Source organism: Vanessa atalanta, chromosome 4 (assembly GCF_905147765.1).
Source record: "Vanessa atalanta chromosome 4, ilVanAtal1.2, whole genome shotgun sequence".
NCBI lineage: Eukaryota > Metazoa > Arthropoda > Insecta > Lepidoptera > Nymphalidae > Vanessa > Vanessa atalanta.
The window spans coordinates 7,513,301-7,585,389 of record NC_061874.1 but is presented as its reverse complement, the minus strand read 5'-3'; the positions used below and the strand labels follow the sequence as shown (position 1 = coordinate 7,585,389).

The 72,089-nt window shown below is 31.2% G+C and overlaps 4 protein-coding genes across 5 annotated transcripts; 2 read left to right on the top strand and 2 right to left on the bottom strand.

Moving 5' to 3' along the window:
- Positions 1 to 1,593: 1,593 nt before the first annotated feature.
- Positions 1,594 to 6,569, bottom strand: LOC125077837 (T-complex protein 1 subunit beta). The gene is made up of 10 exons (XM_047689922.1): positions 6,415 to 6,569; positions 6,119 to 6,292; positions 5,912 to 6,047; positions 5,605 to 5,824; positions 5,336 to 5,474; positions 4,999 to 5,207; positions 4,055 to 4,229; positions 3,369 to 3,546; positions 2,999 to 3,202; positions 1,594 to 2,317 (listed from the first exon to the last, which is right to left on the bottom strand). Exons 1-10 carry the CDS (start codon positions 6,415 to 6,417, stop codon positions 2,145 to 2,147), a joined length of 1,611 nt encoding a protein of 536 aa, XP_047545878.1. The 5' UTR covers positions 6,418 to 6,569; the 3' UTR covers positions 1,594 to 2,144.
- A 497-nt stretch (positions 6,570 to 7,066) lies between these two features.
- Positions 7,067 to 9,044, top strand: LOC125077913 (synaptobrevin-1-like). Its single transcript, XM_047690026.1, has one exon. It carries the CDS (start codon positions 7,189 to 7,191, stop codon positions 7,549 to 7,551), a length of 363 nt encoding a protein of 120 aa, XP_047545982.1. The 5' UTR covers positions 7,067 to 7,188; the 3' UTR covers positions 7,552 to 9,044.
- A 13,963-nt stretch (positions 9,045 to 23,007) lies between these two features.
- Positions 23,008 to 28,678, top strand: LOC125077848 (heat shock protein beta-1). Of its 2 annotated transcripts, XM_047689934.1 has the most exons (4): positions 23,008 to 23,392; positions 25,820 to 25,873; positions 27,457 to 27,637; positions 27,799 to 28,678. In XM_047689934.1, the coding sequence occupies exons 1-4, from the start codon at positions 23,205 to 23,207 to the stop codon at positions 27,991 to 27,993; spliced, it is 618 nt and encodes a 205-aa protein (XP_047545890.1). In that variant the 5' UTR covers positions 23,008 to 23,204; the 3' UTR covers positions 27,994 to 28,678. The 2 variants fall into 2 exon arrangements, with proteins under 2 accessions (XP_047545890.1, XP_047545892.1); XM_047689936.1 differs by lacking the exon at positions 25,820 to 25,873 and having other exon boundaries at positions 23,028 to 23,392.
- Positions 28,679 to 33,706: 5,028 nt separating this feature from the next.
- LOC125077847 (ankyrin repeat, SAM and basic leucine zipper domain-containing protein 1) lies at positions 33,707 to 38,913 on the bottom strand. Its single transcript, XM_047689933.1, has 8 exons — positions 38,674 to 38,913; positions 38,415 to 38,532; positions 37,825 to 37,953; positions 37,250 to 37,476; positions 36,674 to 36,948; positions 35,699 to 35,950; positions 34,683 to 34,911; positions 33,707 to 33,876 (listed from the first exon to the last, which is right to left on the bottom strand). Exons 1-8 carry the CDS (start codon positions 38,749 to 38,751, stop codon positions 33,721 to 33,723), a joined length of 1,464 nt encoding a protein of 487 aa, XP_047545889.1. The 5' UTR covers positions 38,752 to 38,913; the 3' UTR covers positions 33,707 to 33,720.
- Positions 38,914 to 72,089: the final 33,176 nt, after the last annotated feature.

Sequence of the window (72,089 nt, the reverse complement as noted above, 5' to 3'; positions counted from 1 at the left end):
ACTTATAGCTATAAAGGGTATTATCAAAAAGCTTAATTAGGTTAAAGCCTAACCCTATAAAGTAAGGTTCATAAAGTAAAAGCATGTAGATGTCCTACAACTGGGCTAAGGCTAAGGTTGGAAGCTTATTCTACCACGCATCTCCAATGCAGATCGATGGATACATATGTGCTAGTTTTTCATTCGCACATACAGATTTCCTCGCGGTTCCATTACCGACAAGCATGAGATGAATGATAAACAAAAAATAATCGTATGACAATCCAGTGGTACTAAACCAAATTTTAATCCAAAATGTATGATTAAGGTGCAATTTTAAATAGCTACCTACATGAATAACAATAAACTGCATTTTGTTTTTATTAATGATATTTTCAAATAGGTTAATAATATAAGCGGAATTATAATTACACTACTTAGTAGTTAGCTAAATAATAGTATTCATAAAAACCTACAAAGATTATGAACATAAGTAAGTTTGATTCGTTTCGCTCGCAACGAAATAACTCCTAATTAAAGCAATGTTTGAGTAGCTATTTCCATCAATGACTATCGCGTGTTTTCAGACGATTTAAATTGAATGCAGTGACTTATTTTGTAATTATTTTTGAACAATTATTATTATATGAGTTTGCTTCCCGATGAATATGAACTATAGTTATTAACTCTATGGTAATGTTAACATCATAGGAAATGCATATTTTTAAGATCGATAAATAGATAACTGAAATGACTGAATCGACTTTCATTAGAATATGGCCACAAATAACCTATTTATGCACTAAAAATTTTACTTTACGATAATATAATGTAAAATATTACCTGAAAATCTTTTACTCAATTCTTTCTACATCTTGTTAGTTGTTACATAACAACGAGTAAACGTTCAGTATAAATAAAAAGGTACAGAAATGGTTAACACTATTTTTTACGGATACAAAACTTCGAAGGGTAAATCAAATAATAAAGGTAAATTGTATTATAGGCCCAGATTCACGTAACTAAATGAAAGAATAGAGAATTTGATTTGATTTCTACTAAATCATCCCTTATACGAGTTTTGTTACGCAGATGTAAAACTTTGATTAAAACAGATTCACATAGAGATTTGTTTTAGACTGGGATGCAAAATATCTTATTTAGTATTTACTTAAGCGACTTTATTGTACTACTCGTCTTCTAGTGATCGGTGCAAGGCGGTTTACAATTATTATTATAAGTTTACGGAAAACCTTTACAAATGCCTAAACCAAAAATAGGTAATGTACTGTATATGATATATATATATAGATAAGGTACTGAATATGTGTGACTAGCGCGCGGTGATTTTCCGTGTGCCATAGAGTATTCAAACCTTCCTACTAGGGAGGAGTATCTGAATCTCTTATGCTATGTTCTCAAATCCTTATTCGGCGTTTCATTCTTATCTAACACACGTTGACGTAAAAAAAATATTTAACACAGAATCAACGTCGGATCAATAAGTCAACCGTTATTAAAACTAGCTGTGTTTCTTTGAATTTATCGTAAATAGTGTCATAACTTAGATTGTAGATGAAGAATTAAAAAAAAAAGAATTTGTTTTTTTATTTTGTGAAGATTTTATTTTTTGTTAATACATATTAATTATGAAGGCATCCGCGGCCGAACTAAAACTAAATTACTTTAACGTAAGTTGCACAGTTTTCATCCGACATTCCTGCTAGCAAACTAAAATTAAATATTATACTGTTAATTTCAACTTTATTTCGTGTTCCCCGAGTACGGAATAACACTAAATAATAAATAAACGATATTTATTGTGCACAATTAAAATTATTTTCATAGCAACTTATACCAGAAAATGGTATAATTTGTAAATAATAAAATGCATTAGATTAATATTAAGTCGCTGCATAATATTAGCGAGGTAACATTATCATGAAAGCAAAATACTTCAATATCTTCAAAAGCGTGAAAAAGATCATCACAATAAGTGTTGCCAGAATAAAATAGATTCTTGTTGTAAACCATAGTGATGTTATTATTTTTTTAATATAATATTTGTATAACTATTTCCTGTATCTTTAAGTCCTATTTAAAACAGACCTTAAACACACTTTTAAAATAGGATATTGTAAGAAGATACAATCTTTATTAGCCAATTAGCAAGGGCGACGATCAGGTCCACGTCTGCGAGGCGCTGCCTTTAGGATATTATCGACGCGAAGAATTACTTCAGCGGCCTCCGCGGCGGAAAGTAATACTTGACGTTTGACAACATACGATTCGGTGATGCCGAGTTTTTTCATATCGCCAACGCGGCCATTCTCCATATCTAAAAGCAAAATTGAGATTAATAAATTGTACTGATTATATTTTCAACATTTTATTACCACTAATATTATTACGTTTTCTTATAAATATAAATTAATTTATATTTCGTACGGTGACTTGAACTTGGTGAACAATGCAGTACAGATCATAGATTATTTTTAATTACCACATAAGCATAACATTAAATTACAAGTCTTCAGGTAATAATATAACTAATTATATATTCATTAACTCATGTTACATGTACGTTTGAAAAGTTGTACGTTTATTTAGTATCACACAAATATTATATTATGAGTTATTTTCTTTTTTCCGATTCCAAGGAAAATTCCGAAAAATCGGTTGTTTCAGAACTTAATATTTATTTACGTTTATAGTTTTAGGACAGATTGTTGGTATTATTTTTAAACGTTGTAGCTGTCATGCGATATATCAACGCAATCGGACGGAATGTCAGTCAGAAAGATAAGAAAAGAGGGAGTAAAAATGATTACGAATATTAAATTTTATGTGAATCATTTGCTAATTTGCGTAAACATTTGCGTCTTGTGGGTAACGTCAACGTATACCGTCATGCTCCCTCACCGCCGCCACTCTCTACTCTTGTCGCGTTGCGACGTATATTTTTAGCTAACGAAACATGATTTAAATTGACGACTGAGCGTCGTGCGGCGCGACTCACCGAGCCCCATGGTGCTGTCGGCCTGCGCGTGGTGCGCGCGCAGCCGCGCGATGAGCTCGGCGCTGTCGTAGCCCGCGTTGTCGGCCACGGCGGCGGGCAGGCGGCGCAGCGCCACGGCGAACGCCTCCACGGCCGCCGCCTCCTTGCCCGCCGTGCGCGCCGCCGCGCGCGACACCGCCTCCGCCATCAGCATCTCGCTCGCGCCTAAGGGACAGTCACTGTTTATTAGATTGGTATATCCCTATATAAGTTCCTTTGCCACCCTCGTCAAAATGCCCATTATAAAAAACAAGATATATATAGTGCATAAACACCGCTTTTTTTTTATTCGTCCTTGTGTATAATGCATGTATAACTTTAGTTTACTTACCACCTCCGAACACGACTTTCGGTTCCTTGACGGTAGCGGCGAGAACGCACAGAGCGTCGTGTAATGAGCGTTCAGCCTCGTCGATAACTTGTTGCGTCGCTCCGCGGATGACTATTGTGCACGCCGAGCCCAATTCTACTCCAGAGAAACGGATCAGGCATTCATCGCCGATAAGTACCTGTAAACAATTGAGTCATAAGCATTAATCGTTAAAATAACTCACATGCTACTATTTTATATAAATTTAATTATAAAATTAAGAAATTTTAGTAACAACTGTATTTACAATATGTCATAAAAATAGATTATTGTAATAAATCGAAATAATATAATTTTGTTTTGACTGATTTCGGTCACGGTCGTTAATCTCAAGAGACAACCTTCATCACGGTAGCATGCGAAAGCGATCCCGTAACGCCCGCCAAAGAGACAAAAATGGTATCACTGGTTTTTTAGTGAGTATTCCGGTGCACTAAGGCGCGCTATGCGTCCTGGGCAACGGCGAATCCCACATAACCTCCACTTCATGCATAACGCGTTCTTTCCAAAGAGAGAATAGAAAACGAAAGACAAGCCAACTATGCAGAACATATTATGCACACTCTCATTAAAGATAATCAACTAATAACATTGCAGTGATAATAAGTGAATAATAAAGTGTTTATTATAATTGTACAATTACATACCTGTTCAATGACTTTGCAATGCCCAAGTTTTACTTTTTCGGGTGAGTCAAAAGTGGATACAATCTCTCCTCCTGTCACAAGTGCCAGTCGCTCAATGCCATCAAAATCTGCATGTTCAATAGCCATCACACCTGCATCAGCAAACAGCTGCTCGGGGTAGTTATAAATAAGTTGCCTATAAAAAGATACAATTTCTAAATTGTATTTCCAAGCATTAACACTGATTTACTTAAATATTATATTCCACTTTTTAATAAATAATCAGCTTATATCATATACAACTGAATGCTTCCATTAACCTTTTACACTAAAATCATGCTCTGTAAAACTAAACTAATTGCACAACACTAATACATGGTACTTGTACAAAATCTTCTAAATCATTAACATTTTACTGCATGTCACTCCGCAAAGTTGTAAAGGTAGAAATATTTTTACCATCATCAAAGTGAGCATCATCAATGAATTTATTTATTTATTTTATTTATTTATTAAAGAACCACCAACAAAATTACATGTGGATATTTTACATAAAATTTATCTATCCTTAGGTTGCAATTATACATGTAATTTCACTTAAAGGTGCACAGCATGCATATAAAATAAAACTATACAAAAACATATAAGGCTAAAATTAAAATTCAAACTAGGACTACCAGTATTTAAGTAAATATGAATTTATAAAACATAAGCTAATTATATTATTATCATCTCAATGTTTTATTTTAACCATTAAAACAGTACCAACATTAGTGCAATACCATCCATTGATTTTTTAGTTGATTTATATGTCAACTATTCAATATATTTTTGGTTTATTTTCATTATAATTGTTTTCTAATTAAATAATTTTTTTGAAAATTAAGATACAATTTAAACATATTATGTGTTGTTTAAATTGTTTCTAAAAAAATATTACTGAAGTTTTATAATTGTTTACTCACCTATTAATAAACACATTGCATTTATGAGAAAGGATTTTGTTCACTTTGTCCTTCATTTTTTCTTTTTCTGCAACTTCCAATTCTGCAATTTTGGCCATTGAGTCTACTTTTATTGTTGAACCAAATACTTTGATTTTATCAGTATCCATAGGAGTGTTTGCAATAAGGATATTTGCATTTTCTATACGCTTAGGCTGATGAACACCCACCTTAAAATAAAATATATATATTTATAAAAAGGTTATCAATAACAACAAAGCATGCACATTTGACAGTGCAAAGATTTGTATTATGTGCAAGGAAGGAGACAAATATAAAAGCATATAAGATAATTTACCTTCTTGTTTAATAGGAACCCTTCATCGAGAAAAGATTCTTCCAGCAATCCTCCAGAGATCTTGATGATCTGAATAGCTTTCAGATTTCCTGAGCCTTTCAGTCGAAGAACTGCATCTACTGCTAATTTTGTGAAATGCCTAGAAATCAAGTAAAGAATACATGCTGTATTATTTTAATTGTTGTTAAACTTATATAATTGAGTATATACAAAAATTTAATAAATTATAATTATATTCAAATATATTACAGTAAAATAAAGTATCTCACTCTTTATGATTTGATAGAATTTTGGAGCTTAAAGTAGTCCGTGCAATGTTTTCCAAGTCAACTCTAAAGGCAGCATTATTCATATTTTTATCATGGTCAAAACTAGTATCAGCGAGTGCCTGCCTAGCAGCATCAACTGCAATGCGCCAACCAACAATAATTGTCTGAGGGTGAAGCTTCTGTTCCACTAATTTCTCTGCTTCTCGGAGTAACTCAGCAGCTGTAAATTGAAAATATACAAAGTATTGAATATAATAAAATCCATAAAATGTAAACATTTTGAGAAGTTCACTAAAATATACCATACCTAATACTGTCACAGAAGTTGTTCCATCACCAACTTCTTCATCCTGAACCTTTGACATATCTACCAAGATTTTAGCAGCTGGATTGTCCACACCAACCGATTTCAAAATGGTAGCACCATCATTTGTGACTTCAACCTTAAACAAAAGCAAAATTTTAAAAATGCTTAGATTGTTGACATCTGAGCAATGATACTTCAAATACATACCTGTCCTGCATTTCTACCATAGGAAACCAGTATTTTGTCCATTCCTTTAGGTCCAAGGGTACTTTTTACTAAATCACCAATAGCAATCGCTCCGATGAAACTAGACATGCGAGCTACCTCGGCTTTTTCTTCTTCAGCCTCATTTTTTAATATTCTAATGGGATTGAGTGAAACCTGAGCGTAAAATAAGAATTAATTACAAAAATGTGCACATGTGCGGCATCTACACTTTTTTCACACTAAAGTAATTATTCAATTTTATATTGCGTATGGAATTTGCATATCGTTTTACATACCATATTGATAACTTCAGTTGATTTACGAATAAAAGAAAATCTTCGACTAAAGGCACTAACCAATATTATAAAACTTAGGAAAAGCGCTTTTAGAACGACTCAGACTCATGCATAAAAGATCAAGATTCAAGACATGCCATAGATAAAAAACAAAGGCATGATCGAAACCACAGATTGAGAAATCAATCGATACAGATTATAAAATAATTCATATATTTATGGCTCGGTAAATATAGCATATTTAAAATATACTAATGAAGGAATAAGAAACAAGTAAATAAATAATGTGAAACATAATATTCACTTTTATTAAAATAATAATTCTGTTTCATTCAATAAATAAATAAAAAAATTAGCTAATGGTTGCAAACAACCGTAATATACATACAATTTATTATATTATAATATAAAAGATTGAGAAAGAATTATAAATTGCCATTTGTCAGTCTCAATATATATAGTATAGCTATTTTAATTTAAGGTACACTGACTAATATTCATTTATTGTATTTTCATGAATTGTTTATTTTCTTAATAATCATTATAATAGAGTAATAAATTGCAATAATAAATGGTATGTATGTGTTACATAAGTAAATAAAGTAATAACAAAATATATTTTTTATCTGTGAAAGAATCAGTCTTCAACTCTCAACTTATTGTAACTATTTTAATGAAATAGTGAAGTTGTGAACGCCATATTTGTTTGTGACTAATTGACTAAAGTATTTTTAAGTTATAGCATTGTAAAGATATTATAACAAAACAGCAAATATGGAAAATCAGGGCGGAACTTCGGGTCCTAGAGTAAGCGATAAACGCTTAGCACAAACTCAGGCAAAAGTAGATGAAGTAGTTGGAATTATGCGTGTCAATGTTGAGAAAGTATTGGAAAGGGATCAAAAGCTGTCCGAGTTGGATAATCGTGCTGATGCCCTACAGCATGGAGCAGCACAATTTGAACAACAGGCTGGTAAGCTTAAAAGGAAATACTGGTGGCAAAACTTGAAAATGATGTTGATAATTGGTGCTATTGGTGTTGTTCTGCTTATCATTATAATTGTGTGGGCTACTTCCGGTCATTCTTCGAGCTCAGCGCCGCCTGCAGTACAACCCACACCACAACCAGGAACATAAATTTTAAAGCGATTTGATTAATTTGCTACACCTGTTCTACAACTACCTAACTAGTATGATTCATACAAAAACAATGCTTGACTAACTACAAAGACAAAAGTCAAAATATTTTGTAATTATATTACCTTCAGATTTTTAAAAGATGTTGGATATTTCATATTTACTTGTATTACAGTTTTTAAAAGATTTTTAATCTACAAAATCCTATATTGTTAATAAATTTACAAATTAACCAGTGCTATTTATATCTTTGAGTAAATGTTGAATGTTGTATTTTTGTATGTATACAAATTGATCTAACAAGCTATTAGTAAATTTATATATGTATTATGCCAACTGAAAATGTACACAAACAAGACTAAAATTAGATATCTATGCATAAATTATCTAAGATGATTTTCAGAGCTTAAATATGAGCCTGATATAATAAGGAACTGATTGTAACTATTTAATATTATATAATTGGAGGTAATGGTAAAGGTGTTTCATAATTACCTATAAAACTAGTTATTTTTGTTGTATAGTTATAAATGTCATTAAATGATCAATTTGACTATTGTCTACTCTTGAAATTCCATTTGTTAAGCACAATGTATAAACTGCAGCAGCACAAATTTAGTTATTAAACATTTAGTTGTAACATGATATTCTTAACATATTTTTGTCCGTATATTGTAAGGGGATCTTGTTCATTTATTTTATTTGCATTTCTATTAGATTTTTATACAGCCAATGGGACCAAAAATTCTGTTTGCAACATAAAATGTCTAAGGTCCTTCAATATTATCACCATCGTTAAAAGTGTAAGTTAATGTTGTATATTAAATTTATATTACTTATCTTTATCTAGTTGTTTTATATAATATAAATGAAAAATAAATGTATTTATTCTACAGTTCTATAATTTAAGTTACAAATTCTTATCAGAATTTTCTAGATCTTTATATTTTATCAATATTTAAAGTCAAGATAATGGTGAGTGAGTAGTGCATACATGAATAAGATAATTTAATTTGAAATTTCATACAAATATATAAATTACTATACACTATCACATGTCTAGATTAGTACCTGCAGGTACTTCAATATTATACTGCAGTATTCAAAATATTAAAGCTAAACAACATTTTGTACATGGTATAGTTTTATCATATCAGGTTGAGAGTTATTTGAAATAAATATTTGACCAGTCTTTAAGACATTACTTTGGAAAGTGGTTAAATAATAGTTTATTCAATAACTAATAGTCAACCATGAGATCTGCCTAACAAGTTAGACTCTAGACGAAAGAGAAGTATCTCTTGTACTAGTAAATGATAGTATGCCATAATTAAACTGAGAGTACTTGGACATGCAAATATTGTTTCATAATTATTAAAATACTTTGTTATTTCTGAATAATTATTTTTCAATTGATGTTTGCTGACAGTTTTGCTGTAGTAATAAAGTGAGCAAGTTAATTTATGTTGTTAACTTGTTTATTGTTGCTTTGACTTAAAACTTTTAATTTTAAAGATTCAATATAAGTTAAAATTGGTGCTTTTGTTTGCACAATATATATATATATATATATATATATATATATTCCCAAATATACACAAGATTTTCATTAGGTATCTATCAGCTCTGCGAGTGGACAACAGTGTGTCGTAGATAAAGAGGGCGCGACCGAAAATAACTCAATATATATATATTTTTTTTTAATAGCAGCGGTTTCGTTTTTGGCGAAGGCTGAGAAGTGATAATGCTCTTAGAGATTTTCAGCGCAAATGCTTCTAGTTTTATCAATGTTTCAGTCTGTGATTGTGCAATTTCTAGCGATTTGTTACTTTATTTATTCATTTTAATTCTTAAATCCTCGCCTTGTCTTTCTCATTTATATCCAAATGTTTTTCATATTCGACATGTTTTCTACCAATTGTTTTTATGTTACATTTAAGAGTTTTTACGCGGTGTTAACCGGTTCTTTCACATAGTGTCCTTCGAGATGTTTCGCTATCTTTAACTTGGGTTGTACTGAATACTGAACGAAATTGACATCAATTTGTACATACATGTATCGGTATTTTATCTTTTCAGTGATTTAGTTATTAGACTTGATAATTTATATAAAGGATTTATGAATTTTATGACTTGAATCTTAATTTTTCTCTCGATCTTTTTTTAATCTTTCAAATCCACGACGCTTAGCAAATCCTTTTTCTCAAACCTCAAAAGATATGTAGTGAATTGTTGATGGATCATGTTTATAATATAAGAATGGAAATAAGATAACTTACAATTCATAACCAAGTAACTGACATTTTAATAGGCATACCTCAAAATAGTTTTTACCCCCAGAGAGCGTTAATAGTTAATACTATTAATGAATTCTCATCCATAAAATGTTTAATATAATTACTTGTCAGACAATCAATATGCTGCGACGTTTAATAAAAATTGGTTCACAAAAGAAAAAATAGAATCAAATTATACTTTATTCATTTAGACTTTACAATCGTCATTTTACAGAATTGAATAAAATGTAAGCTTACTATCGTTTATCCTGTATACAAAGTATCTATTAGAAAAAATCGAGTTAGCAAAGTTCAAGAAGACCATATTTGACACACGCGTCTTCCCCTTGATTGTTCTCTTGTAAATATTCGGTGTACGCTTTAATTTAATTTTGATAAGTTTAATTTTAAAAAGCTGGGTTTTTATGCTAAATGTCTGTTTTATGATAATATTAGGTTTTTAATAATCAAATTTGATAACTATTGTACAAATAGCTACATAATCAAAACACAATTCAATGAATCGTAGTTAGCTGTCTACATAATATTTATTTCTAAACTATTTTATTAAACGTGGAAAAACTAAATTAAACCTATGCGATGTTATTTACGAATGCGATAAACTCAATTAATATTTTTCCAAATTTATAATTAGTATAATTACAATTTCAGCGTAATAATTATAAGAATGACGACATTAACACATTAAGATCGCGTTTGTCATACATAAATTAATTCATGTTATGGATAGTGGTATCGAAAGCTGTAGGAAGTTTATTTGGACATATCCACCTTTTTTTTTCCTTATGCGTAATGAATGATTACGATTCTACACCCACTTACAATAACTATTGAACCAAGATGTACATAAATGGCAATCGGTAGTATTGAGTCAATAAAAATGTGAAAAATAGAATAGGTAATATGAAATACATTCGCATTTCTTTAGTTTATTTGAAATTGAAAATGATTCACAATTATATTTAAAAGACGTGTAAGAAATATAGTTAGAGGCACGTACTGTGAGTACAAAGTACTTAGGTAGGTACCTGGTTTGACAATGACATTTGTTTTTTTTTTCTTCTAGGCAATGCACTTCTCGGAGCCTTATTATTATTCTGTACTTTTGTAACTAACTACATTTTTTTTTCTATTAGAACGCAATTTTATTTATATACTACATTATAATTATATGCTTGAACGCAACGTCTTATCAATATTACATACTTCGTTGTACATTCATAACATATCTCAATATATTTCATGTCTACGGCAGGTTAGTATTGCTTAAGTAATAATGCTTGCAAAGAAGGGTTACTAACAGTCAAAGAGTGAGCAAAGAAGAGCACTCCATCAGCTTTTATGTAGGGATGTAATGTACTAGCTGTCTGATGTATCCTCTCCCAGATATCCATGAGGTCTCCAATAGTACAAAAATAACAATATGTATTAAACTATATATACTGTACAGTATAATAAGTAACGTGCTCCATATTTTTTTATGAAACGATAAATAAAAAAATACAATAAAAGAGACTGGCATAAATATAATATTTTAATATCAAAATAATAATAAAAAACTTGATTCATATAACAAATATAAGACAACGCGTTAAATAATTATACCGTTGAAAATATACACAAGGTCAATGAACCAGATTAAATAAAACAGGAACCGTCACTTTATTTAACTCGGCAATATTCTTTAAGTAGGATCTGTATAAAGTATTTATAATTCTTCAACAAAAAGATAATTTTTTTTATTATTTATTCATTGAATTTGATAAAAAGTGATTTGATTTAGTATTTAATTATAATGATAGCTAAATGATAAAAAAAAATTTAAGCTTTATAATTTCTACCTAAGAGATCTCTTGATAGTTATTTTCTTACTAGTTGGTATACCAAAGTATGTTTATCTAATCAGACGAGATATGTATTACTATAAAACGCAATGAGCCGAGATAGCCTAGTTGACAGTAAATATGGGAAAATAACCTTTGCCACAAAATTAATTCGTGTTCATCTTGTACCCACCCTAATCTTCATCCCACCGTAACACTGAGACATTTACGGACTGGAACAGTGTATAACAACACTTTAAAGGCCACAGTATAAATCATAATAATTATTATTAACAGTTCAATTACATATTTCCTTGATGGCGCCTACCTATATAACTCAGTGTTGTTGTGTTCCTGTTTGAAAGGATTAATGAGTCAATGTATTTACAGGCTCAAGAGACAACTTATTAAGAAGATCTCAAGGTTGGCAGCGCGTTGGCGATGTAACGAATGTTTAGTTTCTTGCAGTACCAATGTTTGTGGTCGATATTGACCACTTACCATCATGTGACCGTATTAGTCGTTTTCATATAACACGTGACTATTTTATAATACTATATTGGTGATTATAAGCATTTAAAAAATCTTATAATTACATTGTGAGATAATAGCTTTAAGTAAGTATATTACAAGGTCACCTGTGACTGATATATAATGAACTATAGAACAACAATGATATCTCGTTAATTGAGTTAAGTGGGTGAGATAACAAGCTTATTAACGAACTGGTTGTGTAGGTACCATTAAAAAAAGTTGTTGCGGATTATAATTCGTTATTTAATTTTTTGCTTGTACATAAGCCCAGATGGCCCAGTGGTTAGAACGCGTGCATGTTAACCGATGATTTCGGATTCAAACCCAGGCAAGCACCACTGAATTGTCATGTGCTTAATTTGTGTTTATATTTTATCTCGTGCTCGGCGGTGAAGGAAAACTTCGTGAGGAAATCTGCATGTGTCTAATTTCAACGAAATTCCACCACATGTTTGGAGCATATTCCACCAACCCGCATCGGAGCAGCGTTTTGGAATATGCTCCAAACCTTCTCCTCAAAGGGAGACCAATTTTGGACCAATGTTTGGTAAAGTAAATGAAGGAATGACAAGTAAATAGCTTTACTAATTTAGTAAAAAGCTTTAGCTAATGAATTTAAAAATTATTCAATTTTGCAAACATTGGAAAAAATTATATTCGTAAACATCTACTATTTATACTCACATTTTTAGACTTTTTGCATATATATATGTAATTGGTCATAAAAAATTTAGGACTATTTTATAGTATGAAATTCATAACTATAGCAACTAATTGAGCTGTACACTCACGAAGGCGCGCCCCTTCACTTTATATTATTGATGGTCGTACGAGTGACGCCCGTGCTTGCAAAATGTCTTGTGCGTGAGACGACTAAGAGTAGACTTGAATATTATTGATTTTGTCACAACCACTTAGGTACAAGATGTCTCAAAATACTGTTTGTATTTTGTGAGTCGATTAGGTACATGAATAATTAGATATCCATAATTATTTTTCATTAATTATCAAAGTAAAGTATTTAGGATAATATATTTAGAAATATAATATATTCTACTTCACGTTCATGGTAATCATTTAGCCGAACGGCTAAATAATGAAAATTTACAATGACGGCTCGCCAGGTCGGCTCCATGATAGGTGTGATTGCGTGGTTGAACATGTCTTTTAAATGAGGCAGGGACGTTTTGAGGTAACCCCTCAGAAAATGTACCAGTTTATGTCGTCTCTAATGAAGATCAATTGCCAAGGAAAAATCGGCAGAGATGTATTCTACGGGTATGAGGTTACCCCGTTCTACTGGAACCATGATCTTTGGTTATAGCCTCTAAAGAATTGCTTTTCTGACACAAATAATTGCATTATATAACGCTCTGAATTTACTGTGACCGCACGATTTCTTGCATCTTAAAAAAATAGAGTCAATAATTACTTGCGCCGACATCGCTGTTCATACATTTTTGTTGAATTAAATGACCTGTCATGTTTGTGCCTTAGATTCGTTGCGCCTCAGGACTGAAACAAAATCTTGTTAAAAATCGAGAAGCGCTCTATTACCTAGTTAAAAAATTCAAGCGCATGCCACGTATCCTGTGGTTTTATTTATTCCACCAATTGAATCTTGCAAGGGTGCAGTTTTAGATCTTAATGCAAAAAGTGACGTAATGATGATCTGATTTTGTTTTTTCCAGTATTGAAGCGGCTTCTGCAAATATTTTTACGAATGTGATATTTGATACATATATATTGGAAATTTGGAGTATCATTTTAGTGACGAAAACCTCGAGTACTGCTGCATCTTCCGTATAAAAGTTTACAAAAACTGTCGTATGTAGGTACATACAACGCGTGGTCCGCGCCCGGGAAATGCTCCATAGTGACTAAATTTGCAAGAGCCAGGCTACATACCGGCTACCCGAGGCGCTTACGCAGTGAGCTAAACAAATGTACCTACATACATTATTTTGAGACACTTTGTATAATACATACATCGATATATCATATGCACTAGATATGACGTTCCGAATACTTACTAAACTGGGGGCCAATTCTACTAACATATAACGGTTATGATACTTTCTTGACATTACGGGTCAAAATGTGACCCTCGACTTAAATAACAATTCAGTAATCAACTAAGTAAACTACTCATTGCAAGTGATAGGTATTTACCTACAACAAAAGAAAATAAGAATATTTAAAGATGCCATCCTAGTCTTTAAAATCTTAAGGCACGTCAGACGTACATACATTACGTTGAACGAATAGTGCTATAAATTTTCGACGCTTACGACGTTTTGGTAGTAAGAAAACTATTTTATGTAAGCCATATAGCGCTGTATGTTTTACTAGTCTCATAAGATAATATAATGAAAATTTATCGTTGCAGCGAATTTTACTTCTAACTTAGGAGTTAGAAGTAAAATTTGTTCAAAAAAAGGCTTACCATTTTTAAATTGTATACATGAATGCTCTCGACTATCGTAGAATATATGTCAATATATACTTACACATAATTATTTGCGAAAATAATTATTATTGAATAAATAATTTGTTGGTCTTTTTTATTTTGATATATTGAATTCCGTAAAAACAACTCTGTGATCATATGCATACGTTAAATCTAACGGATCTGTACTACAAAACAGGAAGTGGGACAGAGGTATGTTTTTTTTTCTCATGAATACACAATTGTCGTATATTTATAACAGGGTAGGGCAGTCTGGCATTATCATTTACGAGATATATTTTTTTGTATGTACATATAAGGACTTGGAATTTTCTGTCACTTCAGCTCTAATTATTATTTTTTGCATATTATTAAATTCGTAAGTGAAACTTAGCCAAAGAATCAGGAATAAAAATTGAGTAAGCGCCATTGACTTTTTGTGTGCTTATATTGCGATTATTTTATAACGCGCTTGGCAGTGATTGAAAATGTCCGCAAAAAACATCTGTATATATTAGAACATCCTCGAATAATCTCTGCTGCTGTTATTATATTGTAATTAAAATTACTTGCTTGACATTTGGTTTGTTTTATTCGTTTTTAAGATTCCAATACTATTTATATGTATACACATTACTTTAACTTTAGATAAATCCGTTATAATATTTTAAAGTAAAAAAAGCGTATAATTATTGCTTTTTGCTTACAATATTTCATCTTTATTTACAGATACCGATAAGTAGCACATGTGGTAAGGTAATTCCAGATAAATTGATACATGTGTCATTGAGCTCCGAGGTAATTACGCTTTAAGTAAGAAATGCCATTTTTCCTAAGAATTTTTAAGAAGAAATAGTACGTAATTGAAATAACATATTATAACTAATACTACTAATAACGAAGTTGACTTGAAAGTTCAACTAGTACTTGTACATTGCGGCTTCACCAATGGAAAATTATTATAGGTTTTTTTTATAAACATGTGTTTAATAAAATGGCCAAAATAATGGTGGATTGGAAGATGATGAAGATTAAAGGTGCAGCTCCTTAAAACAGCTCTAATAGTCGTTAGATAATAATAATTCTTATATATTTGGCTATAAATAATAAAATAATTGCTTTCGTCTTTAAGTTAATCCATATCTCAAATCAAAGATATCATTGATTAATATCTACACCTTAAATTACCAATACCATTCTTGGTCGTCTCCCAGAACTTATCTTTCGCAGATTTTAAATCATAATTTTAATATCATGTAATGCAAGTACAAAAATGGCGTTAAATGAAGTGAAGAATAATTTACAAAGTTCTTTGTGTGCGTTTCGCATACATATCTAAATCATGTTTTGTGCCAAGTAAAAAATAGTGTACCTAAAACTATTGAGGTAATTTTGATCAATCGCTGGATAATGAATAATCAACAATATAATTATTAAATACAATACACGTACATAAATTGTCCTTTATTTAAAACGAGTGAAGTCACTGACAAAATCATTATTGTGATTTCATGCCATTTATCATTGAAGAGTTATTTTTAAATTAAACAATAATCCCCATAATACAATCATACACAAACGTCACCCGCATTTCGGTTTATTTTTATATTGATAGATGTGCTAGTCACACCGCTGACTTTACGTGAGGTTATGTATTCCAATAAATTATAACGAATTTGATGTGTATTTTTATTTAAAATTAAAATCAAATATTATATAACGATAATATTGTGTGATGAGTAGAAAAGAGGTTATAAGGAGAGTTGTAGTGAGGTAAGGATTGGCGAGGACAACATTTTGAGAGGGTTGACGGTTCTGAAATCACATTCAAATTGTGATTTTGTTAGCTTATAGCTTAAGACCTTTGTAAAAATATAGGAACTAAGAGTTATCATAATGTTAGAACTGAACTGAGTAAAGCCAAACGATTATAAGTTTTTTCGGGAATCTATTGAGAAACGATAGTCAAGATTTAAATTAAAAATACACGTATAGTATTATTAGTACCTATGTGTGAAATGCATATGAATATTTTATAACACAATACGAACAACCCTACGCTCCACACCCCAAGCTATGTTTTCAAACATCTATTAATATCTCCGAAGCCACTGGAAGAAAATAAATAAACCTTTCTTTCTTTTTTCCTGATTTTAGTAGTTATGTATTTAACAATGTGTGTGTGTGCATGTAAGAGATGCTACACGCGGGGTAGACGTGAGATCGTATCGGATTTCAACGAAATATGAGGCCTGTGTATAATGCGGAAGGCTCGGGGTACATCGTTCTGCTCTGCTTGTTAACAGAATGACAAATCGTCGTCGAACTTCGTCACCTTGATATTAGATTATCTTTGCTTCATTATCTTGGTAATAAAGTTTTTTGAAAGTAATTAGGAATGGTCATTTTAAAAGCATTTGTAGGTATTGGTTTAAAATATAATTAAAAAAATTTTTTAACGATAAATTAGTACTTACCTATACGTAGACACGTAACGTAACGTAAATTATATACCTACTCATTAATTACAGCTCTTATTAGACATTGTATAGAGGCGACTTAGAAAAGCTAAACTTGATATTGTTGATCAAGATTGGCTTCTACAGCTTAGGTCATATAAAGAATCAAAAAAGAAGTATAGGTATCCTCGTATCATGACGGAGAGTAGATTTATAGCAAAGAAATAAAATTTACCCGTTTAAAGATAGTAGAATAAACTCAATACTCAATTTGCAAAATTTCTATAAACCAGCCGCTTCGTTTCACTTGCATTTACATACTTTATCCATTTCATAAGAAAAAAACAAATCGTAATAATCAACGATAACTCATTTTATTAAAAGGATACTGACCTAAGACGAACTAAATGACAACGAATTATGGGCGGACAGTAGGTATCCGGCAGATATCCTAATAAAGCTTGTTATTGATAGATTCCGCGTCTGTCGTTCACGATTATAAACTGTTCCGAATATGTCAAGTCATTCACCTGATCAAACTCTTATTAAAATTTTATGCACGTAGGTACTTATCTCGAACTCTTTGTTAGGAAACCAGTTCACATATTTTTATATTTCATTTTTACTTACAATGGCTTTGAATACATTGATAAGAAAAAGTTAAATAAGTATAAAATGGCCACATATTCAGCTTAACAAAATTCTAAGATAAAAAAAAACTGCAAATTACGTAAAAATATTCGCGATACATTTTTTCTTCCTAGGAATGATTTATATTCTAAATTTTGTTTTTTTTTCACATTCCGGCAAAAAACTGATAATACGTATAGTTTTAGGTAGGGCATAGATATTGCATCATTATGACATTTAACTAATTATAGTAACGTAATCATAGATATCAGAGATGCTTGACAAATGATGAATGTTAACAGAAGTGAATTCCATTAGTCCTGACTGAGGATTAGCGGGATAACTATTGTATCTATAAAATCTCCATTCTCCATACATAATAAATTAACAACAAAAACTTAAATTTGGAAACGTCTGATAGGTACAATAAAAATACTGTAAGTGTTAATAATAAAAATAGATCCGTATGATATTTGATGATGGTGTGAACGACCTTCCTCTGATTGCTTTCTACACACCTGCGCTGTGCGGTTTCGCTGTATAAGTATTGTTATCAATGGCGTGCATAATATACTGGTTAAGTTATGTTTGAAACACGAATTGCAATAAACCTCATATAGCTACTTAATTACGTTTAGGAGTGGGTACAGGGAATGTAAACATTTGTATGCGTTGTTGGTTACTGAATGCCGTGTAAGCCAGTTTGGTCTCTCAGTAATAACGGGGACCTATTATGTACTTTGTCATTGTCAATAAATTCTTCAGAATATTTGGTGAATATTAGCAATTATTTATTGTATTAAATTTTTTATTACGCAAAATTATGTACTTATTTAAAATAGGTAGATATGTTAAGTTAGGTTGCCTATATCATCTTTTGTAATTATAAAACTATAAAGAATTTTTTTTTTTCAAATAACTTATATCATTAAAAGTTTTTCAAAAGCGTTACTTTAGTACATTATGTTCTTGTTATTTTCGTACGTGACGTAATTAATACAGAATCGAAGATTACGATGTCTTTTAACTGTATTTTATTCGTAGCTCACACAATATTTTTTATTTGTTGTAAAATAAACTGGAAACTACGGTTAACAACGAAACCAGATATCTACTTAATTGTTTGCAATTGTTTAAATTAATACTTACGTCAAATGACGTAAAAAGCGCGTTAAAATATTATCTTTTAAAATGTAGCGGATCAATAAGGATAAGTTTCTCTAAAAATATATTTTTTAATTTATAATACCACCTGATAGTAAGTTGTCACCTCTGTCTATAAACCTTGGCACTTTAAGAAATATTAACTGATCCTTAGATCGGTCAATGCGACATCAACCGTGAGAAATAAGATGTTATGTCCGTTGTCTGATACTAAGTCTGACAGCCTATACACATTGTAAATGCCGTGAAAAAATTAACCATTCCTTACACCGCCAATACGCCACCAACCAACCTTAGGTATTGAGATGTTATGTCTCGAAACCCTTCAAATCGGAACAAGTATTAGATATTACTATTTGCCGTGGAATATGTGGTAAATGGGTGATAGCAAACTAGATGGACTGCCACAAAGCTTTAGCAAAAATAATGGTTAGTTTAAGTTTATATTTCGAAATAAAATGTATTATGTAGGAGAACATCATAAATACTTTCAGTTTAAGAGATTTTTATAGTGAATATGAAATGTATCTCTATGCAAATGCATTCCTGGATTTCTCTTTGTAAATGGAACTTATATTAAAATTCCTCACACGGCTGTCGCTGCAAGAATCTGTACTTCACTCGGTAGAGCGATTGTTACTTTGTTAGCGAGAATAGTGCCGTGTATAGCTATAATTGTACTGTGATATTATGTATGTAGACTATATCAATACACTGACTACATTGATTGTGAAGCTATAAAATGAATTATTCAAGGTCAGTTCAGGATTTATTATGTAGGTTAGTATGTGTAGGTTTTTTAATATATATTTGCAATAGTAATTTGTTCTTCTGATACGTCCTATAATAAAGTGTACCTAAAATGTTTTGCTAAATAAAAAGATTTAAGTCTAGAAAACGGGAAAATGTGGCACATCAAGAGAAACTATTTACATAATAGGTACCTAATTGCCAGTTATCAATATCTAAGTAAGAGATGATTATACCTACATCATTAAAAAATAATCATTACATAGTTTTAGCCATTATATTCGTTTAAAACCTAAAAAAAACCTAAAAAAATGGATTTCCTTTATAAATACTTCATATTTATAACGGAAATCCAGTTATTGTATTAAAATCAACCAGTTACATGATGACTCATACAGGCGTTGTTTCCTGTAATGTGTGCAGCTTTGTGAAATCTAAAAATAGTTACTTATGGTCTTGTGTTTCCTGCTTGATGAAAGCGTTGATGAATTTACTGAATGACGTACGCACATGGGTACTTTAGACGAGGGTAACAGATTATGAACCTAAATCATCTACGTTATATACAAAATATTCTGGGAGGATATAATAATGGCCGTCAAAAAGGAACAAAATTCATTTTGCCGTTATTTCATTCTGGATAATTTTACTCCTCTCAGTTTTACATGTTCCTTTGTTTATATATGTTTTTCTATTAAAATATCTTTCTTATATCTTTGCCTATTTGACAAAAATGAATTTGCCCATTTATTTTCGAAATATGTATAAATTTTTAACTTAATGTATTCTTTATAATATACATTATGTTTAATTTATTTAGTGTCTGTGGCGGATAACCGAAATTTTGTACATTTGTGATAACTAGAATATCTAATGTAAGAATTAAATAGTTAATTCCTCATATTCTGCTAACAATCTGAATGGTGAGGAATAAGATTACAATACATTTGGCATCATTAAATCAACTCCAAAATAGATTTAATTCAAATTCAAATTAACCTTTTTTTAAGCCTTAAATGTTATTTGCCAGAAAGTAGAACACAGCATTGGTCGAGGTAGATGAGAAAGTAATATGCAACATTGACTGGAATAACAATAATTTTAAATGGATACACGAATCAAAACAGGGTATTACCGTAAGTCGGTTATCAAAATTTTACAATTAAGCATCGAATGTCAATGTTGCTCTTAACTGTTTTTTTAAATACATTTTTTCTTTAACTTGTGGAAAGTTTCTGATTGTTTGCTCTAGATCACCATCGGCTTATGATATATATTTTATATCAATCAACTGGAAATCAATAAAAACTAATTCCACCTTTTTATAATTAATATATTGAGTATGGCTTATCAATTGTTTTTTTTTTTTGACATGAGATTTAAATTTATGAATAGGCAAAGCTAACAATACATTGGAATCTTATTTTAGAAACGAATACCCTTCCCCAGGAAGGATGCATTGAAGTATAACAACTATATAAAAAACTTTATCTTTTTTTAAAGTTTTGAGGTATTACCTTTCCTTCTCCTCTCTATTCAATGTTTTTCATGGTTTCTTTTAATAAAACAATATTATATTATAATATTATGGCGAATACACATAATATTGCGGTAAACATATGGTGAAGCAAATGTTAAAAACATCCCGAAGGGAGTCTCGAGTTCCAAGATTATAAATAAACCGGACAGCTCTTTTTTGCAGCATTACCCTAAAGCAAAATGCCATAAGACATAACCCTATGAAAATGACTCGATAGCGATATTCATGAAGTATGATTCCAGTGTTATTCCGGAACAACAATTAAAGGATGATTCGCGAAATCTATAAAGTATAAGTAGTTTCAGTTAATAAGAAACTGTTTTCTTTTAACAAGCAATTTCAGTTATTTTATTTATTTAAAATTTAAGATGGCCAAGTTATCAGAACAAGTGAATTTTAATCGAAGATTGCTTAATTTATATTTATATCTTATTCGGCGGTGAAGAAAAACGTCGTGGGAAAACCAACACGAATCGAATGAAAATATGCAACATTGTATATTATTTACCAAACCAAGCTTCGAAGCTCCTCAAGAAGGAAACGCCTCAGCTCAACAGCAAGACATTAAAGACTGTCACTTTTCTTCTTACTTTTATTTGTCTGAAAAAATATGACGTGTTTTTAACAAATGCTTTTTAAAAACAAACCTGTTCTGTTTATTTTTTCATCTTAATCATCAGAAAAGTAATATTGATATTATACGTGATCCAGAAATGTTCAAGAGAACTTAGATATTTACTTATTTTCTGAAATCTATACTGACTAATATTATAAATGCGATAGTCTCTGTCTGAATGAATTTGGTATGACGCAAGTTTGTGTTACAAGGAAGGACAATACCCTAAAACGTGAACCAAATCGCTGTCGACAACTTGTATAATATACATTTTGAACTTTTGGTGTGCCGTGTCTTGTTAGTCTGGTTGTTTTATGTCATTAAAAGAGTATCAAAATAAAAATTAACGAAACAGACCAATGTTATGACCAACCTAAGATAGACTAATTGACCGATTATTAAATTGAACTCAAATTTACTCCTGATACGTATATTAAGAAATTTTTCGATTAAAAAAAAAATAGATTGTACCTATTGGCATTAGAGGAATTATAATTTAAAGGCTTTTAAAATTACATTTGTAATGACTTTCTACGATATTATTTCAAATGACAGCTCAGAAAACTTTACCCCACATATAGGAGTGAATCAACATATTTTTCTGTATGATAAATGAGAACACGTAGGTAGATCTGTAGAAGGTCACATCACATTGTTCACGGGTTAGGTAACTTCCATGTCTACCTACACGTTGTAAAACAGCGTTAATGACGTAATATACGTCATCATCAAACAGCAGGTTGACCGCGATGTCTCCTTTTCGTTGCTATAACCTTGCCAAACATTGTTGATGTCATCTTGAGCTCTTTTTATTTTATCAAACCACTTCAATTTTATTACACTACTGCCATTGAATATTTTAATTATATTCGTTTGACATAGTTTTAACTATAAACTATTACTAATTGAAAGACATATCGTCATTTAAAGGACAAATATGCTTTTCTGCTAAACATTCAATCATCAATGTGCTGTGCGTTAAAAATATCGTAATGAATAACACATATGCTCGAAATAATACGATGATTACCATAAACAGCTAAGACAAATCCAGATAGAATGATTCATCATTAAAATAACAAAGTGGTAACCCGCACCTCCATCATGTGGCAGGCATCTCATGCTTTAAGATTATCGGCTGTGAGTAGATGTAGAATGAGCGAGAAACACAGTGTGGGCCGAATGACGCCGAGCGAATCTGCAGCGACGTTCGAACGTGAGGCTATTTAAAACTGTGCGCAAGCCCCCTGGCGCCGAGTCGACGACTAATGATCAGTCCTGCCTTGTCTACTAACGAGTGCGTAGCGACACCGTGAACTGTGTTTACACAAAACGTTTCTCCGTCAGTGTTTGTTTAGTTTCGACAGTTTCCACACCATACACACGTGAAAATGGCTGACAGTGGTCTTAAGAGAAATATTCCCATTAAACTTGGAGATTTTTCTGTCATTGATACTGAGTTTTCGAGCATAAGGGAACGATTTGACGCCGAAATGAGAAAGATGGAAGAAGAAATGAGCAAATTTCGATCGGAGCTAATGAACAGAGAAAGCAACAACTTCTTTAAGAGTTCAACGAGGTATTTATCAATTCTTTTTTACTAACTGAAACGAATCTGTGATATTTTATTGATCAATTAAAAATGTTTGCTTTAACCATGCGTTAAATATTACATTGATTTATATCTTTAGCCCGACACATTACGCAACCTAAAGATTATTTTAATTTTTTTATGGTACATACATATTTGTACAATTAACATTATTATTCTGAATGTTTCTTAAACGTTACCGGCCCTGTATTCCTAAAAGGAAATGTTGAATTAATGAGATTGGGGATTTCACAAGAGCTGCCCACCTCGATCGACCTCGATGACGGTTCCACGAAAGTAGTTATATTCAAAAGGCATTATTCGGGATCATTCCGCGGAACGGCATCAACTGCAGACATCTTAGTCGGCTCCATTTAAAGCATGCAGCGATACGTAAGCCCGACGCGGGATGATGTCATAAATAGAAATAGCGCCGGCCGGCAGCTCTGAACAATTTGTACATAAAATTGGAAATTTGAAAAGACTTGAGTTTTAATTTGTAACGTTTTTTTTTTTTATTTAATAATGTTTACGTATAGATAGAAACAACATAAATAAACTCAAGAGGTTATGTTATATCTAAGAAATAAATAAATGTAGAGACAATGTACCTATTTTAAATTGTATGTACCTATGTATGTATTAAAAGTGCATAAAGCTGATAGCATACTCACGCAAAAACCGGTTTATGGTTATTTTATCGACGTGGATTCTTGAATATTATATTATGTAGGTAGAGCGAGAGCTTGGTTGAATGTTAGTTTGATCACACTGAAATACTGTTTACTGCATGAAACCATACATGACCCAGTTGAATCGAATTTGGTTCATCACAAGCAACGTGACGCAATACACAATCGTCACGAAGAAATGTACATACTTGGCAGATCATATTGGTTACAGTTGGTAAGGACGAGGTTAGGACGTCCTCTATGTATCGATTTTCTTTGGCTTTTAAACGTTGTTAACGTCTAGATTCACAAGCTAACTTATACAAAAACTCTTTTGAATTTATAAGTCAACAATTTATTTTTAATTCTTACACAAATCAAGCAATGTGTAACTAGTCCGCCCATACTGACAAGTATTGCAGTGTGGGTAGATCACATTCTTATTAAAACAGAATCAATAGTCTCTCATACAACTACGAGGCCACAGAAGTATTTAGACATGCAAATATTAACAAACATTTGCTTTGGTAAAATAAGTTTTTATTTGTTTTGAACGATATTGTTACTATGAAGAATATACCGTAGATTATATGATAATTATCTTTTACAAAGATTTGTCAATTATATATTACTTGTTAAGAATTTTTGGACTATTTATAATTTTCTTTTAGTCTTCTAGTCATTCTAGTCATTCTAAAAGAGAAAATGGGAGAGTCTATGAATACATAAATTTTCGTAAATTGATCCTGAAGCAAATGCTATTTTATTTAACGATATTGAATAAAACACTTAGTTTAAAAAAAAGTACTAAGTAGTATGTACCGGAAAAAAAGTAAACAAGTATATAAAATTAACCAGGTATTTTGTATTGCTTTAAGATTAACATGAGAGTGAGCCAGAATAAATACAAGCATAAGAGACAAACATATTGGAAATTATTATGGCCGGCCACGCATTGACAATGCAGGGAGTGGGTTATCCTTCTTACAATACTAATTACTATGTCCGGCGGTGACTTACAATCTGATAATGCATTTATTCTTTCAAAATAGAATTGTAAAACGAAAGGTTTATCTATTTACATGGATCATCAAGCCGCATTCATACGATTTGTCTTTGGTTGATCAACTGTTAAATCGAAAGTGATTTGTATTGCTGAACAGACTTCGAATAAAATTATAAATACAAAATTCTTATCAATAACAATGAAGATAATATATTTTTTGTACAACTTTGTTGATCCTATTACATATTTTATCGTTTAAATTATTTTTAAGCAGTAAATATTGATAAACTAAAATGGAACTGTGTGAAAGCGCTATTTATTTTATTTTTTCGTATAAAACTGAATAACGTCAAACATGTGCCCTTGTTATACTAACAATCAAGGCCAATGACATAAACAATTAAGAATTTATGCATTACTTATCAGAAGCAGTTACCGATATGTACCCAATACTTTTATTACGTTTGGATATTTTTTATGATATATAAACCTATGTACTTATATGCTTGGCAAAATACTTATATAGCATTATGTATATTGTTTAGCTTTGCTATTGATTTACAAAATTTTATAGCATCTGTTATAACTGCTTTTTTATTAAGCTTTTTAAAATACAAGGAAGGATGTTTCGATGAAATATAAAGCATGGAAATTTATGACCAGAAATCAACATCTTTACATCAGCTTAAAGTAACAGAGCCTTCAAAAACTAACAAGATATATTATTGCCTTTTGCATGTCTTACAATTTCGAATCTGTTTCCTCTGGAGGAGTAACCAAGTCAAAAGAGAGGTAAAATATTTATAATATGTACCTATATTACATAGTATAGTATATATATGTTGTTAATAATTCTCTGCACATGTATCAACACTAACACGATAAGCTAACATATGTTATTTTAAAACACGCGCATCGACATTTAATTATGTTCGTAAATTATACATAAATTAATTTATACACGCTATTATGTCTGTGTAAATCTTTTATTATGCTATAATCTGTAATTTATTTAGCTCAATATTTAACTATGGTAAAATTTATTATTAAAAAAAGAAACTGGATCAGGAATAAAGAAAATATTGCTATGTGATAAAACAAATGAATGATTTATTAAATGATATATTATGTTTGATTCCGTATTGTATAATAACCAATAACTTATGTTTGTATAAATGATGTTATGTTTAATGGACAATAATTTAGTAATATATTGGATAACATTCGTGAGATCATTTGTTGACTATAACCTTGTATCTGCATTCGTGAGCGTGACATCAGCCTTGTGAAGTGTGATCGTAATCAATTATTACAGTCGCGGAAAAATTACACTTGCATGCATTATACACAAATGAACTTACCACGACTTATAACTTAATTAATTAAAATTGGGTATCGATAAAAAGTATATTTTAATCTATTCAAAAAAGTAAGTGCAAAAATAAATAAAGATTTATGCAGTATCCACTGTATCGCTTAGGTACATTAAATTATATATTCTATAATGAATATTGCGACTCTCTATACCTACTAATGGTAGCTAATTATGAAATAAAAATATATTCGTTGAAACATGTAGTTAGTTCGGTATCTACGAGTTCTCTGAAATCGTGGTTGTTTGCAAACAATTTTCATGTCGGCTACACATTTACGGCGCGTTTTTTGTTTCACGTTAATCGTGAATACTATCGCTAAAATTTAATAATCGATGAACCTATATAGGATTTTACAAAATTATTATTAATAATGATATTAATAATAATTTTGTATACCTACATGAGTAGGTATAGAAAAATTATTTGAAATTTACTAAGCTGATATTGCTATTGCTATATTTTATGCAAATTCTATCACGATTTCGAGCGGCCGAAGGCAAATATCCTGTAAATGACATGTCTAACGGTCAATGACCTGTATTTCTTTTAATACCACAAAATACAAGTAACTAATACCGGGAAAGTTTTTAACGCACTAAGTTTATTAGTATAATTATCACGCTATAAACTAAAATAACTTACTTAACGTACAGTAACTTGAGTAAACCTATTTTTCAAAATTCGTTCAGCCTTATTATTATTTTATAATATTCTTCGATTTATTCTTTTTATATAAATAAATAGTAAATAGGTATACAGTATTGATTGAAACTATAATAAAGTTTTTAACCTAGGACAAGTGATCATTCATATTAACATTTTTTAGTAATTTCATTAAATACACATACTATTGAATTGTGCCTCAACGAACTAACGAAGAAACACGAATAGATAATTTACAATACAAAAAATATTTGAACTTGCTCTAACAAAATACATATTATTAAGTATACATATTATAAAAATTTAAAGTAATGACACCTGTATATCTCTCCACAGCACTACCACATCATCACAGCACAGTGACAGCCGACAGCTGGCTGAGCCTAGTCATTGGGACAGTCTTAACTCCCCCCTTATTCAGGACGAAGGCGATGGCAAGTCACTCAAGCTCAGATTTGATGTTAGTCAGTACACCCCTGAAGAGATCGTCGTGAAGACAGTCGATAACAAATTATTGGTGTGTAATTTATTTTTTTATAACAAAAGATAAGAAACAAGTTGAATGACATAAGAATTGATGATTAACTTAGAAATATTAACCACAATATTTAAATTTCAATAGCAAATATCGGTGAAATAAAAAATATCTACTAATTTCGATTATGTATGTTTTTTCAGGTGCACGCCAAACACGAGGAGAAATCGGAGACAAAGTCCGTATACAGAGAATATAACAGAGAATTCCTTCTGCCTAAAGGCACAAACCCGGAGGCGATTAAATCTTCGTTGTCCCGGGACGGAGTTCTGACTGTGGAGGCGCCACTGCCACAGCTCGCTATCACCGACAGGAACATCCCTATTCAGAAGCATTGAGGCGAAACGTAGCGGTCTTCGACAGCAGCTATTCCATACTACTGTTAATAATAATTTATTATAATTTACAAATTTACTATTAAGGAGTATTGGAGATATTCAGATATTTATTTTGAATCTTAATTATAATGAATCTCAGCGTTTATTAACACGTATATTGTTTGAATTATTTAAAATTATTCCAATTTTTATTCCGCTGGTCAATTCGGGAAACAATCTCGAGTCGCACTATACGCGTCTTCTTGCTTAGAGACAATGCTTTCACTGTGATCGTTAGAAGTTTATGAATATAATCATGAATTTGTGAAGGCACTTTTTAATCAAGCGGCATGCTGATAGATCGATCGCACCGTTTTTAATGATTATACACGTAATTTATCTGAATTTCTGATAATTCAACGGCCTACGACTGCTTGGAATGGAGCTTATAAAACGTGTTCAGTGATAATAGTGCAATTAGTACCTTCCGAACTTTCGAAGATATTAAAACTTAGACAAAGTCTACAACCATTTAATGTTTAACATCTATTGATGAAAAGTCCATTCATCCTAACATAAATTTATAGGCAATAATAATAGCATTATATTCAGCACACATGTTAACAGCTTTTAACTGATAAACATTTATATTTTAGTACAAACAGTTGTTACGAAAGTTGTAGATGTCAATAAAATGCAAAAACTATTTGAGTGTCTTTTTTTTATGACTCAGATTAAAAATTGTTTATATAATCTACTTTAAAAAAGAATTATTATAGTTCGTCTGTGAAATTACCGTGCATTCATTAGTTATTGTACCGCTGTACTAAACATCGAGTTTAAAATTTGATTAGTAGGAACAAATAAAATTAAAGCCATAAAGTATGTATAAATCTCGTGGTTGCAAAATCCCTTCAAGGTGTTACGCATCATACTTTGCCAATGACTTGAAGTGCCCACTTATAACGTGGGCTGTATCAAGAAAAATAATTAGCTCTTAATAATATATTTATTTGTAAAGAATTTTAAGGTTTTTGTGAAATATTTAGTATCAATTTCTTTCGTAGTTTCCGAGTACTATGATGTAAGAGTGCTTAGCGAAATGTTTATTGTTCATTGTATTTTTAAACAATGAGCTCCTATATAACTAAGGCTATTATGAAATTCTAAACCACATTGCTGAAGTTACACATCGTTTAGTGGAAAGACTATATTGTTTTTGCTCTTATTTTCCTAGTAGTTTTGTCTTCGTTTTTATTTTTTTATAACACATTTCGCTTGATAAGGCGGTAAGGTTAATATACAAATTTACTATTTTTAAAAACGATGACGCACACGGCCGCTCGGTCTGGCTGGACTAAACCAAAGGGCGGACTAGTGGAGTTAGGAGGGACGCCTGAATAATTTACGATGAATAATTTAGAAGTGAACAACAAGGTCGAGTCGCGATAGGTCGATAAGTATGGTGCGCTTATACCTATATATAATGAAAAAGAGAAAGGCGCAATTATAAATGAATAAGAAGTCGGTAAGTTTTTCTAAAAATATCGCTTACAGCGAAGGCTAGGACAAATATAAATATGAAACACTTTGTACATTTATTATTACTGTAATTTAATATTAAAATCAAATCTAATACAAAATAATGGTTAATTTTTAAGCTTATTGGGAAATGAAATAACCAATCACAATCGTTTCGTAATCTTAATGGACTCTTATCCCACATCAAAGCAAAACATTAAATACATTATTTATTGAGATTTTCGTTATCAATTATATATTTGATGTGGCATTGGTTCAAAAACGCTAAAGAGATATATTTATCTTTACAAATACTTTGTGTGTATTTATTCATAAATCATTCCGCTCATCACGTTTGAGGAGACGTTTGGAGCTTGTTCCACCATACTTCTACAATGCGGGTTGATGCACATGTGGCAATTTTTTTCCTACCAACAAATTTTCAAATGACTTATAATCACAAACATACATGAAATTTCAGTAGTTCCTTATAATCACAAACATACATGAAATTTCAGTAGTTCTTGTCTGAGTTTTACCCGAAATTATCCGTTAAGATTATCCTGTTCTAATCTCTAGACCATTTCCTTTATTTACGTACGTCATGATAATCTTAAGACGTAAAAATATTGTTTGACGAAAACCTTACCGACCTTATTTATTTTACAAACTTAAATCTGATAAATTGGGAAGTACCCAAAAAAGAGTTTTCCAAATCGGTTAAGAAATGTCGGAGGTCTGAAGTAACAAAGATAAAAAAATACCACCGAATTTATATACTCCTTTATTAAAGTAGGTTTCATATAGTCCTAGTAGAATAAGGTAAAATAGGTATTATAAATAACAATTTATTCTGTAATTACACTGACACAACGTCGTAGTCTAATAATAGCGAGTACTTTCCGACTTTAGAATGATGACAAGTTTCTGACCGATTCTGGCCACGGCAGCCACAACAGCGACAGAGATAGTGCAAAATTCAATTACTATAACCTACCTTTTTTATATCAGAGGTGGCAAACGAGGAAAAGGTGACCACCGCCCATGGACATCTGCCACACCGGGGCCTTGCAGATGCGTTGCCGGCCTTTAAACTTTACATATAATAACTACAATTATTGCTACCCTAAGTTATCTCAATAGTTATTTAAAACTTTCCCAGATAATTTAGATTGTTATTTAAAACAATTAAGTTTCATTTTGAACCTCTGTAAATATAATGCTATTTCTCCTTTCTGCTCGAAATTGTTATAGCTACCAATTTGTCAGAGTATAAAGTTATATTTTTTTCCTTATTATTTGTTCTCTCTTTTGGTAAGAACTTTAGTTCTTATTTTTTTAATGATGATTATGATAATCTACTCAAACAGTGAACGTCAACCTCGTTCACTGTATTTCTTAGTCCTTTCTCTTTCTCGTCCTCTCTTTCGTTCAGCGGTCTTATTAACTTTTTAATGCAAATTCAAAAACAAATTTGACTAAGATATACCTACATCAGAAAACCAGTAAACACGTCGACAATTTTTTTGAGGTCGGTGCCAGCACTGTCAGCCAGCAGCAGACACGTTTTAATATTAAGTATTAATATTTGTTATTTATTAAGTACATTTTTCAATTTGGTTTTGCGCTGTGCTGGCTGGCACCAACCTAAAAAAAATATTATGTTTCCGAAGTATTTAATTAATCATAGTAATTGCTTGGTACAAAACTATCCGTTTATCTCGACCATAATCTGCCTGTCAGCTTTGAAAGGCTAAGGTACTTATACAAACTTAATTAAAGTACCCCACCTGAATATCAGAAGAAATAAAAACTGTATAAATATATATATAAGATTTGAGATGGCCCAGTCGTCAGATCGCGTTAATCTAAAACCGCGGCAATTATGTATATATCAACTTTATGGAATAAAATAAAAATAATAACTATACAACTACCTACCTATATTTTTTTACGAGTAATTTACCTATATCTCTGAAACTACCAGACCGATTTGAAACTTACACTGATCCCTAATATAAAGAGTACCTAACTTAAATTAAAAATGATCCTCTCGATACGACTTTTAGTTTTCGAGAAATTCGTGAAATAACATACACTTACGAAATTAAGCACACGTGCTTGGAAGTCTAAATGGATTTTCATACTCAAATATAATTCAACTCTAACAATGTTACATACACACATGTCGAACTGATAACCTGCTTTTTTTGAAGTCGGTTAAAAGAGGCAAATCATGTATGTTGTATGTGTGCTCCAATTAAATATGGACTTTATTCTGTTTTTGTATTTGTTGTTATAGCGGAAACAGAAATACATAATCTGTAAAAATTTCAAGTGTCCAACTATAACGGTTGATGAGATACAGCCTGGCAACAGACTGACAGATGGACGGACAGACGTTTTACCCTTTGGGTACGAACTCTAAAAATACATTACCAAAGATAAAGATGATATGATGAAAAAAAGATTCAATAAAAGTACATAATAAAATATAGCTTCGTATGAGTATATTTGTAAGTAAGATTGCTACCCATAAAGTTTTTTATAGTTTGTAAGTAATAAACCTCGATATAAAAGCATGGTTACAATGTAACTTAATAAATTTTGTTGAACTTAACCTTTATATAATAGGAAATATATGATTTTATAGCATTTTGTGCTTTGAGAAATGTTAAATCTTCGCGTTGGTGTTATTTATAGCGCAAGCGAAGCAGCGAGCGACAACTAATATGTATATTGATTAACGACTAGTTATTTTTTTAAAAATAAAATATATAAAAAAATAATTATTTGAACGAGGAGGGGCACGCATTCGTGGGAGAATAAATCTTTATATATATGATATACATCAATATAAATTGTTAAAATATCTTTAAAATTATTATTTTATTAACAAAACATAACGAGAGCTTTATAAGCGTTATAAGATATCTACATAGAGGTGACATTTACTTTTTATTTTTGAATATTGTATCTATTTAACAATTCCTTCAATATCGAAAAGTGAACTAAGTAGTTTTACTATATTTCAGATGAAGATATCCCATGCAGAGGTTCTATGCATTACCAAATCGGATTGTGAAAAATGGAAAAAAGGTTAAAACATTTGGATGTTAAAATTTATTGATTTCCGCAATTTAAATGATTCTATTTTCATGTGAATTATAATTTATTAGATATAAAATTAGAGGTATCTATCTCCATAATTATGCAAACCGATAAACCTCGCTGATTGTGAATAATATGACACGCTACGACACGCAATTAATAATTACTGCGGAGCGCATTAGTTCAGCTGCCAAATGGATTTCAACTCCGCAAATATATGACAAGGTCGAAGCTCATGTTTGTTAGTAAAAGCCGGTCGTAATTTTCAATGTTGCAATGTAGGTTGGATTCGCTTACATCATAGTGATGCATCCCGTCGGTATGCCCCAAATAAAATTCAATTTATGAGGCGCAGACTAGAATAGATATTAATGCCCATTGCCTACGCTGTTTGAATTACATGCGGTCATGAATGCAGAAATTTATTTTGTGCCATTTGGATATATTTTGTTTCTTAAATTCGTGAAGTCTGCCACACAGTAAAAATTAATATCAATACATTATATCATATTTTACTGAGTATAACAAAATTGCTTTGGAAAATATTTTTGAAATGAAGTGTCAATAAAGCGGTGTACATTTTTTTTTTAAATTACCCCCATTCGACAAACCCAAGGACGGCTAACTATCAACTCATATATACATAAAACTATCAACTCCTGTCGTTGCATTATTGAATACCTAAACGTTATTAAACTACGACAGCATTCTGAAGTTGTAAGCATTTTCATAAAGTTTTTGGAAACGAGACATTAATTTATTAATATTATTCGTAAAACAATGAATGCTTCCTATCATTAAATATGAAATCCATTTGATTTGAAACGGCTGAAGTCTCTAGTCTATTAAAAAAATGTTGGCCAAGACTAACCGATAATTTAGAGATTGGCATAAGACTAATAGAATATTTGAAACAGGACTATTGGTAATAATTCAAAATATATATATATTTATTATAAAATTAGATTTTGAAGTTTTAAAGTGAACCTAACTATGTTTGTATATAGAATTTTCTATAAGCTTTCATTTTTTAAATCTTATACTCACAACATATATGCGAGACAAAAGAAGAAGATGGGTTAAAATTAAAAAAGTATTTTTAAAATAGATAAACATTTATTTATGTAACATATTTGTTACAAATTTTTTGGCTTGATACAGGAGGAAACCTAGAGTGCTAATAACGACCAGATCGGTAAACAATCCTAATGCTACTTCTTTGGCTGTTTTTTCTGTAATGAGATCGACTGGCTTCAAATTCTCTTTGCTTAACTGAAATAAATGAAAGTATATAAATTATATATGTATATATATATAAGATCTCTTAATTTTAAACATAATTAATTTTGCTATCTGTTATGTCATAAATAAAATTACGTTCACAATGCTATTTTTGCACTAACAAAAAATAATTTTAATTTATTTAAGTATTTATTATCTGTTTCTCGTGAATTTTTTTTTTAAATAATATATTTAAAAAAAAATGTTTCTTGTACAAAGTTGTTTGGAACAAAAACCTAGGTATTTTTTAAAATATTTACTACATAATAATACAAACAGATCAAAAACAGTGTTAGCAGCTTCCTTAACAACGATTGAACACTTGGAGAACTTTTTACTGTTACTATGAAGTGTAGACGTGAGACGTGAAACGGTTTTTAGGAACATAAGGAAGCACTTTTAAATTAATAAGGCTAGGCAAGCGAATACGCGCAATGCGACCGATTAATGATTATGATTATTTCTCCAACAAATAACCAAACTTAATAGATATAGAACATTTTCTGGGAGTGCTAAAGTCATAAATCTAAAACTCAAATGGCCATACAAATGTATAGGATCGAACAACTGTCATGGTGGCAACGAGAGCAACAAGAATGCCATGCTATTATCAGTTTATATAATCCTACTAAAGAGATCGAGAGCCAGAATAATACGAACAGCCCCGCTGACCGAGAACTAACTTGGGGAATTTGTCCCTACAAAATTCGGCAGGTAAAATCCTTATGGGTACTCTTCTATCTACGTCTGTATTATTTGGTAATGAGAAGTTAAGACCGAGGGCACCTGAGACTTACCTTAGCATGTATTTTTTTCATACTATTTATTTCCCGCCTGATATTATTAATGTTACCGGTCATTTTCTTCGCTGCGCTTTGTAGTTTTTGTATGGTCGGAGAGTCTGGAGGCTCGAATTTAATTTGATTTTGAATTCGGCTATAGCCTCGCAGAATATATGCGAGTGTCGATTCCAAAATATATAGTTGTTGTAAATGATTTCCCAATATATTTACACAATCGATAATACTGTTAACAAAAGAAAATATTTATATTAGAGTTAAATTTAGTTAAGTGATGATAACTATATTATTTATATTTGAGAAATAATTTAAAAACTAGTGTACTTAGTTTCTCTCTTATTATAATTATTATTTATATTCTGTATTTTAATAAATAATAAAATACATAAAAATCTAAATTAAAATTGTTTCATATGTTATAACCCTTATATTAAATATCAGTCCAAAAAATTATATCAATGATTAGAATTAGTTCTAATTAGCTAATTTCACCCAGTTGGGATTTGGGATTAGAATCACCTAGTGGTAGGGCTTTGTGCATGTCTGTTTGGGTAGGTTACCAATCATTATATATTGTACTGCCCAATAGCAATACATAATACTATTGTGTTCCAGTTTAAAGGGTAGCTGTTGAGTGAGCCAGTGTAACTATCGGACCACATGTGTCTTAGAAAACTTTGCCGGTCCTAAGGTTGAGGAGTCCTTAAGATTGACTTGTAAGAGATGGTGTTACTCAGTGTCAATATCTATGAGCAGTGTTGACCACTTTTTATCGGGTAGCCCATTTGCATGTCTGCCCACTTAAATTCAAGCTTTGTTTTGCTGTGTTCCGGTTTTAATGGGTAACTGAGGCAGTTTAAATATATAGCAAGCCAAGTTGGTGGTGTAATGAGTGCATTATATAACTTGCAGATCCAGAGGAAGAAAAGCAGCCGTTACACAAATGCACCAATCGTCACTATTAAATTGTTTTCAATATGGGACAATTTATCTAACTGTATGAATTTGGTTACCTAAAAGCATTATCTTTTCTAGTTTGCAATCCAGCAACTGAGTTAACTTTCCAACCTCGCTTATGAAATTCTCTTAATCCATGTTTCAGACGTTGCCTTTCGAAAGGCATGTCGATGCCAAGTTTTAGCAGATCCTCATCTTCGAGAAGTAAAAACTTCCTCAAATCTATTGGTTTTTCTTCAAATATTATACTTAAATGATCACAGTTCATGCCATACAATAGGTTAAATATTTCATGTGAATATTTCGGCCTGGAATATGAAAAAGACTAACATTAATCTTATGATTTAATTTAAAAAAAAAAACATATCCAATACCATTAAATGACTTTTAACAATTGTAAGTTTATAAAAGTTTATGGTGATATGACACAACAATAAAAAAAAAATGGATGAGCAGTTTCCACCCATGGCTTTATTTGTGTGACTAGAGAGCGGCTTATAGGGTGTGTTTTTCTTACATTAATACATACAAAGATAGATCATCCATGATATATACATGTAGTTTTCTCAAAGATAATAAACAAAAAGCATAGTTCATATCAGTGTCGGACTAAGCCTGTCAGAGGCCCCGACGGAAAAGACGAATGAGGGCCTCAGCTTTAAAAAAAATTTAGTTTTACAAGTAGGAGGCCTGGGGCGAGTGGCTCCTTCCGTTATTACGTCCTTCATTCCCTGTTAGTCCGCCACTTCTTGATATAGAAGTTAAGAAATAGAAATCATTTGTTAATTGTTTTCTTCAACAATGCATTATTTAGATTAAATATCGATCAAGTACCTCATTGCATGGATGATTTGTCTATTAACAATGGGAATTGAGCAAAATTTTTTATTCAACTTTGACAGTTGATCTGTCTTTACAAACAAAAGCACAATGTAGTTAGTATGTGTAAGTATGCATTTCATTAACTAAATGTTACCTTTTTTAATAATATAACATTACTATTAAAAAAGGTACCTTAATAGACTCTTTACCTATTTTCATCTCTGAGTCCCGGGTAATAATCTTGCCATCTGCTTAAACAATCACTCGTTTGTTTATTTAATTCTTTTTTATCATTGTCTTCATTATTTTTATCTGACTTCTTTGTGTACCTTGATATAACTTCTTGAACTTCGTCATAGTCATGTGTTAAAGCAATTGTTTCTGGAGTACGATTTGACATATCAAATATTTTCAATCTTGCTCCAGTACTTAGGAGTATTTCAAGGCATTTTGGTTGATTGTGGTGAATAGCCCAGAAGACTGCCTGAAAATATGTAATTATAATAATTGAATATCATATTAAATATCAATTATGATGTATGTTGTAAATTCTAATAAATCTAAACTACACTGTTTCACAGATAGATAAATATAAATTATCACTCTTATTAAAAAAATATTTTATTTATGAACATTAAATTAGCAATAATGATAGTCTTTAGTTTACTAAATTTTAATGGTATCTGTACTAAAATTAGATTCTTATACTACCTGCAATAAATACATGGTACATATAAATATCATTTTTATAACAAGAACAAAAAAATTATTTAATAACAACTTACTGTCCAGCCTTGAGAATCCCTCATCTCTATATTTACTTTATTATCAATAATCAGTTTAACCACAGATGAACGACCACTGATTGTTGCTTTCATGAGAGGTGTGACACCATACTTGTCTCCAATATTTAATAAGGACTCATGTTTTATCAAATTTGACACTATATTGAATACTGTTGTCTCATTTGCAGATGTATTAGCACAAGCCATTGTCACGGGCATTAGAGAATCTATTGGTAATAAAACATAACTTAATAACTGAAACATTTTATATGTTCAGCCATATTTAGTAGCTTATTTTTCTTATCTTTACCTTTTAATGAAAATTTTAATAAATTATATAATTTTGTATCAATGACTGAAACCTCTTTTTGCTTATTTTACAAGTTAAGCTGATTCTTAACTGTTGTATACTAATATTTAAACCAACTTTAATAAAATAACAGTTTCTTTTTAACAATTTATGATATGTTATAGCCGGCAATGTTTACACCAACTAGGCTTTCTTTGTAATGCATATTATGTACAAGACATTAAATATAAAAAATTAAAGTTCTTAGACTAATGAATGAGCAAACCGGCATGCACGTTAGGATCAGCCCCCTTATCTAGTAAGAATTGGACAATTTCTTCTTGTGCATGAAAACATGCATGCAATAATGGAGTCCAGCCACTTTCCAGCTTTGTATTGACATCATCTTTTAGATCTGAAATAAGCAAAAAATATAAAATAGTAAAATCATTTTATTAAGCTTGTTTCAGTATTTAATAAATTACAACTATCTAGTAGAACTATACTGAGCTTAAGTTATTTAACTCTTATACTTTTACTATGTAATAATTTTATATTGAATATGAGAAATTTCAAATAAATAAGTTTAAGTACAAATTAAGACTGTTGAAAAATATTTTAGTATGAAATAAAGAAATAAAATAAAATCAAAGTATTAGACATTTAAATAATAGTCAATTTATATATTAAAATAGGTTTTTGTAATAATTATTAAATCTTTTAATTTTACAACTGAACAAGTGCCAAGTTTAATTATAAATGAATGTAGGTTTTGGCATACATTGTGAGATGTACTATCTTACAATGTAATGTACTTGCTAATATTACACTTGCATATATTATAATGAGGAAATGAACAAAAAAATGTAAATTTACCAATGTGAATTATATCAGCAACATTTTCTACATTTCCATTTATGATAGCTTCCTGCAATTTTGTTTCTGTCTTCTGTTTAACATTTTCTATCTGACTTACGTAGTTTTGATTACGATTCTGAAATTTATAAAATAATAACTCAGTCACAATCAGACATAATTATATTATTTGAAATGCAAATTATTAGTGTAAATTTTAAATTGTTTCGTTTATTTTTGCATATACTCAATTTAAATAATGATTTTATTTTTAACTTACCAATTTTTCAAAATATCCGTAATCGTCGTCACTGTCGGTATCATCGTCGGATAAGCCAGCTGGTCTAAAATTTGCCATATTCGCAATTATTAATTAACAACTTAATGTTAAACTAAGCGTTTTCAATTTCAAAAGCACAATATCACAATTATTGTATTACTAAGCAATATTTAATATTGGATTCGGTATTTCCAATTTTGATGTTTATTTTAAAGACGTTTAAAACGACATTGACATGTAATAGGGCTGCCATACCAGAAAGTATATTTTACCTAAATTTTAAAACAGTGTGACCATTACTTTGAAATAATTAAAATATTAAGAATTAGAAAATGTATTCGGATATAATATGATGTAAATTAAATTGGTAAAACTGCCTATTTTCCGACTTAGAAATAAAATTGGTCAACTCAATTTCGCTAATTTACAATATTTTTTAGTGATTATATAACTATAGGTTTCATAAAAATGTATGTAGGTACTCGAAATTGGATTTTATTGGAAATTATAGAATTAATCGCAAAAAAAAATAAAATAATAATATACATATTCTTACCACCTAATGATTAGGTCCTAATCCATCAAGACCTTGAAGAGTATAACGTTAAAAAAAGAGGTTGCGATCGCCTGTCATAGAGGCCTGGCCATATTACTTTTGGCGCGATGCGTATTTTGAGTATCTCGGTCATATTATTTCGAGTCATATATTTTTTTTCGTTTGAATTAGTTTAGTTTAGGCTTTTGTTATTAATTATTATTCACTTAAAGTAATTAATGTTATTTTTAATAGTTATTTATTATTATAAAATCAGATAGTTATTGGTCTGTTCTTTTTAAAAAATCATTATTACGTCGTAAAAAATCAGTATTGTTCAAAAATAAGTGAACACTAAGAGAAATTGATTAATATAATACGAACAAACAAAATGAGGTCTATAATATATACCACATACAATATATTTGTTTAATATTTTTAAGTTCTCAAATACTTCAGTCAAAGAAAATCTCTCTGCTTTTAAGAATTTTACTACGTACCTATAAGATATATTTCAGTTATATAGATAGCCTACAATGCGCTGCTTAATGTGTGGCTTAAAGAAACACTCAATGCTTTACCAAAACATCACCAGTGAAGAGTTGTAATCTTGAGTACATAACGGAACCGTTTTTAGTTTTGAACACAAACAAATCGTTGTCATCGTTGAATGCTTAGAAGCGATGTATGATCCTGATCATTACTAAAGCTCAAATGGATCAGGAAATTTAGCATTATTTAGTATTATTATATATTTATAATTATTAAGTTACTAATATTTGTATTAAACTCATATACTTGTCGTTATAATTATGCTTAGAATATGAAAAAATGCTCTTTTATTAGATATTAAGAAGTGAGCAAGTATACGAATCTAGAAATTGAGTTTAACATAGGCACGGATTTAATGACACAGGCGGAGAAGATTATTTAGGTAGAATGCGACAATGACATGGGGTCGCGCACACTGACACTAACAAGTAACAGGAACTAACGAGCAGTAATCATCATGCGTGCGGCAATACGAAACTCTAGCTCTGCGATAGTGTATCCTACGTAGTTGTTGCAATATCGCGTCACAGCTGAAAAGGGTAGGTAATATAACAACCTCCTTTTTCATTCTCAATTTCCAGATTGCTTAGGCAACGCGATATGGGATCATTACATCAAAATAGCTCTAAGTAATAGACACATTGTCATGTCGAGAAGCTGACTAAAACAAAGGGTTGTGTTGTTTAATTGCATCTTACTCGTCACAACTCGACGGCGCGGATTTACGGTTGTATCACAACGACGCAACCTACCTCCCTATCTATGTCAATTAGACAAAAAAGTATATAAGATATCCCTCCCGCTCCGCTAATTTTTTTTACTACTCCTTTACTGTTATTACAGCGAGACTATGTAACTCGTAGCCGCACTCTATTCGCACTAGCAGTCTATTTTTGTTTATTTTTAAAAAGTTGAAAAAGTGTAATCCTTCATTATCCCGTACGTTACCTTGTATGAAGTAGGATATTTGTACCTGTTGTATATTATAAAGCTATATACTTATAACTGAGGATATCCATATCACTAAGTATAGTAAGTAGGTTCATTGTAATATTAATCGTGTTTACCTCTTATATATCTGTCTAATTTTTTTTTTTACTTTTAGAGTGTGCTAAAAGCAAAATTATTTTTCTGGTACGCATAATAAAGTGTTACATAAATGTAATGATGTAGATTGTAGTTGTATTTAATATATGAATGTAACTCTTAAATTCGCAAGTAACGGATCGAAACGACACAAATAAATAAAACTCGAAGCACGGGCGTAAATTTCTGTCTAGATGCAATAATTAAAAACGGACGAAAATAAACGGGAAAAAAATATTATATTATTTTATATTACGAAAAATAAAAATGAGATATATAAATGATATAGATATTTCGGCAAGACTAGAACTTGGGTAAAATCACAAAATTTTGATCCAGTTCATTTTATTTCTCGGCATATTGAATGTGATCCAAACACATAATATATACTTATGTATATATTAGTTACTAGCCTCGGCTTCGAGCGGGTGCAATCTACTTAATAAAATTTTAAAATGTCTGACTGACATACAACGGACAGCCTGAACCATTGGTTCTAACAGAATGTAATTTTGCACAGGTATTCTTCATGGTACGTAGACGAGAACTAAGTAAAGATTTTTTAAAGGACCATTTAAAATATGCCAATGTTGGTATGTATATTTGTCATTTCTGATATTTGAAAAATGGAAATTGCTATTAAGCTTTAAGTTAATACATTAGAAATAATATATTAATATTTTTTGTAAAATCACCAACTAAGAGGTTAAAACTAAGAGGATGAAGCTCGTCACTTTCAATAGGAATAAATATGGAAAACGCTATTTATGCTTCTATTTATGTGTAAGACATATATCACTATATTTATGTTTCTTGCATTGACAAACATTTCATTGACATGTCATCGCACATATAATATTCCAAATAAAATATGAACTTGGAGATAGGGCTTTATACAAGCCCGCTTGGGTAGGTACCTGCCCTGTCCAGATATCAGCAGTTCTCAGTGGAACGTAACAAACGTTCCGGTTTGAAGGCTGAGTGAGTCAAACACAAGCGGTATGACATCTAAGTTTCCACGGTGGCGCATTGATTAATGGGTAATATTTTTTACAGCTCTATTGTCTATGGGCGGTGGTAAATAGTTACCGCCAGATGGCCCACTTGCTCGTCAGCCTGACTTTATCATAAAAAAAGAATAGAAGAAAGAAAAAAAAAGAAAGAAAAAAGAAATTTCTGCATTTAATGGTATTCTATAAAGTTTGCGTTAGTATAAATACCTGTCGTAGAATATAAACGATATTCTTCTTGTTTTTTCGAATATAGGCATGATATTATTAGATATGGTATTTGAATACCAGTGTGTGGAAATAGTATAACATTAACGCCACGAAAAGAATTTGAAAATGATAATTAGAAATTATTTTATTTATTTAAAATAATACTTACATAAATAAAATAATACTTACTAATTACTACCATGAAATACTAACTGTCCTTTCACACGCCATGTCCATCCACGTCTAGACTCTTAAACGCCACGGATCCGTGCCGTATAGCCAGCCAATACAGTATATCCTACATTTTACGTTTACCCAATGATTCACATCACATAACGAAATTCATATCATGACTATCTTGCGATTAGACATTCGGCAATTCGTTGTGAAGATGATATAAACCAACGACGCGTTCTGAACCTTAAAATAAGGTTTCTTTCATGAATTTCGAAAAGCAACTGCCTCCGGCGGTGCGGGGCGGACGTGCCGTCACGGCGATCGTACCGCGGCCCTGTTTGAAAAGTCACTACAGTAGGTGTTCCTAAATATTTTTTTCGGTATCACCAAAGATTGATGAAATTGTAAATATAATTAGAACAAAGCATCATTGTGTGATATTTTTTACAATTATTACAAATTAATTATTATTTTTTAGTGAATTAATTTCATATCGTTGTTGCGATTAGAAGAGCATAATATTAATATTCAATAGAACATTATATGCACAATAATTTATATGCATAGGTACTGTTGTTATTATATATACTGCTTATGCTGATATACCTATATGTTTATTTAATATAAATCATTCCATACGCCGATAATGCTCCGCCAATCATTGGAACTACATTTTTTTATAGTTATCCATTATATGTATGTACGTGTAATAACACTGGCGTCTGGCGCTAACCGCTTAGGCCTGAACAAAGCAATACATAAATTATTGCTGTTTTGCAGGAGAATCATTGAAATTTGTATCCAAATCATTGATAAAATATGTGGTATACGAGTAGTTTATATCTTTAATTGTTGTTAAACTATAATATATTATCTACTATTAAATACATTTATATAATAGAAATTTACTCTCATCTCCAAATCAATATTTTTATATCATCATATAAATGCTGTTTTCATTATTTGTCACTATATACCAACCATTATAAATCGTTTCATACTGTAAAAAAAACTATATTTTAGAAAGTGAGTCAGAAATGCGATATTCTACTACTAGTAACTAAAATCTGAAACCAGTACCAGACCGAGTTGAGCACTTCGTTTTAATAATATACAAGTACAATTTAAACTGTCATAAAGTAGATTTTATTCCTTAATTAAACTTATTCACGTCAAGCTATGTACAAATATGTAATTATTATTGGTTTTCAGTATCGTATTGAAGGCGCTAAACCTTAATTAAAACAATATTATGAAAAATGGCCATTGAAACTCTACACAGTTGTAAAAATGTTTTAACAAAAGAGTCACTCGCAATTTTTAAGGAAGGCAGAGTGAAAACTGAAGTGTGGTTCTTAAGCTTAGAAGTCATTCTCCGCGACGGAAGGTAAGGATAATAGGCAGCAGTTCCAATTAAGCGACGACGAGGGCGTTTGTTAACATTTAATTAACGTCAGGGAGCCATTGTGTCCGTCGGCCTCCAGGGCCGCCGAGCTTCGTCTGTTGCGTCTTGATGAGCCCACAAGTCATAGCGTTTCGAATTACAAATGTATCTCCGCTGAACGTTCCTAAACAATTGTATTGTATGCCATACATTGCTGCTGATATTCTAAAAGTTGTTCTGAATATTTTTTATTAGCAGCAATGGTATGTAAATAAGGTATCTAGATTAAAGTTCTTGGCAATTGGTGTTAACTGTAGACGGCAAGATCCGCACTCCTCAGGTGCCGCTTGCTAATGATGCGATGCCTTAGGGCAACTTTGGCGTTGACATGAGACGCACTCATTGGAACATCTATAAGCATCCTTTTTGTCAAGGTATGCTTTATTTACTACAAAAGCTTAAAGTAATTAAAAAACATAGAAATAACATGTTTTTTTGTCTTTTCTTATGGTTGAATTTAAGTTTTGTTTAATTTTCTTATAACTCTATATTAAAATAGGTTACCCTTAAAACATCTCGTATAAAGTTGTTTAAAATAATATTTATGTAAAATAATATATATTAAAGTAAATCGAAGACACTTTGTGATAGGAGAACGTTTGATTTAAAGTAAATATGAATACTAACTAATACTGGTATTGTTGTGTTCCGGTTTGAAGAGTGAGTGAGCCGATGTTATTACAGGCACAACAGAAATAATGGTCAACATGTGTTACGAACATGAAAAAGCACCACTAAATTACATAAATTTAGCATCCTGTAAATTAGATGAATTGAGCCTGCCGTCGATACAGACATCAGCCGTGCCTCTCTATCTGCATATTTCGACTTCCAGGCTTTCAACTTCTTGACAATGACGTCTTATTAAAAAAGTTAGCAATGTTCAGTTTCACAGTTACATGGGCAATATACGACGCAAGGGGTGAAGTATGGCAGTCGTAATCTTGGACCTAGCATTTCATAGTATATGATATACGATCTACCCATGAACAAACATTTGTGTACCTATATGTATATTTCCTGTAGAGGTAGCTAGTTTATCAGATTGGCCACGGTCAATATTCTGTAATAAAGTAAGACAATTTTCTTCTTTTTAATACGTAATAAAAACTTTGGTTGTTGATATCATGTTGAAAAAAATCTTGTTAGAATTAATGTTCAATGTAATGGTATACTTTTTCAATCTGTCCAAAGAAATTTTTCCAAATGTAATAGGGCAGCGTTGAAGGTATGAGATTTGATTTATCGCAGTGGGCCGAGTAAGGCGCGCTGACCGCCCGGTCGCTCGGCTACCCGCCGGACGCGTTATTAAACTTTTCCCCATATTAAACATTCCGGAGACGAATACATTTTATTGTTGCCTCGGACCGACGTCAGAGGCCCCTACAAAGCGAAACTCAAAGACGGCAATTGCGAAATAAATTGAAAGCAATTTGATATTGCGTTGTAAGTAATAGCCGACAGAAACTCGCAACCCTATAGAAGTCGAAAGAATTAGAAAAATTTTTGCAGCCTACTTGAATCTGCGTCTTTGTTAAAACTCGAGACTACGCTTCTGATGTAAAATATACATACTCAACAAATAATGAAATCAAAAATAAAACTTTTTATTACGACAACGTATTCAAAAAGTACCGCAGAATCAATTTTTTTATGTATTTTCTATGCAAAATTTTAATTAGTACTTATAGCGAAAACTATAACTAGGGGCCTTACTATATTGCTAATGGCAATTGCATCCATTTATACAAAGGGTCAAAAGAATAATCTCCGCTCTATTTCCGATAATTATTGTATCGGAAATGAGATTCCCGGATTAGACTGGTAAATGAAGGAGTTGCAAAGATAGACAAGAAAAACAAAAAAGGAAATAATATAATATATACCTATATATATATATATAGAATTATGGTGGAAGATTAATGTTTACAGATATAATAGTTAAAATGTAAACGTACAATTTAATAATTTTATTATGGAACTAATGCAATAAAAAAAGTTCGACTTGGAAGTAGAAATCCACCAAATAGTTCATTCATATTAATTTTTTGACTATAACTTAAACATATAGAGAAAATGGTTAAAAAGAGCTAATCATAGGTATGCGTTATCAAAGAATAAGATCTCTAAAACAATTATTCTGTCCTTTAATAAAAAAAATATATATTTTATAATTATTATAAGGTTGTAAACATTGGTAACTGGTATGATGTTGAACCCTGTTGCTTTAAACTTAGAAATAAATGAGAGGAATAGCTACTTGTAAATTATTGAGTTAAGACTCACAAGCTAAGTGATTGGATTGGACCATTATCTCGTATCTGCTGATTTCAACGTGGATTCTGTCTTATTTGAATTACTTAATCCATTGAATGTAAATGGGTCTTACTTATCGACAAATATCAATTTATTTAGAAGTATTTATAGTAATTATTTTTAGGATTTAAGTATTTGATTAAGTGTATTTTTTTTATTTATTATGTATATACTTATCAACATAGTCGTATGGTATATATATATATATAAATGATTCTAACTGATTTTTTGTCAAAGCATTCTTTTTAACATACAAACTTCATATTCGTGTATTGACCATGTTATTTTTTTCTATTTATTTATTCCCTCAAACTGTTTTTGAAAATCATTCATTAGGTATGCTACTTTACGTTGTTCCTTTAGGTTAATAGTCATATTTATTTTATTTTAGCAAAAAAAAAACACATAAAAATTTCCCTCGAATATAAATACCTCTATGTCGAATATAATTGTTACCTCTTGTCAAAGTAGATCACATTTTTTCTTAAAGAATTAACGGGAATTAAAAAAGTAGTGATGATTTGTAATGCTATTTTATTGACTGACTACTTACTTACTACTAAATACTTACATTTTAGGTAACACAACTTAGTTTACATGGTTGGAGACGCATTGACGATGTCTCTTATGGTTAATATTTCTTACAACGCCAATCCCCTTGGGCGTCGGTGATTGCTTACCATCAGATCACGGACATAACACCTTTTCACGGTTGATATCGCATTAACCTGGTATCAATTACTTAGTCGGTCTACTTATATTTTTACAAAAGTTTCGACTTAATTTGTGTAAACACAACATTTAATATATTATTAGTTATGTGCATAAAAGTATTAATATTATATCGTAACAATATTGTAAGAAGCGAGAGAGTTACGAGGTAGACTTATGGCTTCCATTCAGTGGAAGAGAGATAATGCTTGCAGGCAATCACATAAGTGGATCAAATAGCTGTAGTCCATTTGGATAATGAACTAGCGACTGTAGCCTCAGTGAGTTCTTTTATTGTATAGCCGTTACTATATATGGTCTGTATTTAACTCAACGTTTGTAAAGAAATGAATCTCTACAATTTATGTTCATGCGGCTCGCAATTACCCAAGTATTCGGTTTTGTATTTTGTTTACTCATTTCATGTGTTCTATACCATTTCCTGTTTTATTTAGGTTTCTTCAATACTTTCTTATTGAAATAGGAGATTTACATATTTAATGGATGCTTGTCTTTTGTCTTGTCAAGTGATTTCTTCTAGTACGCCCAGCACAAAAATATATAATAAATAAGTTTATATAATAACTTTCATAATTAATAAGAAGAAAAATTAAAGTGTAATCATAAAAAAAAATACAATGTATAATGACTATTATCAAATATTCTTAGTTATATCGCGTTATAATAAAATACAAGCAAATACATAAATACTTTACATACATAATATATTTAATACTTATACAATAATTAGTTGCGATAAAATTGCAATATCTCGAATAATTTGATTCATCCATCTATCATTATCCATCTATATTCATCATCTAGTTTTAGGCATATACATTATACATATATTAAAATAACTAAAATACGTCTTAAAGTATTTTAATATACGTCTACAATATATAAATAAAGCATACTCGTAAATACGATAAACAAAAAGGAACAATAAGTGTTATTGACGACGGGTAAGTCAAATCAGATATACATTTACTTGTGTGCGGCGCTCCGTGGTGGTAGTGTTCGAGAGTAGTATCTGATCAATCCATTATCGGAGCCCGTACTCTGTCCAGGAGCTGTTAGGCTCGCAACTTGGCGACACACATTTTCCATTTCCCCCCTTGTCCTTACACCGGCCCAGTTTCGCCTCTTCCATAATTCAATCCATACCGAATCCATTGTGTTACGATACTCCCACAGCTCACTGTATTGACAAAATTTTAAATACGTAAAATGCGATTTGTTTATATATTCTCACTTGGTCTTTTAAAACAAAATATTTAATTGTAAGATCATAAATCAATTTGGATTTTGATTGTTATTTATTTAAAAGATAATTATTTAATGAAAGGTCATGAAAAGTATTTTTATAAAAGATGTTTTACCAATTTAACCTTAACATTAATCATATATAGATTTATGTTTTCAGTATATGTATATAAAAATATTTATAATTTATAACATGTGTTAAAGTGTAAAACAATTGAATTTTATTTCAAGCATATACTACAAAAACTACTTGTTAAGAAGTATAAGATTTCGATATTGATTGATGACGATGTTAAAATATTATATATATATATATATAGGTAGACACTTAAACATAGACTCTACCAACCCGTTTTGGACTAATGTGGTGAAATAAGCTCTAAACATTATCTTAAAGGGCCATAGAAACCATTTTTAATATAAGACGAAAATGTTGATACCTGCTTTTATTAACTTTTAGAATAAGCCATATTATGTGAACATCTGAACTATAAATTGAAATAGCTTCTTACGAATTTCCAATTGAGTACCTTCTGCAGCAAATTGATTTTAAACATTACGTTGTTTATAAGCCGGTATCAGTATGAACTAGCGCAAAAGCGTTTCCTCTATGTAGTCTATTTGGGCGAGATCCATTACTTCAGAGTGGCGGCAAGAAGCAATCTCATTGAATGACCGACCTCCCCGTACCTCTCGCCCTCCTCCTGATCCACGCCAATCGGTAAATATGCGTGTTAAATATGTATGCGCCGTTAGATGCTCGTAAGTGTATTAGATTTAGCTTGCTCTTTCATTCAGTCAGGAAGTTGTTTATATTTATAAATATAAAATAATAATAAAAATAAGTTATAAAATAAATAACATCTTGTTTATTGATAATGATAAGAATATGTCTACCTACATTAATAAAGAACAATGTAGAGTAATTCGCCTATAATTTAAAACTACTGATAATGTGTATGAAAAATAAGAGATTGATAAAAAAGTATAACTAAGCTAAGCAAACATGGCTTCTGTCGCTATACTCTTATTACTTTTAGTTCTATAAACCAAGTGTGGAATCCTTTTGTTCTACCACGTTCACTTATAAGTTTGTTGTCTGCATGAGATTTAATAACTTATATCTGACAGCGTAAACTTGGAATGCACTTCGCACGAAGTGACTAGACTTTTCCATTAGAGGCAATTATCAGGCACAACAGAGGTTCCTGTGCTCTCAGTCGAGCAAATCCGCCAACCCCATCTTGGGGACGAACCTGTTAGAGATAACGTCATAAAGTCGCCGGAGCAGAGAGCCGGACTAACATCTTTGCTGTTGCGATGCCCTCACCTCGGGATAATGGACGGTTCGCACCCCCTCCTGTCCCCCTTCGTTGCGAATTTACTTAATACTCAATACAAATAACATTAAATCAACAATGTTACTTCGTTTTAATTTTTTTTACAAAACTGTAGTTAGTACATTTTGTTACGTTGCAATAAATGTAATAAGACAATGCATGATATTAATTTGGGAAATATAATTTTTATATGTTTTATATTTTTATTACAGACTGAGATTACAAATAAAATATCTCACAGATAAATATTATATATTCATATAATGGAATTGAGATATAATATTGTGTATGTTTATTAGCCATATATTGACGTTATTTATTTACATGAAATATTCAAAATGTAATATTTAAGTATGTAATATTAAAGTTATCTGAGTAAGTAATTAGCCGTCATTACTACGTTATCTCAACGTAACATAGGAATACGTAATCGGCTTATGACAGGCACACGATAGTGAGACTAATAATGAACTAATGGCGTATCAAACCTCCCGTAGCGTCCCGCTCTCCGCTCCCTCCCCCTGTCGCGCTTACTGCGCTTTTGGTTAACTTATCGTCCACTCTCTGTGAATACGACACGACATTTACTAAATGTTTTTCCGATGTCTGACTAATTTTTAAAATAAACAATGACAATTTGCTTATAGTGTTCCAAAGAAGGTCGCAAAAATAAGGTAGCAATTTTCATTTCATTTAAAGCGAAAGTATAAATTTTGATAACTGTATAAAATTAAATTAGGTACTATCGCAATTAAATATATAGAAACATAATTTATAGGAAATAGTTCACATGGTATTATTTTAAATAAATTATCTAAATGTTAAGAATATTCAACGATTATGTAAATGTAAATAGCATATTAAATAGACGCTTTCTTCAGCCCGACTACATATTACTTTGCAGTCGTCAGATCTTCGTTATCATACCGTATAAATGCATGAGTGGCCTTAATGGACTAGCGTTGATGGTCTGTCACTCTACATTTGACTGGGCGGCTTTCACATCGGCACTTACGTAATGCCTGTGAGCTTACACACTACAGTAATCTGTCAATTTGAAGTACTATAGTGCCTAAACTGACATTGTATAGGACAATATCTAGCTAAGTGCTCTGGTTCGATTTAGTATCTTTATTATAAAAACTGTATTCGATACATAATTTAAGTACGATATTTTTATTTGATTTTCTGTTAAATTAGTTTAATATACTTATATTAATAAATAATATATTTAACGGTGTCATATAAAACTATTAAGAAAAAGATAAGTTAATTTGAAGCATAATATTATACCACATGCTGTTAATAATTTTGATAATTCTTAATTATAATGTTTAATTTTGTCACTATAATTAGCATAAATCTACTTGATTAGAATATTAAAGCTGTATTTATTTTAATATTAATAATGTCCATATAAACCTATCTTCAACGTTATATATATATTTAACTTTATTTTATTAGATTAAAGTAAAACATCCGAACAAATTATACAAAATAAAATATTTTAAGACAATATGCTTTAATAGCCGCTAGAAATCTATATATAATTTAGTTTAATGTATATAAATACACAACTAATCAAATGAACGCGCACATATTATACTCACCGACTGAAAAAATATATAGATAAAAAATATACTTTTTAAAATTTAAAGTTGCGTTTGTACGGGAAGAAACTACTAACTAACAAAGCACCTGTCATACTAGGTAGTCAGGACTGCATTAGTAAGATATTATGTAAAGTCTAGGTATAAACAGATAAAACAAATATAGGTATATATATTTTATTCTGTAAGGAATGAGAGTTGGAAATATAATTAAATGATATTTCATTTTTCTTAATCTAATATAATTGTTTCCCTTTATTTAATTACAATTAATTTTTTTTTTAAATGTTATGTTACGCAACAGTACGCTCATCTCGTCCTTCGTGATAGCGGTCGAAGGGTCTCTAAGTAAAAATGCGACATCTTTTTAGGCTTATGTCTAGTGTTGAGTGGGTTCACAAATGTCGCTAAAAGGCTGGACGTCATTGTTTATCCGGGCAACATTAGGCGGGTAACCGGACACGCGCGCTCTGAGTGCGCTACAAGTATCCGCTTTCAACTCATTACGGCGTGGACGTGGTGCGTGGGATGTAACCCCCCGTAACCCATTCCACGACGTCTTTGTCCTTCAATCCCTCTTACAATCTTCGATCGAGTTTCGAATATCCATGTGGTTAATGTTATATGCGGATTAGATGAAAACATAAAAATAAATTCAGTGATTTCAAATTTCTTTTTATTTTTATAGGAATTTTTTTATAGGAAACAAAGGTATTATTCCTGATAGACTTGTTAGTAATTGTTTTGAATACTACAGATTTAGCGTTTTTTTGTTTATTATTTAAGAAAACATCGAATAACAGTACAATCAAAAAGATTTATTTCGAATTAGCGATGGAAGAGATTGCTTCCACATGTCAGAGTTAATCGCGAAATAAAGTGACACAAGTTGACTTAATCAAGTGTCCATTTCGAGCCAGAATGGCCTTAGTTGTTGGTTATCGCCTTATATGCGATATACAAAACTAGCAGTGGGTTATTTGACCAAGCAATAATAGTTCCGACAAATTGAGCCCGTTGACGTTGAAGCCAGGAAAGGATAATAACATTTACTTACTTAATTAAAACATGCTTTATGTTTGAAATTCGCACGCGTTAATTGTTTTTGGGATTTATAGATAGCAATTAAATTTTATTACCTTAACCCGTATACGCCGTTTGAAAACAAAATCGTTATATAAACGATGGAGTAAATTTAATATTGAACTAATTTAAATTTTAGTATAGCACATTATCCATAGAATCGAAAATACATTTAATACATTACATATTATAATAATTTTCATAATTTGTTCTATTTAAATTGATTACATTTTATTTACAAAATATTTTGATAAAATAAAACCAAAAAACCACCATAAGCTTCCAAAGTTTGTAACTAACGAAAATAAACCGCTTTCTATTATTATTATTATTCTCCGTGCAATTTAACTTACCTTTAACGTTTCAAATATTTCTGCAACAAATAACCCAGTATATTAATAAGTAAATTAATAAGTGGTTAAAATATAATATTTATCTACAAATAACACTTCAAAATTATTTTACATTTTTAATTAAAACTTTTATTCGTTTATTTTTTAGTTTAAAACAGGTAATAACTTATATAAACACACTAAATAGACACACTAAAACATTATAATTGAAGAAAATCCTTATTGGTTCACGTAAAAACTACATTTCGTTCCTGATTTAATATAAGTTTTTGTAATAGAAATCACGGCGACCGTAGAGCTTGTCCTGTAATAACATAACCGTTTGGACAAATTGTGGCTCCCGGCCGGGATTAGCGGCTTTATGGAACAATTCGCGTTACAGCTAGCTTCCTGTAATTGATATCAATGTCCATAGTTTTTGTTTTCAACTTTTAAAGAAAAATAGTACAACATTATTTTTATAGTTTTTTTTTTTCAATTTTACACGTAGGAGATAATGCATTGGTATATAATGCCTAATATTTAATTAATAACATATTATTTTGCAATCATGCAGCATATCTTCGTACACCGAAAGGTTTTAATTAAAACAGGTATAATTAACAAAATGAGCATGTAATTAATTAAAATCTTAAAGTCTTTTATCTTATGCCTATGTAAAAAGCAAACGCAAATTAGTTTTTTCCTGACGCAAGCCGTTTTGAATAGTAAACAAAATGAATAGGCCGCCCTAAGTAAAGTTTAATCCGTTTTTATTACAAAGAAAAGAAGTAATTACTCTACCCTTACCGCTGCAGAGGGTTGAAGCTCGAGGTAAAAATTTCCATAGATTTATCATAACCAAATTAAGTTTATAATTAAAAACAGGAGTTTTGTATAGACGTAATTTGAATATGTTAATAGTATTGTTCGCCGTATTGCTTATTATGACAAAAACAACTAATCTACCCTTGTCTTAGTTTAATAAATATGTAAAAAAAAAAAAAAATACTTTTAATATCTTGTTAAAGAAAAAAATATAAATTGACATATAATTTAAATCTATATTTTGATTATAAAATACTTATTTGGTTGATAAAAGTATACAAAATAGTTCAAAAAATTATGTTATTATCTGCACCTATCATTGTTCATATCCATATAAAGTACATTTCCATTTGCTTGTCGAAGGCGGCTGTCGTGTCGTGTCGTGTCTTCTTCAGTCGGTCCTGTATGCTGTAGCCTGTGATCCATATTCAATCTACAAAGCATATATAGCAAAGAAACCAATTCACTAGATACGTTAATAAATCATAATAAAAAACTTGTGCATGACAAAAGTAACAATAGATATAATACATTTAACAAGATCGTCGTATTTGCATGCTAAAAAATTGCTTGTCTATTATAGTAAATATTTAATTATATCGTGATATAGAATTGTTTCCATGACCATATATAATCACAAAGAATATTGATTTAATTATGAATTTTCTCGTAGAAAATTATAAAAAGGTAAGCTCATTGCCTGTGGGAATTTCCCACAACCAACATTAATAAATACTTGTGCAAAACATGCTGTGCATAAACTACGAGTATATGAACAATTAAACATAAATATAAGGCATTCATGGATATTTTATGTTTAATTGTGCTATTCTTAGCTCATGAGCAAGAATAGGTGGCCGATAATGCAATCAATTTTTTCAGGAAAAAGAGTTTACTAAAACGAGTCACATAACATAAGTCCTACATCCAGAATCTAGGACATCAATTGTTATTGTTGTATTGTCATAGAAACATAAGGATCAATAGAAAAAAATCTTAGCTTTAATGTCAGTCAAAACTCGGTTTTCATTCTGCTAAGTAGCTGAGATGATGTTAGTGTTTTAGTAACGAGGTCAGTATTTGATTTGAGATCCAATTGTATAGACTTAACGATCTATACAACACAATACGCTGTAGTAACAAATACTATCGCAGGAGTATCTGTAGCATAACCGGCGAGTAACAAGGTGCAAAACATTTTGAAGTTCTCTCAATGTAAGTTATTTGGTAGCCGGCGGAAATCATATTATTTTTTCTAAAATAATATCCTACCTAAAGTGAAAGGATTTTAATAATCATATTTTATTAAATATTAACCATTATATATATATAATATAAGTCTATTGAACCTCATAACGGTTGCCAATGTTTATTATAATAGCAACACAGTTATATATATTTATGTTTTTCTATCAGCTGTTTATCTTCTCTTCCTTGGCGAGAAGTCATGTTACTCTATCAATACCGATATACCTATCAAGACCGGACTAGATTCTGTCGCACCGCATGCTTTATACAATAACATCAATTCATCAAGAAAATCATATGAAAAAAGAACCTTTCATAATAAATAGTAAACGCTACGCATAAAAAGTAAATGAGGGAAGGAATTTATTTGACCCCCGTTTCATTTTTGAGCGAATTCTGGATTCGGCCATGTTGTGCCTTCGTTAGAATCTACAATGCACTCTTCTGACAAAATAGAAACCGTTGCAACACGTAATACAGTACTAACAATAATAGTATTGCGCACCTCATGATCGGGCAGTGCTTTACGACAAAAAAAAAATTTCGCCTTATTTTGGCAACTAATTTTTATTATCATACATAGAATGCGTAAAAAATCACCACAAAAGTTGAAAAACTTCTCGTGCCAATCAAGCACGGTGGAAGAGAGAAAGCTGAAAACATGCTGTAGGTTGCGAAAAAAATTCTAATTGACTCAAATTATTTTTAATAAATTCGTTTTGATTCATATAGTACATAATATAAGGCGTTTAACTTTGACATTTGACAATAAGCAGAATTGTTTTTAGGGTTCCGTAGCCAAATGGAAAAAAACGAAACCCTTATTGATTCGTCGTGTCTGTCTGTTAATCCGTATGACACAAACACCTTTTTCTGAAACTATAAGAACTATAATGTTGAAATTTGGAAAGGAGATGTATTCTGTGAATCGCATTAAGATTTTCACACAGAAATAGAAAAAAAAAACACAATAAATTTTGGGGTTTCCCATACTAGAACTGAAACTCAATTTTTTTTTCATCAATCCCATACACCTGGGTTCTATGGGTAGGTCTTCAAAAATGATATTGAGTTGAATAGTTTGCGTATGTGTGTCCCTTCTCCCTGTAACTTTTAAAATAAGATTTTGAGAGAACTAAAAAAAATATATGATGAACATTACCATGCAAACTTCCACCGAAAATTGGATTGAACAAAATCTAGCAAGTATTTTTTTTTAATACGTCTTAAATCGTAAACCGCAATTTACTACTCATTATTATATTGTATCAAAATCTGTAATGGATGCCTAATAGCTTGTTTAGCTATCACAAGCCTATATGGGCTCGCGTATAGTTAGATCTAAATCCCATCATTTAGGTACCTTATTATAATGTTTACTTATCAATAACTTAATTAAAAAAAAATACACTATTATTAAAACATCGATCAAAGTTACAAGGAACTGCTACGGAATCCTTCATGAGCGAGTCCGACACGTACTTGGTCGATTTTTCTTTTTTGGTTCAATGAGCGTTGTGAGTTGTGCACTTTTGGATTTGCCACATATTTCAAACATAACGTTACTCTATATAATTTTATTAATTTTTGGATATTATTAATAAAGCTACTCATCGCATGCTTGCCTTTCGACTTTCGGGTGGGGCAAAGTTCTAAAGTTTCGGGCATTGTCCATTCATGTTCTTGTCAATAATAATTACCTAAGTATTTAAAGATACCTACTATACGCAACATTTAAAAACAAAGTATAATTGGTACAATAGTGGGTTTGATGATCTCCTGAATGGTTGAAATGGAATCATCAATATTTTATGGAAGCTTTACTTACAATAGACTGGCTTTACTTATTATTCAAAATGGTTTTACCTAAAATCTTTGTCACATATTCAGCCCTTTTTTTGGAGCAGTATCTTCAATCTTAAGTCCAAAAAAAACATTCACTTTAGTCTCGCGATTCTTAAAGAATAATAACAGTAAAGTTCTCATATTTTGACATTAACAAACTAATATAATTTATAAATGTAATATTCATTCGATTGGTTAGTAAAATACTTACTTTATTCAAAGTGTACATTTGACACAACCTTTAATATGAATACTTGCAACAATGTTTTAGTAAGTTTTAGTTTTTTAAGAGTTTGACCTGCTTGTAAAGACGATATTAATATTCACTTGTTTCTCAAAGGTTCTTTCTATATTATGGACTGTAAATATATAGACGCTAATCCTCTTAAGAGGAAAGAACGTTATCAAAATCGATTGGTAAAAACTTAAATATAATATTTTTTATAACGCAATTAGAAGTATCTAATTGGTACATGGTAAGCTATATATAATGACAGTAAATATATAAAAATTGGATGAAATATGTTGATCTATTGCATAAGGAAAATACGTGGTGTACAAAGACTTTGCAAAGTGAACACTCTAATAAAACGAACAAACTGATTTATTTGAAAATTTAAAGTTCCCATTACCATATTTATTTATGAAGATGAAAGACGTCCAATGTTACGATCAAATACAATGAAACAGGAAATTCTAAACAATATGTTTTTTCTGTTATTGTTGTTGTTTTTTTGTTTCAATTATATTTTATTGAGTTGAATCTAAAAATAAATCGTGATTGGATTTGGTAATTAGAATTTGGAAAATGCAAACAGAATATAGATTAATTGAAGTCAGTGTTGAAGCAACGGTTTATCATTATTTGCACAGCTAATGGAATAATTACCATCGTGTAGACTGTTGAGGATAATTGCGAAGGCGACAAGTGCTATTGCCGTAATGAAACTTGAATTGTTGTCACTCTAAACCACGCATAATTTTTTTTTTTTATATTTAATAAAGTATCTGAGATGATATCTATGCTATTATAGAATTTAATACAGTTTTTTTTTGTTATTTGCTTAATTATGTATACTTAATAACTATTATAAATTATATTATTAAATTTTTTAAAATTATGTCAATAGATTTTAATTTTTAAAATAATTACTATCTTCAAACTTCGTAATAAATCATAAATAGTGATCCACGATGCCCGGACAGCACTATGTAATGCGATAAGGGTTCATAAAATAAAAATAAGAAAATATTCCTAAAGAACAATGATAAGACGCTAAATAATTACAACTAGTTTTCGCCTCTTGAACGAAATTTGACGATGCATATTTCAACTGTTATATCCATATTTTTTTGTTGATAACCGAAAGGATGGCGTCCTATCTAGAAAATAAATTAAAGTCGATTAATAAAAAGAGGAGAAATAGACTACAGATAGATATACAAATCATATACTTTTTAAACCAAATAAAGAATATTATAGCACTGCAAAGCACTTATATATTTATTCGATATTTAAATATCATTTAATTTGTTTATTCTGTTTGATGTGCTTTAGAAAAAATGATCATAATATTGGTATTATAGGTGTTGTGTTTTGATGTATTTTAGAAAGCTGGAAGTGTTTAAATTGTCTAAATCGGGATTGAAGTGAGGCTTTTAAACTGATTTATTGGTTGATTAGCTTATTAGGCTGCAGATCCCTTAGTACTAGCTCGAAGTCTGGAAGTTGGATACTTTAACCTTGTATGCCGCCGCCGCGGCTGAAATCAGTCAAGAGGACATCGTCAATAGCTAGGATTATTTATTTAATCATTAACATATATATCAACAAACAGTCCAAAGTTTTTTTTTTATAGATGTATTCGAAGTAAGTACTCCGTTTCATAACGCTGTGTGATAAAATCTACGCGGGCGAAGCGGAGGGCATAAGACAGTAATTAATGAATAAAATAGGTTATGTATATTAACAATTATCTAATATTACTGTTTCATTAAGTTCAGTAATATAGTTTGAAGTTTTTAGAGCTGCGGGATATATTATATAGAAATTTATTTTTGTAATAAGTTTTTATAATTATATACTCACGTATCCGCGTTATTGCAACGTGTAGAATAAAGCTATAAAGCCTCGTAATGAAAGTTAACTGCGTAACTATGATTAGTTGACTGGCATTTGTAATTTTACTTTATGCTCACACAGTTTGAATAAAAGCCTACTTTTGCATAAATCCGATTCCGACTTTTCATATTTCATTTATATTAAAATATTCGTATGAGTCGTGTATGTTTATTGAAAATATATATACTCAAAGGATAGAGGAGTTGTCCAAAACGTTATTTATTTAATAACGCACTAGAAATTAATACAACCTAACAAACAATGACAAAAGAATAAAGTAAAAAAGTCATGCTTACCACTTCACAAGATTTATTGCAGCAGATTCAAGAAAAAAAAACATTTAGAAAGGTAAATCAGAGGCAGACACGTAGAATCACATAGACTCTAAAATACAATTTAAAGTAAAAAAAATCTTTGTATTATATTATTCTTCCACAGTATGTTAAAACGACAACTTCTAATATTGTCAAGTAAGAGTTTCTAATATTGTGAAGCTTCAGGGGATAGAATATGTGGATCATAATTGAAGGTATGTGGATCAAATGGATGTGTGTATGTAATGCGCCACTGAGTTTTCATGTGATTATTTTTAGTTTATCTTCTCTTCCTGCCCAAATGAAAATATTTTGGAGAAACCGGCATGTATGGAATAACACTTTGCCATAGGTATATTCACAGAGCTTCTTTCTCGCTAATAGAAAAGGTTTGTCCCATTGTGGAACTTTTACGGGCTGCTATTCTTAGAATCACAATCACTATATTTATTTACAAACTTAGATTTATTCGTAAAGAAATACGCAGATTTATGATTATAAGTATTATAAGTTCATCAAAATAAGAGTGAATTCAATTTCAAGCTCGTGAGGTATAGCGGACTCACCTAAGAGTCCCTAAAAGGCTCGAAGGCGGGCGTCCCTGTTGCCCGTCTAGTTCGCTTGTGCCCGTTTATAAACGGTTTTATTGCTTTCGGAGCAACCGAACATTATTAAACTTTTCCAATTTCGATTTATCACGTAGCTGTCGGAATTTAATACCGCCCTACCTTCGGCGGAGGCGATCGCCCGCCGCGTGATTACAATACACATCGTTAATAATACGAGCGGAGTCGTTGCGAGCTCGAGGAGCTCAGTCGGTTGCCGATTATGACATGATGGGACCACGCAGCGCCCTTTTCATCAAGCGACTCGCGAAAAATGAGCACAATTTAATTATTACATAACTAAATTCGATAACCCTCGCACTCGCGCGATATAGAGCGTTTTTCTTATAAAACTCTCTTATATCGTTGCGCGGTATGTTTCGGAGGCGAATTTCATAACAAAATGAAGTCTCATATCAGCACGGGTTAAAATTATGAAGCTAAAACTGAAGGTTATTGAAAACGTGACTTACATTTATATGGGTCATGTGAAATGAAATTTCATAGGTACACACGAATATGAGAACTGTATTTTATTACCAGTAAAATAAATATATTCCAATACGTTGCTTATGGTAATTTATTATTCATGTAATATTTTATTTATAAAGTGAACTAACTTAAATCAAGATTGTTTCTCTGATAAATGAAAATCAATGAGATTGTTCGTGTAATGAGTGTCATAGAAAAGTGATGATCATAGTGTGGGTACGGCGGCAGTGAACGCGGAAGCGCACGCGAGCTGTCGAGCGTATAGCGGAGAGGGCAGCAATGCAATCTACTCACATTCATAGGGCCAATCAAGCAGCGACCCACCGCCACCCGCTTAGTGTACCTCCACCCTATACAGGCACGAATCCGGTATATAATGCAATTAATATGATTCATATTTCAATAAAATTTAAGAGTACTGAAGAGTTTGCCATAGAGACGATTCCTTAAATTTATATCAATATGTACCAATGTTGAAAGATAAAACAACTACGATTAATTTTTTAACGTAAAACAAACATATAAAAATATATATTATTGAGTATTTTATTACTATATAAAAGATAATAAAGATCCAGGGCACAATCAGTAAAACATGTTGCTAAAAGGCTACTCTTACTATTTACTTGTGGGTACGAAATAGCTAAAATAAAACAAAATATCTATGTCCTGTGATGCAAATGTTGATTTTAAGCTGTGAGTTATTACTTTCCAGCATTTTTTATGTCTTATGTAACCAAAAAAGTTACGCAGGCCTAAAATTATTATTCTTGTGTTAACCATCCTAAAATAAGTGTTCACCACAGTATGCATTAATTGCAATTACGCTGCCAAATTGCAATTACACATAAACATCAAATAATAGCAGACAGAGCCTTTGTAAGTCATACCTAAAAATTGCATGAACTGTTTAGGGAAAAAACCAACCAACTATACCTAGATGCCTCTATATAATAATTCAGTTTGGTAATTTATGACTTATTTACTTTTCTCCAAATACGGCCCTGGTACACGAGCTCACGTACGACCGCTCGTAAGTTCAATGGAGGTGTTGATTAAAAATATTTCTCATGTGCGGGTGGATAAGACCCAATTGGGCAAGCAATCAGCCGCCCACCCTCGCGACCATCTACCGCTAATCATGCGCGCTACGAACCACTCTTTGTATATCGGCACAATACGTTTTGCCACCTCTATTATCCCCAAATTGTTTATTTATAACATTGGATATTAAATTCATCTGTTCATATTTTCATCAGTAATAATATAGCAACCCTATCGCTATATCCTAAATTAAACCAAAACGATATGTCGTAATATTGTCGTAGTGAACATGTTAAGAATGTTATTTCGTAGAATTTATGGACTGATATTGGATAAGAAAATACAGTTTTAGTCTAGCGGGATATGGCGCTTCGAAAAATAGATGTACTACAATTAAATGAGATCGGGTTTATCTATATTATAATAATAGCTATTAATTTTCGTAAATATTACATATACAAAAGCAAATCCATCAATACTTGATTTGCTATTTTTTTATTTAAAACACCCTTTTACGTTTTTTAAGATAAGACGTACCACAAGCTTTGGAGATTCGATAGCCAAATGATATCCATAGTCCAAAAAATTCAGCTTACACAAAGTTTTCGATATATCGACAAAAACAATGAGATATCGCTCTTCGAGGGCACTTCATTGGAGTCTTCGGTGATTGTTTAAAAAGAGTTTACTTCAATCACTACAAATTATTTACATTTCTTATTAAGTATGTTATACTTACATAAACGTTTAAAATAAATATGCGACCCTACTTAATATTGCCTCGCTGAACGCACTTATCATTTTATTTATTAATAAATTGCATCCGTGCGAACTGTGGGCCTGGTCGCTACTGCTTATTATTCGATATTTTTGTTCCTATATTGATGATTCTATGACTAAATTGATTATATTCTTAAAACATGTTGTCCTCTTTAATTTTTTTCTTAAAACTGCATGTGAAACGAATCACGCGCCACTTTTTGTACGTTGAAGTTACTAAGTCAGAAATCTCCACCCGCGTATCAACATCAATAGAACTAATTTCAACTCAATCGAAGAAGGGCTTATGGGCAAACGACACAAAAAAAAACAACTAATTTATGTACATATAATACGAGTTCATAATTATAATCATAAGCTGCGATTTATACAATCATTTTAAAAATCAACACATAATTACTGGGAACAAAAACCACATTCTCGACAAAGCTCGCTTATCGTTAATTATTTTCCAATAACATGTATCGATAATTATTAATTCAAAACGATAAGTCGTGGAAATGATGCATCGAACTTCTATTGATGTACGCTGAAAAAACTGATCCAGAAAACGATTGCGGTTCCAGAGCGCACACATTAATACAATTATTTCTCATAAGAAACAGCAGCGCTGGCTCGAGCATTACGGGATTTTTTTTCTTTTGATCTAAATTCATTAGAAAATGCGCGCACGTCGTATCCGTCGTATGCGCACAAATGTCGCGCGTCGAGAATACCGCGGTTTTTGCGCGCCACTGTGTCTAACGAGATTGAAATACCCATTTGCCTTTGGACGGAGCTCTACTTCGAGGAATTACAATAAAAGAAACAATAAAAATGTTTACTATTTAATTCGGGATAGTCTTATTCTTATACAAAACATTTTGCAATGGCCTGGCACCAACTAAGGGCCTGCTTACTGTATTTGGGCAAAATTGGTAGATAGTTTCCAGGATTCGACATTCCGTAATTATACGAGGACGAAGAAGAATAAGTTTTTCGAATTGAATTTTTTACTAAGTTGTATTAGTTTTTTATCACCAAATATCCTTAGTTTGTTAGACGAATATTCAATGATAGAAACAATTACTTATTATTATTAGTTTGAATGCATGATTAATAAAATAACGTAAAATAAACTATTAAGAACTAGCGTGTATTTTTAATGTGTGTTAAAATAACAGTTTTTCCTTCTTTCTAGCGGCTTCAAGTCGGCTTTTATTGAATACTGATTAGTAACCGTTTATTTTATTGAAGCACCTACTTATTGTTTATGTAGTTAGTTTTTTATAGGAGTTTCCTTCTTAGGAGCTCCTATGCAGCTGTTAAAACGGGTTGCTGCCATATTCAACTCAGAAATGTGGTAAATCCTTCTGATCCGATTTAATTAACAACGTTTCATTCGATTTTACTGTTATCCGTTGAGATAATATCTTATAAGGCTGTAATATACCTTAAAATGCTAATTCCTTTCTGCTCGCTACAGTAAGGACAATTATTTTAATTGCTTTTAGATTACTTTTGGTTGTTAATTATTGCGTATAAAAACATCGTAAAAGATATTTTTTTAAATTAAAATATATATTTTTCTTTTTTATTGGGTTTTGATAGGTTTGTTTTTTATAGCATATTTAAAAAAAAGTTAATGTGCGTAATTGTATGTATAAAATGATAACTAGTTAATGTAAATAATTATAGATTATAATCTGGAATAGAACACAGGTTACTTTTTATCACTAACCCGTGTATCTCCCTCCACCCACAAGCGAGTGATGCCACGGGCAGCAACTAGTAATTATATAAAACATTGTTTAAATTCCAATATAAATTCCATACCATTATAATCTACAAAGCAATAAAATATTATAGGTTATTAATCAGAACGGAAACCGTTTTGAAACGCAGAAAGCAATTATGAATTTCTATAGAAACTATCTTAAACATTTACTGAGGTTATTGCAAGAGTACATACTTTGTACATTAATTTATGTTTATGGAGCGGGCGATTAAAATTGTCGCGCCACGTCGTTAACGCGTCTACGGCGCGCATCACCGCATACTAGTCACCTTATGAACGTTTAAATCACATACCCAGCTTCTTATCCCACCAAACGATTTCCTGAACTAGCAAGAGATAACAAGCGTTCAGTCTGTCTAGCTGACGTTACATTAGTTACGTCTCATGTAATAATGAGATTGTCAGGGCCATTCTAATACTTTTCAGAACAAAGCAATGCGATTCATAAGTTTTATTGTAAAAGAGACCAATCGTATCGTAAAAAACGTATATACAAGTACAGTTTTTACGATGAATAAATTTTGGCACAGTAAAAAGATATGAGGACATTTTGAGAACTCGTTTCTTTAGATTTTTATGATACCGCATGCACTCCTGGCTCCATTAGGGAAGTGATTTAATTAACCATAAAGATATAATAATATTGTCGTCGTAATGTTTTTGCCAAGACGATAAAAACAAATTAAACTGTCATTTACTTAAAATCGATAATTGTGAATTGTAATTAATAATTTATGGAGTACTATTTATATTTTATAGTTTGATTTCAAAACCTTCTGTCCTTATTATTGGATAAAAAATAAGTTCATGTTTAGGTTATTGTGCTATTAAGATAAAATGATATTAAAAGAACCACGACTTTTCATTAATTAAACAAAGTCTTCTGGAACTATATAAAAATTACATATTAAATACATCGTGAGAAAACTTGCATGTAGTCAGCCATAGTATATGTATCGGTCAACTTGGTGCAGCGTGGTGAAATAGTCTGAAAAACCTTCTTCTAAATAGAGGAGACCTGTAGAACGTTTACGTTGTTGTGACGTTGTGTGAGATGCCGTGTTAATCTAATTGATAGCTTAAGCTGTATCAATAATATTAATACTTCAATACAATTAACAAGTTCGAAAAATATTGAAAATACACTAACAAGTGGAATATAACTAAATAGTATTTGTTTATTAAAATTAAATTATAATGTTAAGCAATATTGTCTTGAAGCCGAGTCGTTATCAAGTCCAAATAATGCACTACTATGTTTCTTTTATCAATATGCACAACTTAATTTGATCAACGGACACAATTAAAATAATGGATTTTATTATAATTAACAACATACGAACTTTATTATTTGAAAATTAACGATTATAGCGGTTTCTAACCTGGCATGTAAATGTACAAATTTTTGTTTAAATTCTTCAAGAGTTTGGCAACGACTCCAAATTAATACTCGATCTTTTTTATTTTTATTTTCGTGTAGGCATTTTAGATGGCATCGCAATTTGTAATGGAGAACTAAGAAAATGACATAGAAGACAATCATTATAACTGATTCGTTTGTACCTACAGATACTGCACACCTTTTACTTGCGGAGGTAAAGCTGTTTATAAGCCCACCTCCTATCCCATACCCTAAGTCCATATCCTACCCCCAAGCAGAGATGGTGACCGTTTACCATCAGACTCATATGTAGGCCCACCGATTATTAAAAAAAACACGTGTTTTCTGCTTACATGTGTCTATAAACAAGGTGGCAATTAAACAATTAATTAATTGAAAGAAACATGTGTCGAACAAACAATTTAACAAAATGGACCTGTAAATTAGCTTCCTCGTTGTTGTGATTGGATTATTTTCTCTGGGGATATGTAAGTCCATGCGACTTATAAACTATCTACGTAGTTAAACCAAAAAAAATTGAGTACTTGGATGACTGTGTAAAAAAGGACCTTTAGTTTACGCCTCGTAGGCGCCAGCAACGGTGGCCACACGCCCTAAATGAATTTCAAACATAAATGCCATAAAATTATATGTCAAATAAAGCAAAAATATTTTTCTGTGATTTATTTTAACTTAAAGTTTCCATATTTTAAAAGACATGACCGTTAAATCGAGACGGTACAAAATCAAGCGGAAACTAAATTCGAGCAGTTACATACTTTTGTATGTTTTTAATCACGACAAAATTATATTCGATTACCAACTCAAAAAATATAACATTATCCAATAAATCTTACAACTGTGAACAGGTATTTCTTAGATTTATTGGACTACAACTGATTAACTACTTACATAAGACCTACCAATTTTAAACTTGGCAGGTTCGTTTCTATGCTACACTAGCATTAAATGAGAATGGTTTGGAGAATTAAGTTGATGACATTTTCTTTGAATTTGGCAACTATTAAATAATATGTCCACCTGAACGAATATCGGGCATGACTAGCAATCTGCGTTGAAGATATTGTAGTGCATAAGTATGAGTTCAACTGAGATACTTTCCCTATTTTCTCAATCACATCGTCTTGAGAGACGGATATCAGATTCGTTCCCTTACTTGAGAGACTTTAGATAGATAGATAGTAACAGCCAGTAAAATTCCCACTGCTGGGCTAAGGCCTCCTCTCCCTTTTTGAGGAGAAGTTTAAATGCATATCCCACCACGTTGCTCAAATGCGGTTTGGTAAATTCACATTTAGCAGAATTTCGTTGAAATAAGCTACTTGCAGGTTCACTGAGCACGAGATCAATTATAAACACAAATTAAGCACATGAAAATTCAGTGGAGCTTGCTTGGGTTTGAACCCGTAATCTTCTGTTAAGATGTAAGCTTTGTAACCACCTACCATCTCGGCTCTTTAGACCTTAGGTATAGATCTAATAACTTTAGTATAACTTACAGCTACTGAGAACTCAAAGTGATTAACTTTTGTTAGCTGGACACGAGATTTGAACCCGGAGCATTGGAATCTGAAGCTTTATAAATTTGTCATTTTAATAGGTGTTAGAACTTAGTGCACACCCGTTCGGGTAGGTACTACCCACTTATTATAAGGTAGGAGGCGTCCCAGGGCAGCAGCGGCGTTGACGAGCTTCGGCCGGAGTTTAGCGAAATACTGCCTCAAGCTCTATCGTCCGTCCAGGATCAGGCCCAGATACTTCAACTAAACACAGCTGATCACCATGCCCTGGACAGTGATAACAAAAGAATGAGTGACCTAGTGTAACTACAGACATAAAAGACAACATCCTAGTTCCGTTGTTGGCGCATTGGGTATTATTTCTTATAATGGCAATATCTATGGGCGATGGTAAACCCCTACCATCAGGCAGCCTCTTTCCAATTTGTCTAGCATATATATATTTTAAATTTACCATGTTTATATAATATCGAATATGAATTCCAAAGAGGTGAGTAATATAAATCAACATAATCTTTTCAATTATAAATTAATATCTGAATTAAGAAAAGAAAAAAAAACTGTTGAAATTGGGAACATTTAATGCTAGAAACTCGTAATAATTTTTACCAAGTAAATAAAGTCGGTTATCTATCAAATATATTGAAATTTATTATTTACGCTTAATTGATAAGATAGAGTTGAAAAAGAGGTTTGTAAAATTACATAAATTTTATTTATTTTTATTTTTTTAATATCAGATAAAGTTTTACCGTTTCAGAATTTCATCGGTATACAATTTTAATTAACTTGAGCTAGAAATAGCAGTCTCTTCAAATTAAATTGAATGTACGGCGAGCCACATGTCTGGAAAACAATTAAAGTTGTACAATGAAAACGCAACACAGAACCCTAAGCGGCAAGCCATTGTGTCGCTATGAGTATTAATCGAATAAGTCCGGTAAAGCTGTACAATCGTTCGTACAAAGCACTATGTTATGGGTATTATTCCTATTATTTAAAGACATGACATTGGTGATGAATAAATGTATGATAATTTTATACAACTTTGTAAAATCAAAGAAAATATACCCTAACAAATTTAACGTAAATAAATAAACTATTATTTTTAGTATATTTATATTTACTCGTTTACGATGTCCTGACCGGTTTCGGTTATAGTACTGGTAAAACTAAACTCATCTCTGTTACTATGGGACTATTAATAATAAAAGAAAGATAAGTTAACTTTGTTTGTTTTCACACAGGAATTAGTATGTGATTCATATGAGATTATTACTTTAAATAGTCTCAGAGAAAAATTTCGATCTTGTAGTACCTTTTGTGGCAAACGTCAGCAAAACTATAGCAGTTATCAAATCTTTCTAATGAAAATTACAAGCATTTTTATAGACAAGTCACCGAATTCAGTGTCAAAATACATAAATGTACAATCTTTATTAGAATAATTAACAAGGTATTCTCTGTAAATTTAAATTCAAAGTTTTATGTTCAAATTGTTATAGCAGTTTCGTAGACAGTAAAATATGTTTTACAATCACATGATGATAAAATAATTGCTGTAAGATCTGTTAGCATGACGTCGGCTGACTAGGTGAGTATTGGTGGAGAATCCTACAGAATAAGAGCCAGTAATAATACAACAGGGCATGTATTTATTCATGATTATTACAAAAATACTAAATAAGCAAAACAAACCTAATGATTCATTTTAATTATAATAGAACCATTTTAATGAACATCAAACATTAATTCACCATATGTGCCGCTAAACGTTAGGCGTGTTAATACACCGAGCTCGAGTCGGATAGGTCGCCCAAGTGAGTTAATTAACTGGGAGCGAGTAAGGCGACGCTCACGGCCGCTCTAATTGCGCGATTATTCCTCCGCGACGCCTAACTGCTGGATGAAATTTAATTAAAGTTTGTTGTTCAAATAGATTTAATTAAAGTAATGTTGTAGCGAGTGGCGCGCCGACGCTGAGCCGCGCGGCTCAATCCGAGTGAGTGCTGCGCAACTTTTCTAATTCATTACTTCTGAAAGCGTTCCCGTGACGCCAAGCACTCTTAATAATTTGTATTGTGTAGTTATAGTCGTTTTAGTGATATCCCAGTGATACCAGCCCTTGTAGATATTCCAAAAAGGGTAACCGACAACATTTTCGTATTGGCCGTGTTTCGAGGTTTGGATATCGACATTATTGCATTATTACACTGTTTATAACTTTTTAAAGATCTTTGTTATATAAGTATTTAACTAAGAGTATCGTGAATTATTCATACATTAATAATATATTTAAAACACTATATTTCTCCATTAGTGAGACAGTCGCGCCGTTGAAAATTATATCGGAATGGACTCTCGAATACAAATGTCCCGTTAAAAGCAACATTAAGATAAAAGCTATGTGCCATAATTCTTATTAATTATTAATAGGATTGTCAATTAAGAAGGTATGAGGTTTGAAAACCTTTTGAAAATAGGAAATATTTATGTATCTAAAAATAACAATCGTATCAACAATCCGAGGCAACCGTAAGCGACGAACGATGTTCGCGTCAATTACGGCTAATGGAAAACTTAAATTATGATAAAAGCTAAACGTACGAGTGATGCTGCGTGGCCATATCGGCACCACTTTAACCTTGTCTAGTGTGAACGATCTGCACGACACTGGGATGATTCACTAATGTCTCATTGACAATATAGTATAATTAGTTTAGCATTATTTGTCGGTCTAGTTATTATATACAAATAATAGTAATAATTAAAAGAACAAATATTTTTATTTTGATAATTGACATGTTAAAGGAAAACATTATATAAAAAAAACATACCTACCGATTTTTGAATACAAATTTTCACATGGTAAATGAATTGATATTGAAAAAGTACAGAAATGTTTAATATAATAACATTATAAATCTGTACACATAACTGTCGAAAAAAATACTCGAATTGTTCAAGAATCTTGTAAATATTAAAATATCAAAGCGACGATATTAAGAGAGCGAAACTGCATCAGCCGGCGTCCCGCTGACCCACAAAGCGCTCAGCCGGGCAGCTTTCAGCCGATTATTCGCGACGTGGAGCTAATTTGATTGCTGTTCGCCATCAATTACCTCGCCAATACCACAGCTTTTTATTTACTGCCTTTTGCACCATCTCACGACTCACCGCTTATATATCAAACAAAGATTTATTGTGAATAGCTTTATTGGCATTGTTCTCGTTCGATTGTTCATTGTTCCAGGCGATCGAACAATTAAAAATGAACGCTGCCAATGAACTGTTCGTTAGGCGAAGGCTCGTTAAACGCTTTCGACATAGCTAAATTTTTCCACGCACACAGACGAGCGCGGCTGGTGAATCTGTTTGTGAAAAAACGTCCGAAGCAATCGCGGTGATGTGGTATGCTGATACAAAAATGGAAAAGTGGATTCGTTTTCTGCAAAATCAAGTTCGTTGATGAATTCAGAATTATCCTTTTTTTAAATATGTCAATTCAAATATTTATAAGAGATTCTGTAACATCAAGTGTAAGCAAATGATAATAATATTTATAAATTACTTTATGTTTCGAACCAGTAATTATTTATGTATACTTGATTTTAATGTTTATTTTGTTAATCGCCTTATTACCGAACGATGAAGTGACTTTTGATAAAATAATTAAAGTAACTTACAATGTAGCCTATTCCAATCGAAGAAGGAAATAGGATAAACAAACCTTAAATTTGGTTTTCCATACGTTTTGCTTAAAGCTCAGCAATATTGTACGCTACTAACAGTTCTTTTTTAGATTGATATATCTTTTTTTATAAAAACACACTAATCCACTTAACAAGAGCTCCGTCATTATTAAAAACGGCATTTTTGCACAAATCCATGATGAACACCATAGATTATTATGCAAGCTCTCGACCAATAATATCACATCAATTCGATGTCATATGTTGTTTGTTTGTCTTTTGTCCTCTTGTGGTTGGAATAGACTATACAGAGCAGAGGTTTCTTACAAATGAGCAGGGATATAGAACCACATGCCAGGCCATAAGAACAATAACTAATATTTTAATAAGAATAAGATCAGTGATACGTTTGAATTTACTAAGTATTTGCACTCTATAGTGAAGTGAAAATAGTGTTGGGTTTCAATATGAATATTTAAATTATTTGTACATCTAGATAGAGTATACAAAACACACTACAAACGAGCCAACTTTATGATCTTGGTGTGTGTAAGCAACGGTTGACACACGTCACACGTCGTACTTCTTTACTTCGACGCGTCCGCAGCTTTTGACCGTCTAAAACCATTTTTTTTTATTATAAGCGAAATTAATGTATCGTACGCTTTCTAATGTATACACTTTTATTGTAAAACTTAACATTAATAATAAAATACTTTACTTTAGAAAGATTTTATTTAGTTGGTGACAGTCGGAAATAAGTCGTAGACGTATTATAAATTTTATAATATAAAACAATATTATCTTTATTATATGTATAATTATGTCACCGGGTAAAACGTTAAGAATAAAATTAATAATTTAGATGGGATATTGTTTGTTCAATATTCAATATTTCCTAATAAAAATCATTACACACGTAGTTTATTCGTTAATATTCGATATCCTTATTGAAATCTTTACTGGCCTCGACGTTCCACTCTCAATTTAGGCGTCCTTGCAAGTTTACGCATCTCTTTCACGAGTAAATTGCTCTGCTCCGTCGGAGGAGTCATAAAGAAAATTGCTATACAGTTGATAAATAATTTATCTGAAAGCCCGCTCCAGTCACCGAAACATGCCCGGGGTAGCACTGCTTCCACTTCCACCTAATATCACTTTCCTTTTGTACAATTTTGCAACAGGGCCGTTCGCACGTTCCCTTCCTTTTATGGGCAATAAGTGGAACGCAATTATATTTATGGAGGAGAAATGGTTATAAAAACTAATTTCACCGAGTATTATTTCATCTGAGTAATGTATATTTAATATAATGAACTAATACTCCGTGACGAATAATGTAATAAATGTTTTTGTTATATACACCACGTGTTATATTAATAATCAATTCGAAATGTTATAGCTCCGTTACATATTTTGAGAATCTACATAAAATGAGGGATTTTATAGAAATCAAAGTTATAGATATGAGTGCTACACTGGTGCTATGTAAAATATTGGAAAACATTTTTTTTTATAGATTTTATTTACTTTTTAATACAATGATAGAAAGGCACAACATTTTGTATAAAAATATCTATACGTTTTTATACATACATTGACGTAAGTACACGTCTAAAGATATTCTCTCAATAAAGGTTGATTGCACAAGAGCGGAAGATTTCTTTGTATTTTAAAACTGAAATGATGTACCTAGCTGCTAATTGGTAGAGTTAGGTATACAGTTTCTGGAGCGATGGGGCCTAATTAGTGTGCACAGCGGCCTCTCATTACAACGCTTGGCTTTAATTACCCGCACGAACAGTCTCCTATAGATACCGACTACAATTTGATTCTCATTGACTTTTTAACAATTTTAGACGTTTAATAAATTTAAAAAATGTAATATCTCTGATATATAATGTATATGATGTTTTTATTTCTTATTTAGATTATATTTAATAAAAATGAAACAATTGTTTAATTTGACGATAATAAAAATAAAATTTGTATTTACAAGGGTCGCACAATAACCGATGCGGATATGAAACTCATTAAGAATATCTATAATCTGATGGAATGAAGGGAGGATTCTT

Bases quoted from the DNA above. Each gene is read 5' to 3' on its own strand.
- LOC125077847 (XM_047689933.1), bottom strand. From the start codon at position 38,751: ATGGCAAATTTTAGACCAGCTGGCTTATCCGACGATGATACCGACAGT. The intron at 34,912-35,698 runs GTAACCAAATTC...TTTTGTTAACAG, and splicing joins AGAAAAGATAATGCTTTTAG to TATTATCGATTGTGTAAATA. The intron at 33,877-34,682 runs GTAAGTCTCAGG...CATTTATTTCAG, and splicing joins TGAAAAAAATACATGCTAAG to TTAAGCAAAGAGAATTTGAA.
- LOC125077913 (XM_047690026.1), top strand. From the start codon at position 7,189: ATGGAAAATCAGGGCGGAACTTCGGGTCCTAGAGTAAGCGATAAACGC.
- LOC125077848 (XM_047689934.1), top strand. From the start codon at position 23,205: ATGGCTGACAGTGGTCTTAAGAGAAATATTCCCATTAAACTTGGAGAT. The intron at 23,393-25,819 runs GTATTTATCAAT...TGCCTTTTGCAT, and splicing joins TTCTTTAAGAGTTCAACGAG to GTCTTACAATTTCGAATCTG. The intron at 25,874-27,456 runs GTAAAATATTTA...ATCTCTCCACAG, and splicing joins GTAACCAAGTCAAAAGAGAG to CACTACCACATCATCACAGC.
- LOC125077837 (XM_047689922.1), bottom strand. The intron at 4,230-4,998 runs GTGAGTAAACAA...ATCTTTTTATAG, and splicing joins TGCAATGTGTTTATTAATAG to GCAACTTATTTATAACTACC. The intron at 2,318-2,998 runs GTGAGTCGCGCC...TTTTGCTTTTAG, and splicing joins CGACAGCACCATGGGGCTCG to ATATGGAGAATGGCCGCGTT.